The following is a 64,151-nucleotide window of genomic DNA, read 5'->3' on the forward strand; positions in this document are numbered from 1 at the left end:
TTAGTGAAGTGAATACTGATCTACTTCTTGGCATGGCTAGTTTGAGTCCCGAGAATTCTTTTGCAAATTATGATAAAAACAGGATCATGAAGCTTGCTACTTATTATCCAAATGAGTTCGGTGCTTCCAAGCTTGATGATCTTAGTTTTGATCTTGACAATTATATTTACTATGTGAGAGAAGTGGACAAAGCTTTTTCAAATTTGAAAGGACTTGGAGATCTTTCGATGGCGTTGGTTAAATCAAATATGCACAAGACATGGGGACTTGTTTATTTGCTTGTGAAGTTAAGCTTGATATTACCTGTGGCTACTGCAACAGTGGAAAGAGCTTTTTCCTCAATGAAGTTTATTAAAAATGACTTGCAAAGTAGAATTAGTGATGACTTTCTGAATGATTGTTTAGTTTGTTATATAGAGGATGAAGTATTTGAAAGTGTACCTAATGATGCGATCATTGATCGTTTTCAAAAGATGACAACTCGTCGAGTGCAATTGTAATGATAATGCTTATATTTATGTAGTGTATAAGTAGTTTGTCGCCTTTTTGAATATATTAAATACCGATACTTGTTCGTTAGTTTAACGGTTGTTATACATTAGCTTGAGGTCGTTGTCCTGTCTTATGATTCGAACCCCCAGACTTGAAATCCTGGCTCCGCCTCTGATTCCCTTGGTAATACAAAAGTTCAGTTACCCAAAAAAAAAAAAAGAAGGGTAAATCTAAAAAAATAAAATTAGTTTCGTCTTGATTATGTAAGTGAACATTTATTTTAAATCAAAAAATAAAATAAAAATGAACACTTATTCTGAATCGAAGAGAATATTAATTTTAGTTCTTATTGAAATTTTTGTGAAGGTAGATGTGTCCAATTTTTTCATGGCAAAACAAGAAAAGGAGAACTACAAAATAGTAACAAATCGCGTAAACTCGTGGTCCTTCTAAATTGTTACTTACGTGACTTGTGATAGGTTATCTGACGATGAATCATTTTTCACATGAATATTTTTCTCCATTTATCAAATATCATTGATAAGTACGCAATATTAATTTTATTAACAACATTAAAATTAACATAAGTTATTTTCACTCGGGAACATAATGAGAACTTAGGAATTTCAAATGACGGATAAATTAATACCGGTCGTGAGAATTTTCGCTTTTTTTCATCACTTATTTTGAAAATCAGTATTTGGCCATGAAAATTCCAAATACAAGTTGAAGTTGCATTTAGAATTTGGAGAACGCCAAAAACCCTATTTTCACTTTCAGTACGTTCAAACAATCAAATATTCTTTGCAAAACTATAAAAAATACAACTCCATCTTTAACTCCGACTTTAAAATTCCAAACTACGTGAAAAATATTTAGTTTTCATGGCCAAATGCCTACATGTTATGTTTCAACCGTAAACAATATAAATAAAAATGTTGTCCAATATATTTTCATGGGAAAACAAAGAAAAGGAAAACAATAAAAGGGTAAGAGAGCGCGTATGGTGCCAACAGGCCCATTACGTTTTCTTTTTAACCCGTTAAAAGCCTTAACGTTAATTTGTCCTACTCACTCTCTTACAAATAAAACATCATGTGTATTATCGAGACACCCTGAGATTGTTGTTGTATAGTTGGGTGCATCACAAATTATATGTTTTGTTGATCGTGTTATTAGGGTTCCGTAGGGGTGGTGGCGCATATGGCTACCACAGGTCAGGTGATCCGTTATCAACCAGTTGCAAGTACCGGTGCTGGAAATATTGATGCTCTTAATAGACTTCTTTCTGACCTTTGTACTAGACCCAATCCTAAGGTAATATGAAATCTTGATGTTATTTAAGAGTTCTTCAAGTGAGCTCTTTTTTTTTTTTTTTTTTTTAAATTTTCTTTTAAGCTGTTGTGTATTTTTTTTTTTTTTTTTGGTCTTGTGCTGTTACATTTGTTGAATTGGTGAGGAAAATTAAGGAAGGATATAAGATTGTTCCAAGATTTTAGAAAATCTTGATTTCTTTCTTGGGTTTCTTAAGGTTCTTCCATTTTTTACTTTTTCTTGATAGCAAAATGAAATCTTGATGTTATTTTTTGAGTACTTCAAGTGAGCTCTGTATTTTCTTTTAAGCTGTTGTGTATTTTTTTTGTTTGTTTTGTGCTGTTACATTTGTTGAATTGGTGAGGAAGTTTAAGGAAGGACATAAGATTGTTTCAAGATTTTAGAAAATCTTGATTTCTTTCTTGGGTTTCCTAAAGTTCATCCATTTTTTACTTTTTCTTGAAAGCAAAAATGAAATCTTGATGTTATTTTTAAGTACTTCAAGTGTATTCTTCTTTAGTTTTTTATTCTGCCATTTTCTTTTAAGCAATAACATCAAGATTTTATTAGCAATACTAAGGGTCTTGCATTGTTTCCTTTTTCTTGAAAGAAAAATGAAATCTTGATGTTATTTTTGAGTACTTGAAGTGAACTCTGAATTTCTCAGGAAATCTTGGATGTAGTTATTTGAAACCTTGTATATAAAAGATTGAAATAGAATGGAAGCAGAATGCTACACGTTTACTTAAGGGCACATTTATTTTTATTGATTTGTGTGAAAGAAGACCAGTAGTGGAGTTAGAATTGTTTAGGAAATCTTGACGTTATTTTCGAGAACTTGAAGTGAGCTCTGTATTCTTAATTTTCCTTCTGCCATTTTCTTTTAAGCTGCTTTGTATATTTTTTTTTTTTGGTTGAATTGGCGAGGAAGTGGAACCAGATATTTAGTGTTGTGAATTTGCTTTTCTGAGGAATTGAGGAAAATAAAGGATGGACATAAGACTGCCAAGATTTTAGTTCATGGTACATTGAGTTCTTTTCTTGATTTTTCTTTCCTCGATTTCTCAGAAACTCTTGGATGTAGTTATTTGAAACCTTGTATAGTATAAAATATCGAAATAGAAACAAAGCACAATGCTACACGTTACGTTCAGGCACATTTATCTTTCTTCTGTTTCAGCCTTAGAGGAAAAACTAAGTTGGATAGGAGGGCGGCTATTTTTATCTAACACAGTTACTTTCGGGCACATTTATTATTCTTATGGTTTTCTATAAGTAACTTTGTCCGAGATTTTAGCGCGTGGTACATCTTGGGTTCTTGCTTGATTTTCTTTCCTCGATTTCTCAGAAAATCTTTGGTACAGTTATTTGAAACGTTCTATATAAAAGATTGAAATAGAAACAAAGCACAATGCTACACGCTACTTTTGGGTACATTTATCTTTCTTCTGTTTCAGCCTTTTAGATGAAAAACTGAGGTGGATTGGAGGGCGGCTATTTTTATCTAACACAGTTAACTTTCGGGTCCAGACCCCACATGGTGGGATTATACTGGGCTTGTTGTTACAGTTAACTTTCGGGCACATTTATTATTCTTATGGTTTTCTATAAGTAATTTTGTCCTAGATTTTAGCGCGTGGTACATCTTGGGTTCTTTCTTGATTTTCTTTCCTCGATTTCTCAGAAAATCTTGGTACAGTTATTTGAAACGTTCTATATAAAAGATTGAAATAGAAAGCAGAATGCTACACTTCACTTTCCGGCACATTTAACTTTATCGATTTGTGTGGAAGAAGACCGGCAGATTCAGTGCTAAAGTCTTTCTTCTGTTTCAGCCTTAGAAGAAAAACTACGGTTCATATTTATTGATTTGTGTGGAACGGTACGGTTGATGGGAGGGCAGCTATGTTTTATCTAACACAGTTATTACTACGGCTTTCTATATGTTTTTGACCCTTTTCTCCCTGTTTTTATTGTTATCCATGACTAATCTAGTTTGGAATCATGGCACTACATAGAAGTGACTGTTCACTGTTGTGTATACATGTCTCCTCCTCCATACCTCTTGTTAATTATTCTTGTTTATTGTCCTCCTCCGTCAATCAAGAGAGATGGATAGGTCCTGGTTTTAATTTATATCAACCATTTTACTGAACTTTTTAGTTTGAATAATTATGTGAATACCAGGTTTTGTTTTTGTGTGTTTTCATTCACTTTTCCTGTTCACTTTTCTATTCAAGGGTTAGCAGAGCAGTAGGAATGGCAGCGGGGCGGGGCGGGTGAGGTTCTATGGGGGTCCGGTGCGGGTTTTAACAGATATTTTAAAATTTAAAGCCGGGGGTGGAGGGGGGGGGGGGGGGGGAGGGTTGCGTTGCGGGTTGAAATAAATTGCCGAAGTTTCACCATTGCATTCACTGTCGTCCGGGCTCTAGGAAGACCCATTTGAGAAAACTCAATCTTTTTACAGCTTTTGAGTTCTATATTCTCAACCAATTTAGATATGTATTAGTCAACATTCAACAATAATAATTAAAGTATGTTTTCCATAACTGCGACCAAAAGATATATCATCAGATTCTCTTAATATTTTACATGTAACCAATTGAGTAAGATTTAAGAAGGCCAAATTTCATTTTAAAGTTAATTTAATTAGAATCCAATGTTACTTTGTTAGTGCAGTTTTCCTCTATTTTAATTTAACAAAAGATAAAATGAAATTACATACTCCCTTCGTCCCAAAAAGTTTGTCTTACTTTCCTTATTAGTTTGTCCCAAAAAGATTGGCACATTTCTATAGTTAGAAACAATTTTACTTTTTGAGATGATTTACAGCCACACAAATATCTAAGGCTTTTTTTGGACAACACATTTCAAAAGTCTTCCTCTATTTCTTAAACTCCGTGCCAAGTCAAACTAAGACAATCTTTTTGGGACGGAGGGAGTATCTTTCCACACTTTTCCTAAATAGGTTAATACAATTTGAATTTATAACTCTTTTTTAATTTTCTCAAAAATCGAAGTAATGCATTTATGTCGAAACGAAGGTCGTAAAAAAATCTGAATTGTCCACATCTTAAATTTTGATCATATTGTTTAAACTTTGTCAGCTAATGGCATAAATCAAGGTAGGTTAAAGATAAATTTATATAAAGTATAAAATGATCATGTAAAATATTTTCCTGAAGACATAAAAAAAATTCACAAAGTAGGTTATCTAAGTTTATAATTTTAGTTTTTTTCCATAAAATGTTAGCCTTTCCAATATATCATACTGACAGTGAACTACTAATATGTAAATAACAAAAGTAGAAATAAATGCTTATGCGGGTTTGTGCGGGGCGGGTTGAAATTTTTGTGGGTTAAGTCAGACCCGCCCCGCCCCACTGCCATCCCTACATAGCAGTCTTCTGCACAGAGTGCTTGATATGAATCCTGATAGGGTTTCTGTCTTAATCATATATAATACTGTTTTTGCCCAGTGTGGCTGTTTTGCAGTTTGCGTTTGCATGCTATTGGATGCTCTCTCTCTGCCTCCTTCCGTCCTTCCCTATTTTAAAATTCTCTTTTAAATACTTGAGTTGCGTTTGAACAGAATTCTTATTTTATTCTCTCTGGTAGGATGGGGCTGCATTGACCTTGAGGCGGCTCGTAGAGGAAGAAGCTCGTGATCTTAGTGGAGAAGCTTTTGCTCGTTTTATGGATCATCTATATGAACGTATTACTACATTTCTTGATAGTAATGAAGTTTCTGAAAATCTGGGAGCATTGAGGGCTATTGACGAGCTAATAGATGTCACCATCAGCGAAAATGCATCGAAAGTGGCAAAATTCTCCAATTACATGCGAGCTGCTTTTGAAACAAAGCGTGATCCTGAAATCTTGGTCCTTGCTAGTAAAGTTCTTGGTCACCTTGCTAGATCTGGTGGTGCAATGACTGCTGATGAAGTGGAACGTCAGGTGTGTAGCATTTTGATACTTCAGAAACCTGATTGTCTGTCATCAGGATCTCAATTCTTTTGTATTTTCAGGTAAAAGTTGCACTAGAATGGCTTCGTGGTGAAAGAATTGAGTATCGTCGCTTTGCCGCTGTCTTAATATTAAAGGTACAATCAGCATATTTCTTCATGATTTGTTGTATAAGCACAAACTTTGAAGCTGGGTTTTATTTCTTTCATCCTTAATGTGATGGGGAAACTTCGAGTTAAATCATAAATGTTACTCCCTCCGTCCTAATTTATGTGATATGACTGGGCACGCAGTTTAAGAAATAAAGGATGACTTTTGAATCTTGTGGTCTAAAACAAGCCAAAGATATTTGTGTGGTTATAAATCATCTCGTTAAGCGTAAAAGGTAAAGTTTAAAGTTAAATTGTTGCCAAATATGAAAATGTATCATTCTGTGTATCACATAAATTGGGACAGAGGGAGTATAAGACTTGACTGCTAGCTTACAACCAAAAAAGTTAGTGTGTGTTGCCCTATGATGTATTCCTGTTGCTCGAAGAGAGGTCTTCACCTTTGGTGGTTGACTTTAGTTTGTTCTGTCACTTCCTTTTTGTGCTTTTAGTTTCCACTTTCCAGTTTCTGTGTTGACTTGTTCACTTTGTTAATGCTATTCATTCTCCATAGAAGTACAAGTATTTTATGCGAATTCTTTAAGTTGCAGCAATTTGTTACGGTTGAAACATTAAATAACCATAATTACTAACCCCGGGGATGCTTAGTGGCTGTTTTGGTGCATTTGAATATAGAGCATTGAAATAAGGTGAAACTTATGTCATTGAGCATTGTGAACACTTTAAGCTGGTGATTTCAATTACATAAATTTTAAGTCGGTAACTCTTTTATGGATAGATGAAGATCCTTTCATTGCATATCACACTAATATTGTGGTAACTTTACCATCGAAAAAATATTGTGGTAAATTCACATAGGGATTTGACTTTGAATCTCAAAAAATTCACAATTATCCATAAAAAAGGAGCAACATTTTTTTTTTCTACGAAAAATACAAATGAAATGAAGCCTTTTGCTTTTGATACCCTCTCTCCACCCTACAAAAATTCTACTGTCTTCACTGTCATTCTACTGCATCTGTCTTTCCCTGTTCCCAACTTTTCCACCCTCCTACTTGCCATTGTAGTGAACTTTGCTAGAGAGTAGGTTATTAAAACCAATTTTATTATTATTGATAACTGAAAGTATTTCTAGCCAAATATTGTTGTGCTACTTAGAGATTTAATCTGTCAATTAATATAGTTACTGAAGAAGTTATTATTTGTACAGAGTTCAATCACATCTAACTGATAAGTTGAAACAGCAGACAACCCATTAATTCTCAAGTGTCTAATCGGTAGTCCGGAGTTTCTAAATGAGTCCAGGCTTCCCTGAATCTCTTTATTTTTTTGTTGGTAGATGAAGATAATTTATTAACAAGTTCCAGCAATATCTAACTGCTAGAATGAAAGGTTACATCTAAAATCTTTGTGGAACAAACTAAGTCAAGCATGGCATTCACATGATTTACATCTGCCATGTTTCACTAGAATATTGGCAAAAACATACATCTATTTCAGATTAACTAAATCCCCCCTCCCCACCCCCCGCTCCCAACACACACACCCACCCACCCACCCACACCAATTTTTTTTTCTTCCTCCATATCACCCACCACATAGCAGCTGGTCTTAAATTCCAAATATGAGCGAAGTACTTGCTGATTCCGTCCCTGTTTCTATCTCTATCTTTAATTTAGGAAATGGCAGAAAATGCTTCAACCGTTTTCAATGTTCACGTGCCGGAGTTTGTGGATGCTATTTGGGTTGCTCTGAGGGATCCAACATTGGCTGTTCGAGAAAAGGCTGTTGAGGCATTGCGTGCCTGCCTTCGTGTTATTGAAAAGCGTGAGACACGCTGGCGTGTTCAGTGGTATGCCTATTTCTCTCTCCTCCTCCCTTTTCATTTTTCAGAATATGTCATTTATATTTTGTCAATATCTAAAAGAATGTACTGGTCGCAAATTTCTTGATCCAAGGCATTTGCTCTTAAATTGGTGGTTCCGACAGGTATTATCGAATGTTTGAGGCTACACAAGATGGATTGGGCAGAAATGCGCCTGTTCATAGTATACATGGCTCCCTTCTCGCAGTCGGGGAGCTGCTAAGGTTTGTTATCAAATTGAATCATATTATTTATTTCCTTGTAGAAAAAATATTCAGAGTTCTTTGTGCTGTGTTAAGTGCTTTCATATGCTGAGTGTCTAAGAAACTGGAGACTTAATCTACAGTGACATGGAGGACTTAAGAGTCAGTCTACCTCAAGCCTGAGGCCAATTACATGTGTAATTTAGGGGCGAACAATTGTCTACTACCTAGAGCCTGTTTGGATTGACTTGTTTTAAGTGCTTTTAAGCCAAAATAGCTTTTAAGCACTTTTGTAGTGTTTGGGTAAAATAAAAAAGTGCTTTTAAATACTTGTTTTTAAGCCAAAATAACAAATACTACCTACTTGTTCTTATTAGCAATTAAATCTAGAATGTATTTATGATCTGTTAGATTTATTAGGATCTGTAGGGATACCCGGGTTTTCAATCCTTTATAGGAAATCTCTCTTTTTGGCATTGACTGGTATCTCTCTTATCAGTGACAGGATCCTCTGTTGAGCTTGGATTATGTGGTCAAGTTTTATAAGATAGTCTTGTAACTTTGTTGTGGATTTTTCCGTTTGTACTTTAACCAATTTGAGTATGGTGGGCCATGGGTATCATACCTTCAGAATGGGCGAGTTAGTGTTTTTCGTTTCGGTACTATGAAAGGCCATAAACTTGTTCACCGTGACTAGTTTCAAAATTTTACTTATCAGAAATAAAAAAAGTATTAAGTTTAAAGAACTTATAGAACTTCAAAGCAACTGGAGGCTGTTTTTCTTTGGAGTTTGTGTTACTTCTTAGCTATTGTTACTTGTAATCTAGAAAGTTTCTGCATACAATGTGTAGCATGAGATATTGGATGAAGGTCATGAATGGTTAAGTAGGCGTTTGGACATAGATTTGATTGAAACTCGAAAAGAAGAGTCATTAGACATGTATTTCACTTGAAAAAAGTTGAAGCTCTGTGAGTGGAAAAAATTCACTGATTTTCAAACTTGAAAAACTCATCTTCAAAAACTGACCAAATAATCATTCCAATGTATAACCAAACTATGTTTTAAAAATATCTTTTGGAAAAAGAGAAAAAATGTCTATGTCGAAACGGTTACTAAGATAGTCGTTGGTTTGTGACTGAGTGGTTTGCGTGTATCTGAGGTGCTAGTGGGGTGAAGGGCAGGTTCTTAGGCGATGGATGGCTGCATGAAGAGGGTGGTTGTCAAGGTACCTCTGCAAGCTATAGGAGGACAATATTTTCTTTGCTGTATTGCCATGTATGCACTTATACTAGTATGTTCCATGACTACTTTAGTTTCAAGGATTTATGTGTTATGTTTTTGAGTAAGTTGCCATTGTCTTCTTCACTAAGAATAACATCAGATCACAGGTAAGTTGAATAATATGCTCAAGTCATATGCTATTGGGAATTGGACCCATTAATATCTACTGGATGTGATATGAGAAATGATATGATAAGTGCAAATTTCTTCATCAAAATGTGCAGGAACACAGGAGAGTTCATGATGTCAAGATACAGGGAGGTTGCTGAAATTGTTCTAAGATACCTGGAGCACCGAGATCGCCTAGTTCGTCTCAGCATAACTTCTCTGCTTCCTCGAATTGCCCATTTCCTGCGTGATCGATTTGTGACTAACTATTTAACGGTTTGTGACATTTGACTTCATTTTAGTGATTCAATCTGCTTTTATTAGCTGGAAAATTTGGATGACTGAGATTTGCATCTTCAATGTTGACTACTGTGACTTCAAGTTTGTTGATTTTGCTTCTACAGATATGCATGAATCATATACTTCACGTCCTTAAAATACCTGCAGAACGTGCCAGTGGGTTCATCGCTCTTGGGGAGATGGCTGGTGCTCTGGATGGTGAACTCATTAACTATTTGCCGACAATAACCTCTCACTTGCGTGATGCGGTATGCTCTATATGTCATTGCGTACTGTTTCCAGTTCTTTTTTTGAAAAGTTATCTTTGCTGGTTCTTTGTGTAAAAAAAGAAGTTATAAATTACTGAAAGGTTCTCTCCGAGTTTGAGACTTTCATGAACTGGTTCTTTTGTGTGGTGTTGCTCAAGGGTAACGTGTATTTTCTGTGTTGCGGCGTTCCACCTTTGTGTTGTAGGTTCTTTCTGTAACATGTATATGCGTGAAGCAATAACCATGACAGGTGAAATATGTTTCTCTCAGATTGCTCCTCGTAGAGGCAGACCCTCACTTGAGGCGCTAGCATGTGTTGGAAATATTGCAAAAGCAATGGGCCCAACCATGGAGCCTCATGTTCGTGGTCTCTTGGATCCTATGTTTTCTGCTGGGCTTTCCCTGACACTGGTGGAAGCATTGGAGCAAATAACTGAAAGGTTCTCTCTGAGTTTGAGCAGAACTATCATGAACTGGTTCTTTTGCGTGGTGTTGCTCAAGGCTAACATGTGTATTTTCTGTGTCTCAGCATTCCACCTTTGTTGCCGACCATTCAGGATCGGCTGCTTGAATGTATCTCAGCAATCCTTTCAAGATCTCATCATGCAATGCCAAGACAATCAGCTGCTTTGAGTCGAGGGCATCTTGCAGCAGTTGCCCCCCAAGTACCAGAACTGAGTGGTTCTGCGCTAGTGCAACTTGCTCTGCAAACTCTTGCTCGTTTTAATTTCAAGGTTTGTCGTCTATATTTTTGTGCACTTTATTTCCCTTCTTGATAGTTTAGTTTGATAGTGGATTTTGGGTTACAGGGCCACGATCTTCTTGAGTTTGCAAGGGAGTCTGTTGTTGTATATTTAGAAGATGAGGATGGAGCTACACGGAAGGATGCTGCGCTGTGTTGCTGCAAACTAGTAGCAAATTCTTTCTTGGCGATGTCTTCTACCCAGTTTAGTCCAAGTAGAATCAATCGTGCCAGTGGAAAGCGACGTCGACTTGTTGAAGAGGTTTGCTTCTGAACAGTGTCTTGGTATTATACATTTCACCGGTTTATCACTTCGTAGTTATCTGATTATTCAAATATGTGCCTGTAAAAAGCACCCTCCTTATTCCCCCCCCCCCCCCCCCCCCCCACACACACACACACACACACACACACAAAAAAAAAAAAAAAAAACTGTATAAGGATGTACCATTCAGTTTTAGACTTTTAGGATGGCTTCATTAATACAGTTATTAATCTCTCAGACGGTTTACAACATACTATACAAATACTAATGACCAATGATTAAAAATGAAGGTTTATATCCTTAGTGATTAAAAATCTTGTCTCAGAAGTAAATGTCCAGAAAACTGTTATCAAACCTTAGCAGCTTCTCATGCTAAGGTGTCTTTTCCACTTGGTTGATAAGTACTTCTCGACATCATGAATATGAAGGTTTTTATTTCCGGGTCTTCGACATGGTGATTTAGGATCCTTTTTTAACTGAATTACTTTTCTACAGATTGTGCAAAAACTTCTCATTGCTGCTGTTGCTGATGCTGATGTTACTGTTCGGCATTCTATTTTTTCCTCGCTATATGCTGATGGAGGATTCGACGAGTTTCTGGCTCAGGCTGATAGTTTGACAGCTATATTTGCCACTTTAAATGACGAGGTATTTAATTCACGTGGTTTATAGTTATTCATGACGATCTCTTCAATGTGTTATAAATGTCTACTTAGATGACGCTAGTGTTATATGCCTTAGTACATGGATATAACAATTTAGATCCTTGTTCAATTCCCAAAATTGAAAAAAGATTAAGGTGCCAAAGTGGAGGGAAAATTCACTTTGTCATGGTCATTTTATTTATTTATTTGGGAAAGGGAAGGGGAGTAACTTCTATGGTCTTAAGAACTTATGGATAAACTAATGTGCGGTCTTATAAACTCAGCCATTCATTTTGCAACCATTGTTGATACTGCAAGCTTTCTCAGTCAAAATCTTCCATGTTACCTTATCAAAAAAAAAAAAAAAGGAAAAATCTTCCATGTTTTCTTTCCAGAAGAATCCTATATGCTTGCTGTCCTCTTTCTCTTGAACCTATATGCTTGCTGTCCTCTTTCTCTTGAACCTATATGCTTGCTCTCCTCTTTCTTTTGAACTTTATGTAGTTGAATAGGAAGTATTCTGGTGGTGTGGTGTACTTTCCTATAGACACTTTTTGTTAGAAGATGGACTTTAAATAGGAAACGCATAAAATGCATACTTTTGCTACTTGAGAAAAGTGTGTACTTTTTTGTCCTTCGGGTTTTAGCAATGAAAAGAATGTTAAGGAATTTGATTGAATGAACCAACTGAAGGCCTTCTTTGGAAGTCATTGTAGAAGTGTAGACTCTAGAGCAACTAAAGGCCTTGCTTGGATTACATCTTCATTTGTGGTGTAATTCTATCAAAAGGCTGAGTTTAGATATCTGAATTGTTTGCATCCTCTTCTAACACTTATACTCTCTAGAGTGCTTCTTGACCCCCTCTTTAGTTTTGTCTATTAACTTGTTATGCTTCAAAATACTAAAAAAAAGGGGAGCATGGTTAAAATTTGGTATTATTACTTTTAGGCAAATATTGTGTGACAAACATCTCAGGGAGGAGAGTATAAAGTAAGAGAGCACAATGACTCTCTATCTATACAGAACACCGGGCGTAATTTGTAAAGAACCATATTGTTGTGTAGGTTCTCTACTTTTATGTAGGTATACTGTATACGGGAGATTTTCCCTATTTAATGAAATTACTTTACTTCATAAAAAATTAAAAAAGGAAAGAGGATAAAGGAAAAAAGGAGAGTGAGATGAGAGTAAACAACCCTAAACTCTAAAGAGAAGGGGTTATGTCGGTTAACTAAACTTTTTGGAGCATAAATGGGCATTGTGTATGTGCAAATTTTAATGAGTAATGCACCCAAGGGTGTGGGTAAGCAGTCAATGAAGTGGGTGAAAACGTTGGACATCATGGATTTGCGAGACAAAAAATCTAGGTGATTTTTTCCGGCCCTAAGGCTTGTTGGTCAGAGTTATCCGGAACTTGTGCTGGTGGGAGGTAGCAGGTACCCTAGTCGAATGGTCGAGGTGCGTTGCAAGCTGCCCAAAACATCGCTGTTATCAAAATAATCTCAAGGAGCAGTTTTTGGCTAAGAAGCATAAACATAGAGATTGCACGCTGGTGGAAAATATCCTAATAGCCTAACTTTTAAAACTGCAAAAAAGTCCAGCCTGTTTATTTTTTGAATATCTGATTCCTATTTTTTAGTGTTGATGCAGCAAAATGCGTACATTATGTGATATCTTAGGAGTTAGGATATGTACGACCTTGTTTCCTTCTCCTTCATCTACGTGCTCTTACCATGCTTATGTCCATTATTTATATTTCCAGGATTTTGAAGTTCGTGAGTATGCAATTTCACTAGCTGGCAGACTATCTGAAAAGAATCCAGCATATGTTCTTCCAGCACTTCGTCGCCATCTTATTCAGCTGTTAACTTACCTAGAACAAAGGTATTCATATGGTCTTTGATAGTGGAAAGAGTCTACTTCCTTTTTGATCTCCTCTAAGCTTGTTATGTTTACATCTCTTACGCTGTTAGCAGTGCAGACAATAAGTGTAAAGAAGAGAGTGCAAAGTTATTGGGTTGCTTGATTCGCAGTTGTGAACGCTTAGTTCTTCCATACGTTGCTCCTATACACAAGGTCCAGCATTTATACTTATATGAACTGTGCCATTTTTTATCTCTTTTGCTTTAGTAATACCATTTATCCATTTATTTCAGGCCCTTGTTGCGAAACTCTGTGAGGGCACAGGGGTCAACGCGAATAGTGGCATTATTAGTGGAGTTCTAGTGACTGTTGGAGATCTTGCAAGAGTGGTATGTAGCCTCTTCATACTGATGATCTCCCTAACCTCTCATGCAGCACTGTCTAGAGATGCTTAGTGTATTTCGTTTGTACTGTTTCTTCCCTGGCTCCTTACAGGTTAAAAACTGTAAAACGGTCTTTTAAATGAAACTGTAAATGAAGCGTTTGTAGAAAAAGAGGGTTGGTTGGCATCTCCTCTGACAGGGATGTGAACAGACTATGGGCTATACCAGAATTGATTTTGTAAATAAATTGACTTCAACTCGTAGTGTTTCCTATTGGGCCAGAAGTTTAGATTATTTTTCTCCATGCATTTTTAGCATCACATGGTAGTGATATAATTCACATATTTCTTTTTTATCTCACCTAGATATATCCTTTGTCTGAGCGTGGGCTTATTTATCCTAATCTTTTCCTATGGTATTTGACCATTTTTTATTAAGTCTGTTAATTTTATTGTATTTGTTTCAGCTAGCCAATTGTTCTGGTTGGTATGCAGAGGATGCCATTTTCGTTATTATACTAGTTTCATTTGTTATTGGTATTTGGCTCGATTATTAAGTGAGAGCTTCCTATTTTAAAGTGCTGTACACTTCTTTCATGAAATAGTGTGCTTACAGTTTTCAATCGGAAAAAAAGTGATTCGCAGTTCTTTTCCAGTTATATGTGCACACTTCAACTTTGTCTCAAGATTAACTTATCTCAAGATTAACTTTATCTCAAGACATGATGTGATCCTTTGTTGTTAAATTCACCTTCATTTCTCCTTTTATTTTCTCAGACTCTCTCATTTAGTAAAAAGTTCTAAGTGAAATGACTGATGCTGCATTAAGCCTGTATTGTTGATACGCTGTTTCCAATTTTCTGTGCTGTGTCCTCCTTGTCGCATTGGAGCTACTTGTACATTAAGGGCCCGTTTGGCCATAAATACCAAAACCTTGTTCATTTTTGGAATTTTTGAAGTTGGAGTTGTGTTTGGCCATAGTTTTTGAAATTGTAGTTTTTGGTGAAATATAGTGTAAAAAAGTGGAAATTTTTTGAAAAACAAGTTTTTCTTGTTTTTAGTATTCCGGAATACAACTCCGGAAAAAAGTGAATAATTTTTATGGCCAAACGCCCACTAAATGTTTTCTTCATTTTCAATTGAAAAATCAATAAGGGCTTAAGTCAACCTCCACCAGAGTTTATCCCTAACCCCGGTGGAAAGAATGCCTGTAAATGATATATTCCCTCCGTCCCTATTTGTTTGGGACTGTTTTCCTTTCGACCTCATCGAAAAGATTGATATTTTTCTAGGTTATCAAAAAAAGATTGGTACTTGTATATATTTAGAAACAAGCTAATTTCTACATCCCCAATTCTGCCTTTGACCTGTCTTGTTGTATGTCCCACTACATACAAAAAAAAAAGTGTTGTGATGGGACTATCTGTACTAAATAAAAGAAGGAAATTATTTGGTCAACAAAAATCTTTTGGCATTTAATGTACAACTGTCCTATGTGTCAAAAACTATATCCCTTTCTTTTTTTTTGAACCCGTGTGTCCGCGTCCATTCATACTGTGCCAAATAAATTGAGACACATATAGTGCTTATTGATCTTTATTGTTTGATCTTTCCCTGTGATCTTTCATCTGCATTTTGGTGTCTTTGGTGTGCCCTCTGTGTTTGTTATAGTCAAGAATTGTCTTGCAGCTTAAATAATATCAATGGAAGTTCATGCATCACTCTACATCTTCAGCTGTCTATATCAGATACTTTGATTGCATTTTAAGATCCAAGATGATTGACTGTTGTCTTTATCCATGTAGATAGTTCTTGTGACCCCTGATTCTCGTTTTTTGTCTCTCTTATACTCTCTTCAGGGTGGCTTTGCCATGCGGCAGTATATTTCAGAACTTATGCCATTAATTGTTGAAGCTTTACTTGATGGGGCTGCTGCTTCCAAGCGTGAAGTGGCTGTTTCAACACTTGGTCAAGTTGTACAGAGTACAGGGTAAGTGATTTCTTCAACCTTTGATTGCATTATTGCTTTGCAATCAGTCTTTACTTACTATTTCATTTGGTTCCTAGATAATTTATGATTGGGGCTTATTTCGAATACTGTTTGTGGGGCATACTGACTTTTTCTATCATTTGGACTGTGGTGTGCTATCTATATTTTTCAAATTTCCATTATATTTGCTGGTACTTTCACCACACTATTCATGGTTCCGGTGCAGTAATTTAGCTATAAAATATCAAAATCTTGTTTGACAAATTTGTTGTTTGTAATGTTCACAGATATGTCATAACTCCATACAATGAGTATCCTCAGTTGCTTGGGTTGCTCTTGAAGCTGCTGAATGGTGAACTGGCTTGGTCAACTAGAAGAGAGGTTTTGAAGGTAACTGCAATCCTGTTGTCCAATATTTTTTTCTCTCTTTGGATTAGTCAGTACTTAAGTTCATTGAGGATGAATTTTGCAGGTTCTTGGCATCATGGGTGCTTTAGATCCCCATGTGCATAAGCGCAATCAGCAAAGCTTACCTGGATCCCATGGTGAAGTTACACGGGTGACTGGTGATCCTGGTCAACATATAAGATCAATGGATGAATTGCCTATGGATCTCTGGCCATCGTTTGCAACATCGGAAGATTATTACTCCACTGTGAGACTTAAACCTGAAACTTATTGTGTCCTTTTTTAGATTTCCTAACTGGCATCTATTGCTGCAGGTTGCTATCAACTCACTCATGCGGATTCTCAGGGATCCATCTCTGTCAAGTTACCACCAGAAAGTGGTTGGATCTCTTATGTTTATTTTCAAGGTCTGGAGACTCAGTTGGGCACCTCATTTCTCATTGTTTTACAACTATTTCTTAAGCAGGATTCCTATGTTATATCCTGCTTTACCTCTTTCTTCTTTTGACACTGTTAGTCCTTGGATGCTTATTTGTTTTTGTCTTCTGGCTTTTGCATGTGTAGTCAATGGGCCTCGGCTGTGTCCCTTATTTGCCTAAGGTTAGTCCACTATCTCACATAAATTGCAATGACGATATATACGTGAGTTGTTGCTCACATTCTGTTGTATAGCTTACTTTTCAATTTGGCTGGATGTTTATGTTTGAAATGTGAGTTCATCCTTCCCTTGGTATTTCATCAAATGTGGTTCTTTAGGGTGTCACAAACAGTTCACCTGGCTGTCCAGGCCTGCCAGACCCTCCCATTTGCACCCTTTTTAGAGAGTAAAGGTGAAAGAGAAAAAGAACCTGCTGAATAAAGATATCTCAGATCTTTACTTTTTAACATGTAAAAGTGGGGACAACCAGCTAATGACACGGGGAAGTTGAAAACTTAAGAAGAACATAGTGAATTTTATTGCTTGTAATTAGTATATCCTTTTTCCCAAACATTTATTGTGGATGATTTTAGATCTCAGATCCCTACTTTTTAACATGTAAAAGTAGGGACAACCAGCTAATGACACGGGGAAGTTGAAAACTTAAGAAGAACATAGTGAATTTTATTGCTTGTAATTAGTATATCCTTTTTCCCATACATTTATTATGGATGATTTTAGCAGAGATGCTCAGTCATGATTGTATCTTTTATTTTTCTGTAGGTTTTGCCTGATCTCTTTCACATTGTACGCACATGTGAGGATGGTCTAAAAGAATTTATAACATGGAAACTTGGAACCTTGGTATCTATTGCACGACAGGTAATATTTCGTTTTATTAATATTCTGTCTTGTTATTCTTTTGAATTTGCAATTTTCTTGAGGCCTTTTAAATGATTTTTTGTTTGTAGCACATCCGTAAATATCTGCCAGAGTTGCTCTCTCTGATATCAGAATTATGGTCATCGTTCAGCTTGCCTGCTGCTAACAGACCTGTTCACATTGCTCCGGTAAGAACAGTAGAGTTTCAGTTGGTATTAAATTACTGCACTTATTTTTGTGTAGGGCATTATAGAACAGATGCTTTGGTTAATGATCTCACTGGTCATTTTCTTCTGTTATTTTAGATTCTGCATCTCGTGGAGCAACTTTGCTTGGCACTCAACGATGAATTCAGAAAGTATCTTCCTGATATACTTCCCTGTTGTATTCAAGTTCTTACTGATGCGGAGAGGTTTAATGACTACACATATGTTATTCCTATTCTCCACACCCTTGAAGTTTTTGGTGGTCAGTCTTCCTTGGTTGTTTGTGATCCATGTCTTGGTTAGTGTCACTTTGATGTTGAGGATAGTGGTCTCACCTTACTGTGCAGGCACATTGGATGAGCATATGCATCTGCTTTTTCCTGCACTTATTCGGTTGTTTAAAGTGGATGCTTCAGTAGAAGTAAGACGTGGTGCAATCAAAACTCTTACAAGATTGATACCTCGTGTGCAGGTTGGTGTAAGAGGGAGTGCTTCCAAGTTTCATTGTTTCCATTTGATTGCTTGTTTTCCTAAACTCTTTTTCTTTTCTCTTCATTTCCATTTTGCAGGTTACTGGACACATATCTTCTCTTGTGCATCACTTGAAGCTTGTCTTGGACGGGTCTGATTTTTCTACCTCACATTAATCACTAAGAATATAAGAGGCTTATTTTCTCCGAATTAATAGATAACAAATGAAATACAAATATTTACTGCTTCGTGTGGTTTTGAAGTTGACTCTAGTGAATACACTCTCAGATATCAAATTCTGATCCATATGTATCTACCCTCCCCCATACTTATATAAAAGAGAACCTTGAATTCTAATTTATTACCTTGGAGTGTATACTAATTGCAGCTTCCGATTCCTTTTACTGAAGGTCATCCAGTAATATGTGGCACAAATAGCTGGAAAATTGTGAAGCATACATTAAAATTTAAATCATTTTATTAGTGTTTGAATTGCAGTCAATATTGCAAGGGGTTTTCTCATGTTCTGTCAAAACTATAATTTGAATGGAATTCCTTTCCTTATGTCATGAACAATTGTTAGACGATTCTACTACAGCTGTTTTTGGGAATTCAGTGATTTATCTTCTTGTTTTTGATCTTATCCTTCAATCTCTCTTTTGTTCTGAAGCAGACTGAATTGTGAGTTTGTACCTCATAAAAGCTTTGTACTATATGAGTTCTGCGGTGCTTTCTTCAAGTTTGTGTTTATAAATTGTGGGTGCTTCCTTCCATTCACAGGAACAAGGAAGAGCTCAGGAAGGATGCTATTGATGCACTTTGTTGTCTAGCTCATGCTCTTGGAGAGGACTTCACCATTTTTATTCCTTCTATTCACAAGCTTATGGTTAAACATAGGCTGCAGGTGGGTTGATCTTTTGGGGTTTTCCCTATCACTACCACGAAGGGGAGCCTTGGCGTAACTGGTAATGTTGCTGCCATGTGACCAGGAGGTCACGGGTTCGAGCCATGGAAACAGCCTCTTGCAGAAATGCAAGGTAAGGCTGCGTACAATAGACTCTTGTGGTCCGGCCCTTCCCCGGACCCCGCGCATAGCGGGGGAGCTTAGTGCACCGGGCTGCCCTATCACTACTATAACATTATGAAGGCTTATACTGCTGAGGAATTTGTTCTTGATACAATAATATTTCATATACAGCACAAGGAATTTGAAGAAATCCAGGGACGACTGGAAAAACGTGAGCCACTGATTTTTGGGAGCACCACGGCTCAGAGATTAAATCGGCGGCTCCCGGTTGAGGTCATCAGTGATCCTTTAAGTGATGGAGAGAGTGACCACTACGAGGTTGGGGCGGACATGCATAAGCAGCTCAGAAGCCATCAGGTAGTTTTAGTCTTCTTTTGTTTGTGACAGAGACAAACTGGAACTTAAGTTTCTTGTACTTACTAGTAGGGGTGAAATCCTTTCTGACTACCTTCAGAGTTTTGAGTACTCTCATAACTATAACAGCACCTTCACCCTTTGCCAAACAAAAGAAATGAGATGCCCTCCCCGGAAACAGTCCTACTTATTTGCTAGTTATTTATATGCTCCGCCATAAGTAGCAGATTCCTGATAACATGGAGTTGGTTTAGAGATGTAAACATACTTACACTATGTTTGATTCAGTGAAGGGAGGTGAAGGAAAGAGGAAATTTCGATCACTTCCACTAGGTAGATCATTCATTAGTTACCTTTTGTTTTCTTTTGATACGTTGTGAGGGAAGAAGTCTCTTAGAATATGTCCAATTTTGAAGGGGCTGAAAATGCGGACATGGAGGGTTATGAAACTCATTTACTTGTTGGAATGAAGTTACTTTCCATTCTCTTTATACTTACCAACAGAGGGGATAATAGCTATTCTTGTTTTATAGAAGAAAATAAAAGGATTCGGGGATTTCTTGGTAATCCCCCCCCCCCCCCCCCCCCCCCAAAAAAAAAGAAAAAGAAAAGAGAAACAAGTCTAACTTTGGCCTGAAATGGTCTATGCCATATAATGTCAGAGATGTCTGTGAATCTTGGGGTTCTAGAAAAGTTGATAATGCCATCAAGAACATCTGCATTATGGTCCCTTTTTTTTTTTTTTTTTTTTTTTTTTTTTTGTATTTGGACTGAAAGGAATCGCATATGTTTTGGTGGTATCTCAACTTCTAGTAATTCGTTAAAAGCTAGATGTTTGGTTGACATTATTAGCTGGGTTAATCTCTGCATCTTCTTGATGCCTTTTAATGATATTTTACTTATTTTCATCAAAAAAACAAAAAGATGAAAAGAGAAACAAAAGGGATTCCTTAGGGTGTCCCATCAGGTGGGGGTTTCAATCCATTTTGGGGTCAAATCCCTCTCCTGATTGCACCTTCCTTTTTTAACCCAAGGAAACATGATTTTAGATATGAAGGTAAGCCTGTACTTTGGGTTGTAGCAGGAATTATTGTATTTCTGTTTCTACTTCTCCCTTATTTTATTTAATTAATTTTTCCGTTGGTTTTCTTCAACTTTTGACGATGTCTAGTTGGATATATTGACTCTAAACTACATTTATGTAGGTCAATGATGGCAGATTGCGTACCGCTGGTGAGGCTTCTCAACGGAGTACTAAAGAGGATTGGGCAGAGTGGATGAGGCATTTCAGTATTGAACTTCTGAAAGAATCACCAAGTCCAGCATTAAGAACATGTGCAAAACTGGCTCAACTTCAGGTATTATCCTCTTCCTCTTCAACATCCCCTTCCTCATTGTTCTTAAGAAAAAGAAACAAAAGTTAAAGGACTTTCAAGAAAAGAGCAAGTGCCAGAAATATACAGGTGCTTCTACCTCTGTTTCTTTTTTCTAATGTTGAACTTTTGCAGCCTTTTGTTGGGCGGGAGCTGTTTGCTGCAGGTTTTGTTAGTTGCTGGTCACAACTTAATGAAGCTAGTCAAAGGCAGCTAGTACGGAGTTTAGAAATGGCGTTTTCTTCTCCAAATATCCCACCTGAAATTCTTGCTACACTTCTGAACTTGGTTAGTTTGTCATGCTTTCCAAGTGAAGCACACTCTTCAATTTTGAAGATATTGATCTAAGCTTATGCGTACAAGAAGATTGACTGTTACCTTAACAAGATATTCCCTCCATTTTTCCTGTAATAGACATGCCCCTAGAAAGAGCAGAAGTGCTCAGAGCTATACAGCCCCCACACATTAAATCATAATGGTAGTAGTAGGATCTCTTAGTCTTTGAGTTATTTGATGTTTATGCATGTGAAAATTTCTAGTTGTTTTCTTTTGCGGTGCTTAATGTTGATAAAGGGGTAGCTTAACTCTAAAAGTTGTGTTTGTGTCTAGAACTTGATATGAGATCATACTTGTGGGCTTCTTTTAGGGTTTTACAGGTTGAAAGTATGTTGATTGGGATCCGAGAGGAAATCTACTTGCAATTGCAAAGGTTCATACTTATTTAAAAAAGAAGTTGTAAGGGTTCGTGGCGGCTGTTTGCCGAAGAGAGCGCTTGGTGCAAAATACAGCTGCTATTGACATATTTTTCAGTTTATGATATTAGTTCCTCTAGGAAAAGTATGAATCTCTGGTTTGCGCATTTCATTTGTGGAAGGGATGGTGGATTCTGGGAATAACTGGTCTTCTGGTGAAGTGACTCAAGAGTGAAGACTAAGGAGAGCTGTTAAAAAGAGTCAAGACTAAGGAGAGAAATCAGATAGATCAAGGATAGAATTAACCAGATAAAATGATTATCCAAAAAAGGATGATTGGTTATGGGTGTAGTCAAATTTGAGGGAACTAACTGTTTCTGATTTTTTTAATCAAAACTCTCATATTCTTTACTTGGGTGATTGACGAGGTTTTTTTGGAAATGATTGGCTCAATACATGAAGGAGTTGCGTACTAAGACATTAATCGGTCCTTTGTAAAGCTGCAGTATTATTATTGTTATTTTAGTTTGACTAATTTTACTTTCCAGGCGGAGTTTATGGAACATGATGAGAGACCCCTTCCTATTGATATCCGTCTGCTTGGTGCTCTAGCGGAGAAGGTGGGTTTATTCTCACATTGTGCAGTCGATTGATATATACCTTCTGTTGTTATTAGTTAAGTAGTTGTATATAATGAACTCTTCCTCTCAGTGTCGAGCATTTGCAAAGGCCTTACACTACAAGGAAATGGAATTTGAAGGTGCACTTTCAAATAGGAGGGATGCCAATCCTGTTGCTGTAGTTGAAGCTCTAATCCATATAAATAATCAATTACATCAATATGAGGTCTTGATTTCTTTGTTTGTTTGTTGCATCTTACTTATGCTTCATACTGACTTTCTGGTGATTAAACTTAATCATGCTTGGCATCTTCAGGCAGCTGTTGGAATATTAACATATGCTCAGCAGCATTTGGGGGTTCAATTGAAGGAATCATGGTACTGCACAAGCTTTAACTTGAAATGGCGGTCTCAAATGTGTCTTCTCCTTCACTGATGTCATTGCTATTTGTCGATTTTTAAGGTATGAGAAATTGCAACGCTGGGACGATGCTCTTAAAGCATACACTGCTAAGGCGACACAAGCTTCTAGTCCACATCTTGGTTTGGATGCTACTCTAGGTTTGTATTATTGGATAAGTTACTGCATAATCTGGTCTATGACTTCTACTTACAGAATTATTGAAGATATTTGATGCTAGTGATAGATCATGCTAGATCCGAGTTTTCCATCAAATAGTAGTGACCTTTACTTTTGAGATTCATTATCTGAAAAGGAGTCAATTGCCAAGGAAATTGATTGACCCTCTCTAACTACCTGATGTAACACTTAACTTGTTCTAAGTGGTAATCAATTTCATGCTTTCAGTGGGCATCTGTTTTGTCACTTGTTCTTAAATTGTTTGGTGGCTTAAATAAATGCTGCTTGACACTTGGAATTGGGTTTTGTTATGCTTTTGGAGTGCTGGTCCTTGTTGAAAAAGTGAGTTTTATTCGTTACTGTATTGTATGCTCTTTATTCACTTGATGACGATCTGTATCCTTTTCTGTGTTTCCTTAAGGACGTATGCGATGCCTTGCTGCTCTAGCTCGGTGGGAGGAGCTTAACAATCTTTGTAAGGAATACTGGACGCCAGCTGAGCCAGCAGCTCGACTGGAAATGGCACCAATGGTTTGTCAACTTATATGTAATATCTGAGAGTTTTTGTTGTTTCGATACTCATAGTGAATGCATGTTTTGGACTAGTTTAGGCTGCTAATGCTGCCTGGAACATGGGTGAGTGGGATCAGATGGCAGAATATGTTTCTCGGCTTGATGATGGTGATGAAACCAAACTCCGTGTCTTGGGAAATACTGCTTCCAGCGGTGATGGAAGTAGTAATGGCACCTTTTTTAGGGCCGTTCTTCTAGTTCGTCGAGGGAAGGTAGTCTGTCCGTTGTTTTCACTCATTCATTTGTTTTGATGTTGTGACATTCTCTGGTCTGGTGTAATCTTTATACTTGCGCCCTATTCCTTCAGTACGACGAAGCACGTGAATATGTTGAAAGAGCAAGGAAATGTTTGGCAACCGAGCTTGCCGCACTGGTTTGTTTCTTCATCTCGTCATCTCCTCACTTTATACTCATTTGATGACTTATGCAAGGTTTTATAGCAAAAGTCTTTACAATTCTCCATTGATATGTTTAGGTTCTTGAGAGCTATGAACGTGCTTACAGCAACATGGTTCGCGTTCAGCAGCTTTCTGAATTAGAAGAGGTGATATATATTCTTTAGCCTTTTCAATTGAGTTATTCCTAATTGCTATGTTCTTTTTTTTTTTTTCAAACTGGTAATGTTGTATTCCTCAGCATTGAGGATATGCTGGCAACCTTCAAAAAGGAAAATTGCTATGATTTTTAATGGTCTAATAATTTGTTTTCATCTCATTCTAATTAGGTCATTGAGTACTGTACTCTTCCTATAGCAAACCCTGTTGCCGAAGGAAGAAGAGCCCTTGTTCGCAATATGTGGAATGAGCGCATAAAGGGTGCAAAAAGAAACGTTGAGGTAAATTTCAGAACTTCCCACACTTCAGTGTAGCATTTTGGATGTACTATCATGATCTTTTGATATTTTCAATCCGGAAATGCTTAGGTGAGAGCTTAGATGACTAGTTATGGCCTTTGTATTTATTCTCAAACTCATGCTGTCTTACAGGAACTGTCTGTCTGGTCTTTTTCCTGCCTTAATGTGATTCCATGCTCTCTCTGTCTGAACGGATCATTTCTCTGAGTATTCTGCCTCTGTTATCTGCAACATATTCTTACTTTTTGCAGGTCTGGCAAGCACTTTTAGCTGTGAGGGCACTTGTATTGCCTCCTACAGAAGATTCAGAAACATGGATCAAGTTTGCATCACTCTGCCGGAAAAATGGCAGAATTAGCCAAGCTAGATCTACGTTGGTTAAACTCTTACAGGTTAGTAATTTATCCCTGTGGGTTGTGGATAAAAAGTGTATGTTGCCTTGTGGCATATATTTCTTGTTATAGCTCTACTTGTGAGACTGCATATTTATGACTTCTTTATCCTGCAGTTCGATCCTGAAACGACTCCTGCAACTGTGCGATATCACGGCCCCCCTCAGGTGATGCTAGCATATTTAAAGTACCAATGGTCACTTGGCGAGGATCATAAGCGAAAGGAAGCCTTTGCTAGGTTGCAGGTATTGCACTTTGGAGATAAAATTACGATCGCACATTACCTATCACAGAAGTAAATTTCATGTTCATGCTTCTTCATGCTCTGTCTCATGTATCAAATTTGGACATTGAAGGACCTTGCCATGGACCTCTCAAGAACAGCAACTCTTCAACCGGTAATGCAGAATGCATTAGTTGCTTCTTCAGGCGCGCCACTTGTTGCTCGTATATACCTCAGGCTCGGCACTTGGAAGTGGGCACTTTATCCTGGTTTGGATGATGATTCCATACAAGGTAAAATGTGAAGACACTCCACTTCCCCTCTTAAAAAGAAAAGATAAATTGTGTGACAGCTTGATGATATCATTTATAATGACTGTTTCTTGGATGATATTGACCTTGTCAGAAATTCTTAGTGCATTTAGAAATGCTACTCACTGTGCAACGAAGTGGGGAAAAGCCTGGCACACTTGGGCACTTTTCAATACAGCAGTGATGTCTCATTACACTCTGAGAGGTTTTGCAAATATTGCTGCACAGTTTGTTGTTGCTGCCGTAACTGGTTATTTTCACTCTATAGCTTGCGGAGCACATGCTAAGGGTGTTGATGATAGTTTACAGGTTATATCTGAATCTACAGCTAATTTAATTCAGTTCTTAGAAGACTACTTTGTGTGATGTTGAGGTGTCATTGGTCTGTCCTTGTCGCTAAATGTCTTTCTTTCTGAGCTTACTGGTTGCTTAGCACTTTGTATCCTTGCAGTGACATGGTGTACCTTTTCTTGCTGGCTTCTTGCTATATTTTAAGCTCATGCATCTTTTGAACAAGTTACGCATACTTTACAAAAATGTATTTTTTATCTATTTCATTTTGCATCTGTGTACGTGTCAGTCAAGGTGAAAACATTTGCTTATCTGGTGAAAGTCGTACTCCTACTGAATTCATGTATTGTATAGAATTTTATGTTCAGCATTGTTTTCATAGTTGCATTATCCAGCAACACTTCCTGTTAGATTCACTAACTTTCATCATTGACTTTTCCATTACAGAACTTAATTGTTTTACTTTTGTTATGGTCATGTTTCTGGGTTTCAGGATATTCTTCGTCTTCTTACTTTGTGGTTCAACCATGGAGCTACTTCTGAGGTCCAAATGGCATTACAGAAAGGATTTACACATGTTAACATCAACACATGGTTGGTTGTTTTGCCTCAGATTATCGCCCGGATACATTCAAATAACCATGCTGTCAGAGAACTGATACAGTCCTTGTTAGTGCGAATTGGACAGAGTCATCCACAGGTTTTTTGCTAGTTTTTATCCAAAACAAGAACTATTATTTGGCTATCTAGTCATCACTGTTTTCCCTCGACATCCGTTCTCCATCCTGTACTTTGTCCCTCTAAATTTCTCTTTTAACTTCCTAATTGTGAATGACGTGTTTATATTTTACTATTATTCGGTTAATTTATTTGATATTTGACCTCCTTATAAGCTATTGGAACATAGACTTACCAGTCTTAAACAGGAAGACCTGCTATGAAGATAAATGCCTGAGCTGTCATGGTCATTTTCTACAAATCTACAGTTAGTCGAGTAGTTAATGTTATCTGTTGTATGAAACATGTGGAGTGCCTGGATGTTCCACCGAGTCAGTTTTTTTTTTTCTTTTTTTATTGAAATTATGAGGCAGTTCAGTCAGAGGCAATGGGTGTTGAGGGTTCATACCGCCAACCCTAGTTGGTTTGGGATTGAGGAGGTGGTGTTGTCATCTTAGGCTGATGCAGTTCTTCTATTATCTTCAAGATAGAGTCTCTCTCTCTCTCTCTCTCGCCCGCGCGCGCGCGCGTTTCTTAGTCCCCTTGGATAAGTTCATGTACCATAACATGTAGCAACTGCATTTTGACATTATCCATGAAGCTTTGTAAGAGTGATCAAGATATATTAGAAATGGAAATGAATCTAGAGGGGACGTCATTCTCTCCCCATAAGGGTTCTATGTGCAGTAACCTAGTTGATATAAAATCTGTGTATGCGGACGTACTAGGACAAACATAATAATTAACAAGTACGGTCTTGCTAATGGGTAGGTGTTTTGTGTATCTGTTGTCTCTGGGAGAAGTGTTAAGATGGACTTGCACATGCAAATAAATGAATTGTGAGTGTACATAGTTATCAGAATTTAACTTAAAATATGTGTGAGCCTTGGAGGGTAATTATACCATTGTGTTCAAGTTAAGGAGCAAAATATCGTGGCATGTGCTTGTAAGTTATTTTAGTCGTCAGATACTTGAGGACTTTATTTCTTGTTCTTAGTAAGTGAGATTATTGTAACTTTCTAACTGCTTGTGTGGCTGCCTTTATATAATTCTTTTTAGTTCTTCAAATCTATAATATATGTGGACCTTATCTGCAGGCTCTTATGTATCCACTTCTTGTGGCATGTAAGTCAATTAGCAATTTGCGCAGAGCTGCAGCTCAAGAAGTGGTTGATAAAGTTAGGCAGCATAGTGGCGTACTCGTTGATCAGGTGAAGTAGAACTGGTTTACTCTGATAGTTTTATGATTTCTTGTTTCTGACTTGGGCTTGATATTGAAGGCCCAACTTGTCTCAAAGGAGCTTATCAGGGTTGCGATACTTTGGCATGAAATGTGGCACGAGGCATTGGAAGAGGCCAGCCGTCTGTATTTTGGCGAACACAACATTGAGGGCATGCTGAAGGTGTTAGAGCCTCTGCATGAAATGCTTGAGGAAGGAGCAATGAGGAGTAATACCACTATAAAGGAGAAAGCATTCATCCAGGTGAATGCTCCTAATTAAATATATGCTTATGCTCTCTCTATCATGACAGACATACTTTGACAATGTCTAGTAGATTCTGCTTGCCCTTCCATTAATTTTTCCCTGTGCTTGGGTGATTATGCGGATGTTATGATATTGGTTTGACTAAGCTTGAACTGCTTTGGGGATAGATTCTGTGTATGGTGTTTCCGTACTATTAGTTGAGTATCAATTATTCTTGGACTTCATTAAATAACTGAGAATACTCATTATCTAACGTTGGATTGAACTAATGGATAGGTAACATTACTTTTTTCAGGCATACCGTCTTGAGTTGTTGGAAGCCTTTGAATGCTGTATGAAGTATCGGAGAACTGGCAAAGATGCTGAATTAACGCAGGTACCATTTTGACACTTAAATTCCACGTGGGCATCTCTCTCGTTCTTTACCTATTTTACTTATTTATTTGTTATTTTGTTATTTTGCATTTTCTATGTGATGAATGCTAGTGCCAAGTATCCAAAAGTTTTTTCCAGATTCCTGCTGTGTTAATAATTTGGATGATGCACTTCACAATTTTGTGATAGGAAACTAATTGCGATCTTTATTGCTATGGGAGGGCCTTTCTGTTAGCAATAAATTGGCTCAGAGAGATGTTCTTACTCATCTCTAGGATTTCTGAAGCTTAAGTTACAAACATACAAAGACGTTTCGAAATGGCAAGTTCTGGAACTAGAAAGAAGATGTAGAAGAGTAGACGCCAGAAAGGAGTCCACGTTCTGTGTTTCCACAAACACACTCTGAGGAGAAAAACCTTCTTCAGAAGACCTGACTGGAATTTTTTTTTCTCATGGGGTGAATCATAGGAAGTTGTCCTCAAATGGGCAGCAGAGGCGTGGAAAATATAATGTCTTGCAGCTAGGAGACTTCCCCTCTTATTTTCTAACGAAGAAGGCCTTTATGAAGAGAACAGATGGATAGGGGAGAGGAGGTTTTGATGCTGGAGTAGTGGAATGAGTCGATATGGTGTAGCAATAGGAGGACTATTGCCGGTCAATATAACCGGAGTCTGGCACACCTGTGGTCCTTTAGATTTCATCAGGAAGGTGGGAGACATGCGGACATTCATGGATGAATGTAACATGACTGATATGAATAGGTCGTGATTTGTGTGAAGAAAGGGCGAAGAATGGGAACCAGGGTATAGGCTTTGGTTATATCCTGGGTTCTAGGGGAGGGAGAGAGTTGAAAAGGGGGGTGGAGGGAGGGAGAGTTGGGGAGGGGCTTTTAAGTCATGGGCTTTTCTCAAAACAGAAAGGACTTCACACCATGAAAGGGCTTTTCTATCTACCACTCTTTCCAGAGTTTCTTATGAGCTCCCTCTTCTCCTTTTTCAGTATTGTTATTATTATTCTATTATAATCTTATTCTTCAATTTTACTAATATTGTAGTTTCTTTTGCTTCGGTTATCGTATTATTTTTGCTGTCAATATTTTTCTTTTCTTAGTATTTTCATCAGAGCTTCTTTAACTTCTGTATTTTTTTAAACCTGTTTTGAAAACGCTTTTCTTGAGCCGAGGGTCTATCGGAAACAACCTCTCTACCTCACAACGTAGGGGCAAGGTCTGTACATCCTACCCTCCCCAGACCCCACTTTTGGGATCACACTGGGTATGTTTGTTGTACTCTTTCCCAGAGTTTATATGACTCACAAGCTTAATGCCGCGATAGTTCGCACAACTTTGAATATTTCCTTTGTTATAAATTGGAATCAGGGTACTCTTTCTCTTTCTCCATTCGTAGGGCATCCTACCACTTTTTAGTATATCATCAAATAGCATGATAAGCCATCCTAGACCAATCTCTTCAAGAAACTTCCATTCTAACCTCTACAGAAATGCTATCTGGACCCTAGACTTCTCTTATCTTCATATTTTTCATGACATCCTTTACCTCTGCCATTCGAATTCTACTAGTGACTTTTAGTTTTCTATTTTTTATTTTTTGAAAAATCTACTGGAAACTACTATAGTTAACAGTCCATTATTTAACTAGTCAAACCCTCATCTTGGTAGGCTTGGGATCTCTATTACCATGTATTCAGGCGGATAGATAAGCAGCTTCAAACACTCACAACCCTGGATTTACAGGTAAGCAGCATGTTATGTTTGTTATTGGTATCAGCGACTTTGCATCATATTCATAACTAACGTTATTTTACTTTTGATGCCAGTCTGTTTCCCCCGAGTTACTAGAGTGTCGAAATTTGGAGCTAGCTGTTCCTGGAACTTATCGGGCAGGTATAGTTATGTTGTTTGAAATTATTACTTGTACATGGTTAAGCCAGTTTTGTGCCTTAGTATTGATACGATTTGTTCTATTAAACTTCAAACTTGTCATATCAGATACGCCAGTGGTGACAATTGCATCATTTGCACCCCAACTTGTTGTAATCACATCCAAACAACGACCTCGTAAATTGACAATCCATGGGAGTGATGGAAAAGACTATGCTTTCTTGCTCAAAGGGCATGAAGATTTACGCCAGGATGAACGTGTCATGCAGGTTAGCAGTTGCTGGTGTATAATTATGCTTTGTATAGGCAAGCTGGCTTCAGCGATTCTGCTACCTCTGTTTATTAAACATTTGGTGAGGCTTTATTCCTCTCTTCCTTCAACCTAGAACTAAAAGATACGCTGTATTGTTGCTATGCACCAGTTGTTTGGTCTGGTTAATACTTTGCTGGAGAACTCGAGAAAGACTGCAGAGAAAGATTTATCAATTCAACGATATGATGTCATTCCATTGTCCCCTAATAGTGGACTGATAGAATGGGTTCCAAATTGTGACACCTTGCACCAGCTTATTCGGGAATATAGGGATGCCCGGAAGGTTTGTTCAACATAGACCTTTTTGTGCTTTAAAGAGACTAGTATTTCTATCTAATTGTTGTATATTCTTACAATTTTACAGATCACCCTAAATCAAGAGCATAAATTGATGCTGAGTTTTGCACCGGATTATGATAATTTGCCACTTATTTCTAAGGTGGAGGTGTTTGAATATGCTTTGCAAAATACAGAAGGGAATGACTTATCAAGGGTGTGTATTCTATGGCGACGACTTTCAGCCTATTGCCATAACATCCCTGGTAGATAAATATTAGCAAAATCTTTCTGCTCTTTGTTTTCCTGAAGGTATTTATTTTGGGTCATATAGGTTCTTTGGTTAAAGAGTCGCACTTCTGAGGTCTGGCTGGACAGAAGAACAAATTACACAAGAAGTTTGGCTGTCATGAGCATGGTATGTGTTCCTTGCATTCTTTCAGAACCTCTCTTAAAGCTTATTCTCTGTTCAGGTTTGACAAGAACAATGTTCCCTTGTTTGCTTATTAGTTCTGTTCTCTAATGCATCTTGTGGGGTGGGTATGCTATATGAACACTGATCTTTTTTTATTGTTTTGGGAAAAACAGTAAAAGTAAGTCAGATTGTTGTTTACCCCCTTCCATAATACTATCAAATAGGCTAACATTCGACAACCTTTTTTTACTTCTTTTCCCTTTTTCATTTAAGAGAAGGGACGCCCATATACACACACACACACACACACACACATAGATGTGACGAAAACTATTTACGACAAGGATTACCTAGAGTAATCACACAAGTTTTGCTTTCATATAAGCTGCATTTATATGATGCAACTCCCTTTGGTGATATGATCTTTCTGTGCATGATCAGAATTGTTGCAGCCTTTTGAATTAGACATTAGGCATATCAGAAATTTAGTAGCCGTTTGGCCATGGATATTTTTTACTTCTTTTGGGAGTTGAATTATGGAACTTTCCGGAATTTGAAAAACACCAAAAAGTTGTTCACTCCAAATCACTCACAAAAATTCAAAAACAACTCCAATTTGTATTCATGGCCAAGCACGACTCCAATTTACAAATAACATTTTTCACTTTGAAAACAGAACGTGCTTTTTTCAAACTTCACAATTTTCACGGCCAAACGGGCACTTAATAACCTGGATTTTTTTGCAGCTAGGGGCATGACTATTATGTGTTGTGAGTGTTTTGTCTCTAAATCTTAAAATGCAGAGGAGCAATAGGTAGTTTTCTGACCAAAGTTGGCAAGAAGAGTTACTTTTGTACTTAGTGGAGGTCATTAATTTCTTGACCTAGTTTGACCTGAAGAAATACTGTTTCTAGCATAAAGAGTGTTCGCCCTATTTTATGTGATGTCATTCAGTAGGACAAAAAGTTAAGATTTAATGTAACTTCTTTATTATGTTAGAAATGGTGAAATAGAATTTTAAATAGGTGGCGCTATTAGACCTTTTTTTTTTTTTTTTTTTTAAAGAGAATTTTAAATAGGCGGCCTTAAGTAAGTTTGATATAGGAACACATCGCATCAGAGATAATATTCTTGGCATGTGAAGTTTTATAGAATAATATTAATGATGGAATAGCGTCAAAACATTTTTCGAGCGTATTAAAATGAAACTGTTACCATTCTCAAAAAACAAAAAAACTAAAGTATCTTACAAATCGGGAAATCAGAATATTAAAACTGAGAAAAAGGAGATACGTTCTTTTTAGCTGCTTTTGTTGTGTACATCTGTTGAATTTGGGTTGACTTTCTCCAGGTTGGATACCTACTTGGTTTGGGTGATCGACATCCTAGTAACCTCATGCTTCACCGATATAGGTACCATTGTACTCTGTGATTGCATTTTCTTGCTGATGACAAAAGGTTTAATATATTTATATTGGTCATGCAGTGGGAAGATTCTGCATATTGATTTTGGAGATTGCTTTGAAGCTTCAATGAATCGGGAGAAGTTTCCAGAGAAGGTAAATTATTATGTTCAAAAAATGGCTTTTCAGAAATTGTATGTGCTTTCTTCAAGGAAACTAATAGCTTTTGTAACAAACTTGGTATAGGTTCCGTTTCGCCTCACTAGAATGCTTGTAAAAGCAATGGAGGTTAGCGGTATAGAGGGAAATTTCCGGTCAACATGTGAGAATGTAATGCAAGTTCTCCGACTGCATAAAGATAGTGTTATGGCTATGATGGAGGTAAATTTTTGGCATCACTCTTACCTTGTAAACTGTATGATGGGGCCACACTGTAAAGGTATGAATATTGATCGGTCTATATTGAACTCCTTTTTTGGGTACGCTTATGGGGCTGTTTTCAAGTCCAAAAAGATCTCGAAGTCGACTATGATATCTTCTGAAGAGCACAACTGGGTGATAAAAGGGTGTTCTATCTAATTTAATGACTTAGATGATTGAAAAATTAGAATCTATCCGGGCCTTAAATTGCCATGTTGAACAATTGAAGGCCTTAATTGAGACTAGTAAATAATTGTCACTGCAAGTTAAACTCACAGTGAAAAGAGGAACACCTTTCATTAATTTGAGATGCTTGGTTTCATTCCTTGAATAATATTAAGGTTGCTCTTGGGAGTTTGTCTTTTTTGTCTTGTAATGATGTAAATGTTTTAGTTACAGTTTCAAGTTATCAGCTTATTTCGATCTTCATTGTCTTTTTTCTTTTTTTTTTTCTTTTCAGGCCTTTGTTCATGATCCACTTATAAATTGGCGTCTTTTCAATTTCAATGAAGTTCCGCAAATGTCCACGCTTGCCGGTGCACATCCTCCTGTTGTGAACAGTGAGGAGTCCTCTTCAAATAGAGAGCTTCTTCAGCCACAAAGGGGTGCAAGAGAGAGAGAACTGCTTCAGGTTTTAATCAATTATGCTTATGAAGTATTCTGGAGATGCATGCTTCATGCTTACAGTTTTAATTCTTTTTCTAGGCGGTCAATCAATTAGGTGATGCCAATGAAGTTCTAAATGAACGTGCTGTGGCTGTCATGGCTCGAATGAGTAATAAACTTACTGGACGTGATTTTGCTGCTACCTCGGCATCTTCAAGCTCTCTACAGCATGCACTGGATCACAGTACGTTGATTTCTGGAGAGACGCGTGAAGCTGATCACGGTTTATCAGTGAAACTACAAGTCCAAAAACTTATTCAGCAAGCAATGTCTCATGAAAATCTATGCCAAAATTATGTTGGGTAAGATCCAGATTCCCAGGACATCCCCCCCTCACTGAATTGTTTCATTGCTCTGAATTTAACTTTTGTTTTGTTTTAATTGTATGCTCCATTTCTTCCGATAAAGATTTAACTGTGTGCTCCATAACACTTGCAATATGTTAAGTAGACGCTTAAAGAGCCTGAATCTACCAAGCTAGTGAAAATTTTTGCTCAGTAATTGTGTGACCTATTTTAGCAAATAATTCTTGGATATACTATCACCTTGGTATTTAACTCTTGATGCAAGAACTCATTAGGATTTGGTGGCCCAGTTACTTCCCTCAAATGTTAGATAAACCCGTGGATCAACTGAGCAGACTTGTGAATTAATCCTTGGGGAATGCTGTCTTTGACTTTTGATAAACAGATTTTTCTCATGGCTTAAGAAGTAAAATGGAAGAGACTAGAATAATGCCCGCTCCTTGGTTTTGCTTTTGTTTATACTTTTGGTTTAAGCTGTTAAAGGCTGCTGACTTGCACATTTGGTGTTTGAATGTTCTTGCTTAAAATTTCAACTCTTGATCTTGTGGTGAAATTTCATGTTCAAATGTGCAAATCCTGAATCTGAAGGGGTGCTTTTGTCGAATAAGAATTTTAACTGCAGAGTAAAAGATTGTGTACTTTGTTCTTTAGTCTAATCATGGTTGCCTTGTTCTTTATTTCAGGTGGTGTCCATTTTGGTAGGTTCTGGATGGTAATTATCTGTATATATTTGTACATAGTGTTTGGATCCTTTGGAGGACCACTGGTGGAAGTCCATAATGTACATAATTTAGAGGTCTATGTAAATTCCTAAGTTTATGGTAGCAATTTGTTGTATTAAGGAAGTCAGCTTATCGGCTGCATGTAATCTAGCTCCAAGTGGAAGTTCAATAAGACTGGTAGGATCCTAGAATAGTGCATATATTTATTTGTACAGCTATTTACATGGTGAAATGAACCCTTGTGAAGAGAATAAAGTTGGTTGTCTTGCATCGAAAGCCTTTTGTATTCTTGATCCTCCAGGATATCTGGTATCCTGATTGATGATTAATGGAATTGTCTCTCTAGTCCTCTGATGGATCGCTCTCTTTAATGAACTGATCGACGAATTTCATGTCTTCATCTGACTAGACCAATCCACAAAGATGTCACTTCACTTTCAACTTGCAGAGTCCTTACACGAATTCATTGATGAATTTGGGTTGTCTAATTTTCTTCAGTCTACCACGTGCAATGTGAGGAGCAAGATTTTGTTCTCCGATAAGGCTGATAGGATGCGCATGTCCTCCTTTACTCTGCTTAAATACCAAGTTTTTGTCTATGGCAGGGTTTAAACTTTTGACGTGCATCTAATTCACGTCACTTGTGCTCTTTATCACTAGGCCAAAGTCCTGGAGGCATAAAACAACCAATAATATTAGGTATTTCCCAAGTTTTCAAACCTTAAAATACTCTACCTAAATGCACTGAGCAACAAGATCATGGTAATATAGGCGTGCTGGTTATTTTTGGTACATCTAGGATTGAGTTAAGGCGGGAGACTTACGTTAGACCTTACGTTAGGGTGGCATCATTGGTTGAATTCTATCTTATAACACGTGCGCGCACTCACACACACACATATATATATATATATATATATATATATATATATATATATATATATATATATATATATATATATATATATATTCTTTGAGTTGGTGAAGTATCTACATCAAGAACTTTAGTAATGTATATATGCTCGATGCCACCAAAAGTATGAGTTTGCACAATTATTGGCTTCTATTAATTCATTAATGCAGTTACGATAATATTGTTTAATGCGTTTTGTAATCATCCAGTCTCTAAAAGTAATTATTTAAACAATGCTCCAGAAAGGTCATTTGTTATCCCCAGCATCAACTTTGTACATCATATGGAAAGTCGGGACGGTAAAACAGAAAAGAGTGGAAAGCAGTTCTTTTGAAAATTCCAGGTAGAGCAAAGTATACAAATAATTGTACTAAAGAGTTAACCTTTTGAAATCGAAATTAATATTTCTTTAAGTTTTGGATGGAATTTAGAAAACCCTTTGACTAGCAATGCTCTCTACTATTCAAAGTTCAGAAGAAATTCTGAATATTTATAACCTTCACGCGTATTTTAAAAAAAAGTTAAATTTGTTGTTTTTGGTGTTTCAAAATGTTAATCACGGGCTTTCTAAACCGTTCATTCAAAAAGGGTTAGGCTTGAATCGACACAATTGGAGCACGTTTAAGAGTCGCTAATAATAGGTGAAAAGAGGTCCTAAAGGAAGAATCTTTATACAAATTTAAAGTCGTTGCTTACAATCACAGTTAATCGAATCGATAGAAGAACATAGTAATAATTCGTTTTTCAAGCATACCCCAATAAAAAGAAAAGAACACACCCCATTTTTTTCCAAGTCCAACAAAAACTGCGCCATGAGTCAGTAATAATAAAATTTCACAGCTATTTTAGTTGGAAATTACCTTTTAACTTGTACCCAGTTTTAAATTTTTTTTGCACGTTTATTCACTTTTGAATGACTTCAGATTGTAGTGTCAAAGCCTAACTTTCAGATAGAAATATCTGAAGTTATATATGGCTGAAGTTCAAACGAAAATGACTGAATTTCAGCCACTTCAGACATATATGCCTGAACATCAAGTAATAAGGTGTGAATTTCAGTTACACGTGTCTGAACTTCAACAATGTAGAAATTATTACGAAGTAAATAAACTTGTAGATTACAAACACAATGTATATATGACTTAAATGGTGATTTCCAAATCAAGTGTATGTGCACATCCGCCTCAAAAACACGTTCCTAATTTCTCTTCAAAATAACACGTGTTTCATTAAATGACCCAAATGTTTGTCTGGCTCACATTGGCCAATAGAAATAGACCCACGTAGTTAACCGTTAAAAAAGTTAGGTCAACTCGTGCCTACTGTTCTGTACCGCCCTTTTTCAGTTGTTCCTCTGTTTCAAACATCATGTAACTGTTCCCTACTTACTTTAGGACAAACATTGGACCCCTCTTACTAGGGTTTTTGCTGTTTTTTCCAAACTAAACCCTTATTCCATAGAAGCATATACTATTTTTATATATACATCTGTACTTCTTTTTTATTATTCTCCTCCGTGTACCTTGTAAACTCCACACAAAGAAAGAAAGAATTTATGTTATCTATAGTTACAAAATCTTGGCGGAGTTTTCTAGGTACTTAATAGCTTATATATTTGTCAGCAAGTTAATTTCTTTTAAAGACTTTCTTTTGTGGCCTTAACCTTTGATAATATTTTGTGGGGTTTTGGTTTTCTTTGTAAAGATGGCAGTAGTGGGAGATTTAGCTTTGATGGGGACTAAGATTAGTACTCCAAATAAGTTAATTAGTAAATTGGAGAAAGGGGTATTTGGTGTTCCAATTTCTTCAAGTCAAAGATTTAGTTTTTCTCCTGCTAGAAATTTGGAAGTCAACAAATCAAGAACTGCAATTAGAGCAGTGTTGCAAGTGGAGAAAATTCAAAGTTCAAGTGAATTAAAAGGGAGTTTAAAAGAAGGGTCTTTATTAGGTTTTGATGTTGTGTCAGAAAAAGAGCTTAAAGAAAATGGATTTTTGGGGTTAAGGAAAACAAAACTTGTGTGTACAATTGGGCCAGCTTGTTCTTCTTTAGATGAATTGGAGAAATTGGCTATGGCAGGTATGAATGTGGCTAGGCTAAATATGTGTCATAATTCAAGAGAGTGGCATCAAGATGTGATTAGGAAAATTAAGAAGTTGAATCAAGAAAAGGGGTATAGTGTATCAGTCATGATTGATACAGAGGGGAATCAAATACAAATAGTTGATCATGGCTCTTCATCTTCTGTCAAAGCAGAGGTAATTAACCAAATTCTTTTCTTGTATAATAATGTTGTTTGGGTTAATTTCTCATAGGTCTTTGAATTTTATCCACTGTAATAGTAAAGTAAAAGAAGAAACTAATTTTTGTCACATTAAAGTGATTGAATTTTATCCAATTACAATAATGTAGTTGCAATTTTCTTTTTCTTTTTTTTAGACAGTAAAGTAATTGAACTAGGTGTGAATTGCTCATAAGACTGGAAGGTCAAATTTCCGGCGCCGCCGAGTAATCTGTTTTTGTTTCTTTCTTTTTCTGTTTCATTGAAATGTTCTTAATTGTCTTTTGTTTTATAAAATATGGGGAGTCACAAATTTTTAGAAGGTCAAGGTTTTATTTTCAGAGTCGAAATTTGACATTCCATTCATTTGTATTTTCTGAGAAATTGACAGTGTAACAACAAATATTTTTTGTGACTGATCGATATAGTAGGTAAAACAAAAGCATTTTTTAAATTTTATTGTTATATTGTGTACGTGAAGTTACCCCAATACTGTTGTAAAGTGAAAGTTTGTAGTCTAACTTGGATTATGTTCATGTTGATCATTATAGGAGGATTCAATCTGGTACTTTACTACCGAGAAATTTGAAGGTTCTCGTCCATTTACAATTCAGGCAAATTATGAAGGTTTTTCTGAAGGTAAGTCTCGGTGATAAATGATTATTGTTTCCTGTTTGGTTGTAAAAAGTTAGATTGAGGTTAAATTCTCGTTCTCCTATTTAGGGGTCAATCCTGGTGATGAAATTGTCATAGATGGAGGAATGGCAACCTTTGAAGTTATAGAGAGAGTTGGGAACGACCTGCGCTGCCAGTGCACAGACCCCGGTATACTTCTGCCTAGAGCTAAGTTGAGTTTCTGGAGAGATGGCACACTTTTAGGAAGAGATTATGATCTCCCCACTTTATCAACAAAGGTCAGTAAATTTACAGGATAATTACAGTTTTGGACCGCTCTAGGAAATAATAGCCGGCTAATGTATATGTTTTGTATATTAAGTATAAATATACTTAATTATACATATAATAAACATAAATATACATAGTCAGTGTATATGTTTTGTATATTTTGGCTAGCACCCGTAAATAATTTCGGCCGAAGGGTCAAAAATGAAAAAAGCCCTAAATTTATTGCTCGAACTTTTTACTCATCGAAAAGAAAAAAATTATGCTCGAGTTTAACTTAAACAGGGCTGTTTTTCTTCGACATGATCCATCTTAAGTGTTTGAGATGACATAAATGATCCGATAATTGATAGGTCTTAAGTGACCAGTTTTGAATGTTTTTGAACAATTGAAGTTTTTTTCAATCATATGAAGGTTTTAACCAAGCTGAATCTCAAACCTTTATCCCCCCATTTTTTTTTTGTTGGGTTGATAAAATGAATCTCTAACCTTTCTGATGCACATTTATGATCTACCCCAGCAATTGAACATAAAGTTGTAATTTTCCTATGAGTTATATCTCCAATATGAATATCTAATCTTGCTGATGCACACTTCATGATCTACAGGATTGGTCAGACATTGTGTTTGGAATATCTGAAGATATTGATTTCATTGCAGTCTCATTTGTAAAAGATGCCGATGCAATCAAGCATCTGAGGGACTACCTCGCAACTAAATCCTCCAAGTAAGTCAAGTGAGCAAAAGATTTGTTTTTTTTTAACTTATCAATTATCTCCCACCTCTGTCCTTTACCTTAACCGCATAAATTTTGGTCCACTTATAGCTGCATTCCTCATCATTGAATTAGTATTGCTCTGTCTATTTACTACTCTCTCTGTCTCATTTCATCTGACTCTCTTTCCTTTTTTAGTCGGCCCTAAAAAGAGTGACATTCTGTATTTAGAAACAACTTTATTTTAAACTTACCATTTTACCCTTAATGAGATGATTTATAGCCACACAAATATGACTTGGCTTGTTTTAGACTACTAGTTTCAAAAGGCTTCATTTCATTCTTAAACTCCGTGCTCAGTCAAACACCTTCAAATAAATTGGGACGGTGGGAGTATAATTTTTCACCTAGATTCAAAGAGTACTTGGGATCATGAAAACTTTCTGGGTTTGATCGCAGGGCAATAAAAGTGTTGGCGAAGATAGAGAGCCTAGAGTCTCTTCGAAGGTTGGAAGAGATTGTTGAGGCTTCTGATGGGATTATGATAGCAAGGGGAGATCTAGGAGTTGAGATTCCGCTCGAACAGATTCCATCTGTTCAGGAAGAAATTACTTATGTTTGCAGGCAGCTAAACAAGCCCGTTATCGTGGCCTCTCAACTTCTAGAATCAATGGTCGAATACCCAACTCCAACACGAGCAGAGGTACTGACCTTTTTTTCCTAGTGAAATTTTTTGCGTTTAGTAAAACTTAATCTCTTCCTGTTTTACCATTTGTCAGTACTTTCTAGTTTTCTTGTTTCAATGCTGATAATGTATTCCTACTAATGAGAAGCTATTTAATGTGATAGGTTGCAGATATTTCCGAAGCGGTACGACAATATGCTGATGCATTGATGTTATCTGGTGAGTCAGCCATTGGATCATATGGAATGAAGGCTCTTTCTGTCTTGCGTACAACTAGCACCCGAATGGAACAATCATGTCGTGAAGAGAACAGGCAAACTTTGTTGCATCAGTGTGCATTTGGAGTATCTTTGCCAGATCAAATTGCTGAGCAAATCTGCAATTGTGCAGTGGAAATGGGTAATTTCCCTCTCCTTCCCTTTACTGCATCCATGGGTGTGTTTTTATGTGTCAATAATTGCATATTTTGTTAGTTTGTTGAATATAAAATATCAAGGAAATTGAAGGAATAATGATCCTGATGTCTGTTAAAGTGTGTGACCATTTTCATCTAAAAAATTTAGAGAGAACAGACTTTTAATTATTGAATTATATCTTTAACACCCCTCACGTGTGGCCTTATTCTTTTTCATTGGCCAAGAACGTGAACATTCTTGTTGATAATGGATGACAGTGAGATTTGAACTCATTACTCTTGCCTGCTTTGACACCATATTGAATTGTATGACCATCTCAGCTAAAATCCAAAACTATTACAAGATGAGAGAGCATACCTTTTTTATGTACTTAACTATCTAATGTCTCAACAACCTGTTTGTCATTGATCTTAACCAATTTCTTTTTTACATACTCCAGCTGACAACCTAGGGGTGGATGCTATATTTGTGTACACAAGGCAGGGGAAGATGGCGTCTCTTCTTTCGCGCAACCGTCCAAATCCTCCTATATTTGCCTTCACGAACGACAACAGCACGCGGATGGCTCTCAATTTGCAGTGGGGAGTTACTCCCCTTCTCACTGACCTGTCAGACGACATGGAAGGAAACGTTAAGAAAACTGTCGAACTTATAAAAGCTAAGGGGATGATAAAGAAGGATGATGCTATTTTGGTGGTATCAGATATCATCCCAATTTCTGCCGCCCGGACAATTTTCCAGTCCATTCAGGTTATGACCATAACATAGGATATCTTTAAGCAGATATTGCATTATTTCCTGTATGTTTGGAAGAGAGACTTTTTTACTATTTTGAGTATATGCCATATTCTATTCATATCAAGCAAAGCAAGTTCTTGAACTTCAGCTCTGTTTCTTGCTGTTTTGGCAAATTGAATTTGTTTTCAAATTCACTCTTACTGATTCAATTAGTTGATTATTAATTAAATGAGATGTTTAAGACAGATAAAGGATAATTTAGGCAAATATTCTTATAATTACGGCTTTCAAAATGTCTTTCTTAGCAGGAGTGCAAAAATCTTAAAAGACGGAGTAACATTTTGTCTTTGGTCCATTTTGTGCAGAGCAGTGAGGTTCAAGTTGAAATTTATTATTTGTATGGTACAAAAAGAGTAGCCAATGATGATTTACGAGTCAAGCTAATTGTAACATAATTGAATAGTCAATAATGTAAGTACTGGTAAATGTCCAAATATTTCAAGGAGAGAGAGTCAACAGCACATTGCGTATATTTCTGTAAAAATTAAACCAGTAGGTGTGTCGTGCATGTTTCTGCACCAGTTTGACGGCTCTATTTCAATTTTTTTAAAGTCATTGATTGCAACAATATCTGTTTTATTTGATTTCATATTTTGGTTTTTAGTTCAAAGATTTTTTATTAAACATTTCATGTGAAGATGAGCCAATTAAAAAGATGCGTTTGGTCAAGTTGGTTAAGAGACTTGAGCAATTGTGGAAGAGTCCAAAGTCCAAGGCAACTCTCCGACTTGTGAGCTAACAAGTATTTCCCAAGTTTGTTTTATATAAAATGGTTTCTTCTTCCTCCATTGATTGATTTTGTTTGCTTAACAGAATAACAAGTTACTATATTGGGGGATAAAATTATAAATTCCTTCGCTCATTTGTTTTTTTTTTTTAAATCATGTCATATTCAAAGTCTACCCAACTAATCCCCATCCCGCCGGATAAATAGTATGGTGGAGTTAGAATTTTCAATACGAGAATTCAAAATATAAAGTAGTAAACATACGAAGAAGTTAAGGGAATTCAATACCTAAATCTAAATTTGGACCTTATATATATCAATATAATTTTTTGACTAAAGAGATTCAGATGAACCCTTGAGGTATCCTAGCTACGCCCATACGCATTAGGACGGTTGAAATTTTCTATAAAAAAATTCTCCATTGCTAAATCTCGAATCTGATCATACTACTAATTAAGAGTAAATGAATCACAACTATCTAAAAACACTCTTATATAGAATGAGTTTAGAGGTTTTTTACTCTTTCGCGAGATTGTAAACACATACATAGAGCTTGTTGTTGCCGATGATGGATGTTGTAAAACTCATTTTAAAAAAATATAAAATTGAAATATCATTTTCTTGCGAAAAGAAAATCATTTTTCTTTCTATAATTGCTACATCCGAATCTACTACTGCTTTTTTGTCATACATGGATGATAAGTCCAAGAAAGCAATAATAATTTATCGTGCAAGAAATATCAAATTGCTATCGTTGTTATTGACGGCTATTATTAGCCTTCTCGAAGACCTCATGAGTCACCTCAGAATAATTTTAATTAATCTTTTAGGAAAAATATACTCCGTATTACAATATTCATACTTTTTTATTAAGCTGTTTTTCCTATTTTGCAGGTGACAAACAATTTAAATGGAGTACTATATTCTAGTAGGTAACATGTATTCTTGTCAGAGACGGATTCAGGATTTAAATTTTATAGGTTTAATCTTAAGATTTTTAGCATTGAACCCATTATATTTATAAAGTTAAGGGTTCATTTTTACTATTTATTATAATTTTAATAATTTTTTACACATAAATTTAGACTCCACGTCGAAAGTTTGGGGTTCAGTTGAACCCCAACCTTGTAGGCTAGATTCGCCTCTGATTCTTGTCTAGGTTACCGATATGATTTTTCATGTACTTCTAAGTTATAACAACGTATATTTTTTAGGAGAAGCGAGAAGGCAAAACTTCTTTTTAAATTAGTGTATAAAGTTAGAGCCCTTCCTAATTTCTTTGGTATTTTATGGTGAATCTAATGAGTTTGTAGATTTAAAACCTCTAAATTAATTCACACTATTAGAAGTAAATTATAGATTCTCATAAAATTGCTACTCCCTCTGTTTCACTCTGTTTGGTTAATTCGGAGTACGAGGGTCCAACTAACTAATGTTTGATGCGAATTCATATATAAATCTTCAAACTTATATATTTAGAAGTTACGTAAAAAGTATTAGTATAATTTACAATAGTTGACAAGTCAAAAATATTTAGGACGTAGTTAAAAAAGATTATGGTTAAAGAAAATTACTACTACTGTATTTCTTTTGATTCCTTTAAAGAAGGCTATTAATAGTAATTATGTGAATCAAAATCTTGATTCCTAAAATAGTGAAACAAAAAAATGAATATGAGAAAAAACGGGCCAAACATTTTTTGGAAACCTTTTGCAGGAAAAAAAAACTGGTTGGTTGATTGGTGCAGCGCAAGCAATTATCTTGGAAAGCGACACATATGATCACTATTCGGGTCTATAGTTATGACTTATGGCTACAAAATTGCCAAGTCATTGCTGAAAAATTCTAAGGTACACACAACACAACAAACTGGTGGAGTAAGAAAGAGAAACAGTAATTCCACAGTTTCACTAATGAAGCTTCTTGAATTCTAGCTAACTTAATACAATACTCCTATCTTAATGGAATTTCAGTTTCTTTGATATTTTTATTTCATTTAGATTAAATTAGATCATCCAAAAAATGGCTTCTTTACAGTTATTGAAGTCTCCATTAATCTCATTTTCTCAGTCAAAATCTAGTAGTTTTTCTACTATGGTTGGAAGGAGGAGGATATTGGGTGTGAGGTTTCAAAGGAAAAATCCAATCTTGAAGACATTTGTTGATACTAAGTTTAGGGTTAGTTGTAGACTTCAAGACAGTGATAACCAGAGTAATGGTAATCTTTTTTTAACTTGGAATTTGTTTCTTTAGCAGTAGTGGATATTGATATTTTTCTGTTCAGTTTATTTAGTTTTTCATTCTTGGAGATGGTGTGTTTGAGGTTTGATATAAGAGATATGTTACTTGTTGCATGCTAGAGAGGAAAACTTATAAGTTCTCTGAATAACTTATTAGTAGCCAGGCACTAGGTTTTGAGAAATGAGAGGTTGAATTATTGGTGGCTAGATTAGAAAGCAAATTCTGATTAGTTAAAATGAATATCAGTTGAAATTGATTGAGGAAGGAGAGTTGCCTACCTATGAGGTTCAATGGGTTGAAAGTGCAGGCTGTGAGAAACTGAGAATTAAGAAAAAGGATAAGTATTTTAGGCAAAGAAGGAAAGCGTTAAACGGAGAATTATATACTGGACTGGCTATCGGGTGGCCTATCCTCCGTTAGTCAATTCCATAGTGATTGAGAAATTTAGCTTCTGCTGTGAAGTATATATACAGCTTAAGCTCGATGTAACCAAATCCGAAAGTCAAGTCCTTGAATGTAATTGGCTATGATTGAATGACCGAAATGACTGAATTGACTTGCCTCATGACAATAGCGAATCACTTAAACTATCTGGAAGCTTCTAATTTCACGCCGTGTTAGGATTTTGTAGCTTTTACTTGAATATACTCTTGCTTTATATGAAAAGACCTCAAATACGATGTTGGTATTCACAGGTGAAGAACCTCCAGAGTCATTGTTTATGAAAGAGTTGAGAAGACGTGGCATGACTCCAACTTCATTGCTTGAGGAGACAAACACAAACATCAAAGAAGACGAGAAGACAAATACTAGGGAAGAAGATGGAGGTTTCTATAGAAGAAATGCACTGTCAACAGATTCTGGAAGAAATTTGACTAATCAAAGGGAACAGTCTATGGCACTGAATAGCGAAGGCCTTGAGGTGGGCAGGCTTCCTCCTTATACATTATTTGGATTTTGGTCCTAAATGTTCATGTACAAGAATGAAGTCGTGCAGTTTGTTCTTGACCTGCTATATTATGAGTCTCTCCCTCCACTTTAAACTTGGCATGGTTTCTAAAGAAAACAATAATACTAATATTAGCTGTTACCATTTCTTGACTTTGTGTTTTGAAGAATAAAATAGAGAAAAAAGTGTGTGGAGAAGTATGACTTACTAAAGGGAAAGTAGGATTTTCCTATTTTGAGATAGGAGTTGCAGTTGTGTAATAAACAACAAGTAATCATATGAAAGATGTGCAAAGAGTCATTGGCTATGTTATTTCACACATTTTATGTCTTACATGCAATATATGGATTTGTAACTAATGAGCACGCATCTTTATATGCTATATCTGCAGGGTTTGATTCCACGGGCAAAACTTTTGCTTACTCTTGGTGGAACATTCTTTTTGGCATTTTGGCCGTTGATCCTTGTCACTATTGCAGCTTTCGCGGCTTGTTACCTGGTAATTGATTCCTTTGATCTTTGGTTTGCATCCTTATGATGTCTTTGTGATTTAGGGGCAACTGCAATTAGTTAATTTGTGTATTTTACCTTTTTGCTAACCCAAGTTTGTTGGGCTTCTTATCTTTGTTCTGGAATGACTTCCAAAATCCCAAAAAAGGACAAAGAACTTTTCTTTGTTCTTGTATGATACTTGTCCAGCTGTTCATGTGCCTTTTCTTTTAGCTCGGACATGTATAGTTTACACAATATTAAACTTCCAATATCTGGAGCAAGGGTTTATCCCTCTTTCACGAACTTGCAGGTTAAATGTTATGTGGGATTAAATGTTGAGATTTGGGAAATTACTGGTGGTATCTGCTTATTGTTGTAACCATCATGTTCAAGGGATTGCCTAGTGGTAAATACGCTTTGACCTTGGGTTTTGTGGACAGATAGGAATAGGAGATGTTTCGATAGTGTATCAACTCTTATGAAAGCCAGGTGCTTAATGTCTCTGTTTAGCTGGCACAATTTGTCCCCTGTAGATTCTCATGACAAATATTTTAACTTTGTTAGCTACCTGGACCCACTCGTCTAACTCAGTTTCTTTTTTTTTTTTTTTTTTGTTTCTTGTTTTAACTTTTGCATCTACTTGATGCCATCAGTGAAACTATTTACTTCATCAAAATTTAAAACAAATAACAAGACCCTTCGACCCGCAACCTTATGTTTGGAGGGTCGTGTCACTAACAGAGGGAAGTGGGAAAGGGCTATAGTTGGGCTCCTGAGTAGGGGGACTTTAGGGGAATGGGGTTTACCACATCAGATAAGAAAACAAATTAGAATAAAATGACTGCAGCAAAATGAGGCAAAACCAATGGTAACAGACCGTTCTTATTGAATGCAATGTCAAACTGTACAAGTCTTTGTTTATTGAACTTACGCGCATATCATGATGTTGATTATATAAGTTGGAGATAACAAATGGCATAATTTGGACCTCCAGGAAAGCAGCAGTGGCGGAGCCAGGAATTAAATTTAGCTAAGGGTGTTTAAATTTTCTTCTCCTTGTATTAAGGGTGTGCAAAATTAAATATATACTAATAATATCTAACATTTAACCTTATGTACACCTCAAAAAATTTCGGCGAAGGGTGTGCACCTGGCCACCCTTCGCTAAAGGTGGCTCCGCTTATGGAAAGCAGGGGAAAAAGCAAAGATGACTAAAACTTTTCCAATAAAAGAAAGTAAAATATGTGTATGAGTTAAATATACCTCAGGTGTTTTTTGATTTTTTTTTATTTTTTTTTTATTTTTTTGTGGAAGTTTAAATTTGAAGCATATTTTAGCCTGCGAATTCATATGTTTATTATAACCAGTCGCTAGTTTATTCATGTTCTTATTCACTGTTGACTGTTTCCTTCTGTTTCGGCAGTATTTTGGGCCTTCATTTGTCCACTTTGCAAGCAACAGATCAACAGATCCACCACCATATATTGATCCTTATGTACTACTCGAAGAAGAGAGGATATCACAGACAGCTCCACGTCTAAATTGAGTAACTGCTTGTTTCATGAAGTTAGACTGCTCAAATGTCTTAAAAGGTTTCCATTGCTTATCCTCAGTATATTTGCCTTCTTATTTTCTGGTTCGACATTGCCATGATAGCTAGAAGATACTTTTGTTGACTGAGAAATCTTATTTCTACGACTGTAAAATTTGTAAAAATGTACAAGAGATAAGATTTCCCGTTCTGAAGCCTATACTGTATATTCTGGTATATTTATCCTAATATTACAATTTCAGATCTCTCATTGTCTGAGAGGATACTCTCATTTTATCCAGATGCTTCAATGATATTGGTGATTCTGTGTATTTGATGGAACTTGAAATCGTAATGTCACGGTTGTAGTATATTTTTGTCCACCAGCAAGTGACAGAGAAGTACAAGCAAATGAGCATTTAAATGATATTTAAGTTTGGAAAATCTAAAATCAACTCAAGCTGTTCAAAAGAGTCCTTGAATGATATTTCTTTCATCCTAATTGCACGATTAGGACTAAGAGTAAAATGTATGAATAGATCATTACCCATACCTATGCATGCATAGTTGTGTGTGCGCGCAATAAAGCATAAAATTCATATCATGGATCTAAGTGAAACCTACAGCAACTTTTCTTGATAAGAAATAACTGTATGAAAACTATAGAAATTCTGTAACACCGAAGCTAGGAAATCAGTCTTAAAGATAGTACAAAAACTTATGCCTAATTGCCTATAGCAATTTTACAATACCAAATCTAGGAAATCAGTCTTGCAAGATAGTAGAAATGTTTATGCCTTTTGATTAGTAAAGGCAAACCACTCTGTGTGTTACTAAAAGAAAAGGAAGGTTGGAGGGGGTAGGGGGTGTAGTCTTTGTCTTCCTTGCTTATTCTATACACTTAAACCACAGGAACCTCAAGACTCGGATTTGAAGGGGTGGAATTCCTGGAGAGACTTGATAAGGCCTCGAACAGATCCAGCAGCAGCAAGAAGTGAGATAATCAAGCAAACAAAACTCAATATCTTCAACCAAATCCAGGTAAATGAATATTTAGGAATCCTGGCTTGTGCAATGTACATCTGAATGGGGAAATAGACAGTGAGTGGCCAAAATGAGGCTGCTCCCAGAAGACCGACGAAATCGTTGAAGAATGGGAATAACATGGCTAATATGGTTGTGAATACTACATATGCAGTTCTCCACACTAGCCTGTAAAAACTGAAATTGAAAAACCCCAAGGGTGAAAGGTTAATCATGTATTCTCTTGTTATAAATTTACTTTCTGGCCATTTCTTTTTGCTCCAACCCTCTACAAATCCAAATATTGGTTGACAGAACACCTGCAAACATAATATCAAACTCAGCTTTGCCATTGGGATTTAAGCTGATCCTTTACGTGAAACACTAAGGGGTTGTATGGTTAGAGCGTAGATACTAGTTATGTAGAGTTTAGTTATTTATGTATAAGTTATTCATGTATTAGTTCTTCCATCTTCTATCCTGCATAAAATAATACATATAGTCCCTTATAACGTATACATATGTAAGTTATGCGAGATTCTAAATTGCTAACCAAACACTGTATTTGGAGTGTTGAATTTTATACATAGTAGAAAAATGCTACCAAATATAGTACAAGTTATACAGGATTTAATACATGAATAAATCGCCTCCTAAATGACCCCTAAATGTGTGCACCCAAGGTTGTGACCTAGTGGTCAATGACGTTGGATGCAAAGAAACATAAAAGTTAGGTGATTTCTTTCCATTAGCCTAAGCTTTAATGGATTGGTTTACGCAGTGATTGCGCTTTGAGGTAAAAGGTACCAGTGGAATAATAGATGCGTGCATAAGCTCCTCCAGACACCAACATTATTGAAAAAGAAACATAAAGAAACTACTAGTGGGCGTGTTTGTGATATTCGATGTTACCTGGTAAGCTCCAACAAGATGAACCACAATGCATACATTAGCAAGATCAACAAGCCAGAAAGGTTCATAGAAACCAAATCCAGTTAAAAAGTTTCCAGGCGCTTTGTTTCCAAATGCAGCATACCCTAGAAGTCCACAGAGCGTGTAAAATATTGTTGCCACAGAGGTACCTATAAAGGTAGCTTTCTTCATGGACTTATTCTCTGGTGGATGTGATTTCAGAGTGTCCTGTTAAATTTCAGTTGAAAAAAAAAAACGTATTTAGTGGACTGGAAAAGTTTAACAGACTGAAAAAAAGTGGTTGTTAAAAGAAAGGTGATTTGCCTGAATTTCAATAAGAACAGTAGAAAAAGCATAGGCAAAGGCAATATCTCCAAGAGCAGAGAAGGTGTTCCACATCTTGTCTGTGGCTGTCACATCTTTTCCAATTACTGTTCCTGTTAAGCTTGTGTTTGCATGTACTCCATCCTCTTCCCATATCAAATTACAAAACCATTAGGGAAAAGCAAAAGAAATAATTAAGGGTGTGTTTGGTAAGAAGGAAAATGTACTTTTGGAAAATATTTTGCTAGAAAATAAGTAGTTTTCTTATTTATTTTCTTGTGCTTGATACGTAAGCAAAAAATATTATCCTAAAATCATTTGTATATAATCCAGGCAAACACTATGAGGGTGGGGGGTTGGGGATAAGGTGTGGGGGTGGTGGGTATAGGGGCTAGGGGGTGGGGACGGGATTGTGGGTATAGGGGCTATTGGGGGTAGGGTGTTGGTAGGTTGTGTTGGAGGGTGGGGGTGAGACAATAAGTGTGGAATGTCACTTGTGGAACTTGTTTTATCTAGTTCTATTAGGGAAATTATTTTGAACTTGTTTTCCTGGAAAATATTTTCTGAAATATTTAACTAGCCGAACATGGAAAATACTTTCCTCCATACCAAACACACCCTAAAAAGGAAAAGGAATGTTGTAAATGGTAAACTAACTTGCAATCTTGGCAATGGAGAGACCAAGGCCAATGAAAGAATAAGCAAAGGACATAACAGCAGCAATGAGGGAGAGAAACGAAAGCTTGTGAAAATTTGGGATTTGGCATAGAATAATTTGCATAATCCCAAATATAATTATGAAGGGATTGTTTGACTCATGACAACCAGCTTCATGACCATGCTTATGAAAGCAATTGGATCTTTTAATTGCCCTGACAAAATAAATAAATAAAAATACAGAATTAATCATGAAGAATTAGGATTGTGCGCAAAACACGCGTAGCCTTAATGTAATACAAATTAATTCTTACACCATGCTGATGGATGTGGTGATTGCATATCCAATAGTAACGCCAAAGAGGTTACTATATTGAGCTAATCCACAGAGCTGAACTTTCATTCCTCCTGCATCCATTTAGAAAACAATACGGCAAAGTAAATATATCTTCCCTTCTTTGCTAGTTATGCATGTATTTTAATAGGTTCACATGCCAATTTTTTCCCATGGAATAACCATATAGTGTGAATTTATCTTATGTGAACTCTTTTGTACTTATTCGTGGACTCTTAAAATATTTATGTCCTTCATGTTAATATTTGTTACTTGTCGATCCAAATTAAGTTTTTAACTACAATATTATCATTCAAATTTCAAAGTTAGAAAATAGATCACTAAAAATTCTAAGTAATCTTTGGCTACGTTAATTGGAAAAAAAAAAGGAAAAATAAAAGAGACAAGGCCAATAACTCATCTTGAGAACCACTAAGTGGCTAAATTGGTACTCCCTCCGCATTAAATTATTTGATATTTTTATAATCCGTTCAAAAAAGAACGAGATATGCTATACCGGGAAACAATTGATTTTACACTCCATAGTTTATCCTCAATGAGAAGCATTTTGGCCACGTAAATATCATGACATCTCCAAGGTCATAAGTCTCAAAAATTTGAATGTCATTCCCCATATTATAACAAATTTTAAAATCTTCAAAATTCCATGTTGAATCAAATTGTCACATAAATTGAAGTCGGCAGATTAGTCAAAACTCAAAAGCAGAGAATGGGGCGGCTAAATCTAGGCAGAAACATAACGGAAGAAGATAAGTGAATCATTAATGAAATCTCTATTACCAACTATGGCTTTATGCAAAGAATCATTAATGATTCACAACCAACAACCCCTTCTGTTTTCGCTTCTCCTGGGAAATTGACGTGTGCCAGATTTCTGGCTTTACATAAATACATAAGGGGCAATGGAAAAATGGAGCACAGCTATATAATCTGCAACACTTTCTCTACTTATTTTCCTTTCTTGAATTACCTCCAAGGAGTGAACTGAATTAGCAATATTCACATAAATCAATGTAACCACTCGTCAAGTTTTCTTTTAGTAACATTTTTATGAACAAAGAAAGAGTTTGGGTGAGGATCGGTATAACCTAGTCACCTTTTACGTGAGCCACTTTTTTTTCTATTTTCTTCCTAAAAGATTGTCACATTTTATACTTGGGAACTATATAAGTTTATCATACCCTTAATAACATGACTTTATGATATCCACTCATATAAAGTTTCACATTTTGATGAGAGAAAAATATGAAAGGACATTTAGATTCATACCACCGCTTATTTTATTGATGGTAGGAAGGGCAATTTCGGTACTTTGTGTATATCTTGCTTACAGAAGTCCTGGGTTGTTTCTTAAATTTTGTACCCAATTATTGATTAAATATTGTCACAGTCACATAAAATAAAATAAAAGTAATATATATATTTTTTTTCTTTTCTCTCAACACTTTAAATTTTTAGATTTTGTGCATATATGACCATGAAGCATTTCATAGTCACTTGACATTTTACCGTTGACCACAATCAATTCAACCCGAAAATTACCAAAATCTTGACCTACAAATATTGTTAACCGTTACAAATCTAACTTAACAAACCATTGATGTTTTAACACTTAAAAATCTAAAATAACCAATGAACGCTTCAGGAAACACAACATAAATCATAACTAATTCAACTCAAAAAAGTATCTCATGTTGGACAAGTACAACCAAAAATCCACCGATAAGTTAAAACTTTCTACCTCGAGAAACATGCATATCAAACTTAAATGTCACATATCACCATGTAAACTAAATACATTCAACATAGGATTAATGATGTTGGAAATGAAAACAAAACACAATCACATACTCTGACTATATAAACACATCTCATACTGTCAGCGCATAAAACTTAAATTCGTACCTAGATGGGCTCGAACAGCATCCATATAGGTGTAGTTACGAGAGCCATCCGGGGCACGATAGCAATCGGCAAGAAGGAGAGAATTGAACCATGTTATGAGTGAGAAAGCTACGAGAGCAACTGGTCCAGCTATCCATCCCAATTGAGCTGTAGCCCATGCCAAAGATAACACTCCTGATCCTATCACTGCTGTTATGATATGGGCACTTGTAGTCAACACCGTTCCTGCAAATTTAATTGATTAGCCACAAAATTAAAATCACTTACAAAAAAAAAAATCACTTAGATTTTTTAGAAAATTAATCATAACAATGGTGTCGGAATTAGCTTGTAGACATGCACTAGTAGTCCGGTACCTGTTACAACTACCAACTACAAGTACAGATCAGCAAAGTTTAGACAGATGAGAAGAATTCATATGGTCAATTCCCATTTCTTTGGTTCTTTCTTTTTCTTCTAGTACTTTTTTGAAACAACCTTCACCTACACCCTTTTAGTTACTTTTTTTTTTTTTATCTCCTTGTCCTTTTTCCTCTTTTATGTGTTTGAAGATTCTTCTTGATGCCCCTCATAAGACCCTCATAAGAGATCATTTTTCATGAATGCATGTGAAAAAATGATGAAGAAATATTTCTTTTGATAATTTGCATGATATATAAAGCAGACTTTAGAAATTCCAAGATTTTCTTGAAGAATAGAGATCTAGTGAGAAATGTTTGAAAAGGGAATGTTAAAAAAAAAAAAGTGAAGGGATATATATATATATATATATATATATATATATATATATATATATATATATATACACACACACAAACCAGTTCGTTTGAGGCGACCATCATCATCAAACTTGGAAGATTCATCTATTCCTCCATCCATAGAAACATTAAAACTCCTCTCCATTTCTACTCTCTTCACTCTCTTTCTCTTTCTTTGAATGCTATAAAAACTGGTGACATAAAGAGAACTAGACAAGCCAAGGGATATGTATTTTATAAGGAGTATTGGACAGACAACTCACACACTTAAAGATTCTAATAGGGGCTTGGATTTTTTAGTGATGCAATATATTGGAATTGTGACGTGAGGCTTCTTTTATTCTTTTTTAAGTTGTAAATGTGACAACTAACTCCGGTTGTATACAATACACCTTTTACTAGTTTTTGACTTTGCGTAGAATTCACAATCTATTAAGTAGTAACTACTATAATTTCAGTAATATTTTTCTTTTTTCTTCCTTTCATATGTCAAACAATCTAATGATTATTAGGGGCTGAGTTACGCAAATATTCCATTTTTATGTCATCATTTGAATTTTGTCTTTATTCTTAAAAGTTGTGTAAATATAATTTTTGAAAAATTAACTAGTAAATTATCCTTCCGAATAATGTTAAGACTCAGGTCTAAATCTAATGCTTGCTCATACATTAATTACTCAACTTTTACAAGCAAACTTATAATACTATGCTTTAATTTGTTTACATTAAATTATAGGTTTTAAACTACGATATAAGATTTTTCTCATAAAAATTTCAGTTTGTTCAAACAAATTTTTAGACCATCTGTTCTAAAAAAAAGGTCCACCGGCAAAAATCCCACGATGATTAAGAGCCATCCAAAATGCGGGTTAAGCAATAGTCAAAGTTCTTTGTCTAAATAAAGATGCTTTGCCAATGTTTTAAGTAATAAATCCAAGAATAGATCATTTAGTGATAGATCCTTGTAACTTATTAAGACTTAGAATCTACATTTTCTTTTGGGATTATCTCACTAGGATTGTGCTAATTTATATAAAGTAACTAGTAAAGTTGCTCGCGCTTTGCGCGATCGTAAAAAACATGGCAAATGCATCGAGAGAATTAACAAATCGATACCGAATTTAGATTCAATTCAACCTTTTTATTAGAGAAACATAATAATGCTTTTAAACGATACACATTTGGGTTAATCATCTGTTAGTTTACAAATTATAATTTATTTGGAGCATGTACTTCTACGTAATATTAATTACTTACTTGTATGCTTTTTTTCTCTTTATTTGCATAAGTTACATTCCGATTCTTTTTTCCAATCGCCATTATATTTTAGCCGATTTAATTGCTCGAGAAAAGAACAAGTAGGGTCGTCGGATCCGCTAATTTTCTTTCGCTCTAAATGGAATGACTGTTTTAATTGTGACCAGTAACATGTTTTTTATCTAAAGAAAATAATTATTGAGACATAATTAAGTAAATAAAAGTATCTCCCTTCCAATTGTTTAAGTTTCTAAACACATAATGTCCATGCGATTTGACATGGTATCAAAGGACAAGAGGTCATAAGTTATCTACCTACGTTTAAATTTGCAGCAACGGTCCCTTTACCAAAAGTCGCAAGAATGTAACATTCACATTTGGGAATTTATGTGAACTGGTCACTGTACCAAAAGAAATTACAGCAACTCACTTGTGAGTTATTTTTTTCTCAAAATACAGTTTATACCCAGGTTATCAAATTCTTCTATTGTTTCAAATAAGTAACGTTAAACTTAGTAATTCGTTGAGATGCTTCTTTCCGGTGTTGCATACAATCAGATTTGTAATTCATAGTCAAATTTAAAAATTAAAAATTTGACTTCTAATGTATTTGACTCAAATTTGAACCAATCACCTCCCTATAACTAATTTCAAAAATCATATTCCAATCTATTACTTGTCAGAGAAATATATTTGTCCCTCATCAATTGTGTAAAGCTTTTCAAAAAGTTTATAACACCCCAGATCATTCCGCTTATATTGCCTAAAATTTTAAGTTGGATGCTCAGATTTGTTTTCACATTATTTTCAATGTTCCAATTTAGTGAATAGTGATGATAAACCCGAGTTTGGTTATTACCAAGGTCACCTTCTTGCTAAAAGCTAAGAATAACTATTACTCACTACTAAACTTATTTTTGTAAAGGGTAAAGTGATTCTTGTTCAAAATTCATGTAAAACTCAAATGCTATTATATCAAATCAATTGACGAATACTTGAATTTTTTTAACATTCTATATAACATCAAATGTACCTCCATTGTCGTAGCTAGCTAGTCGACTTTTTCCTTTTTTCCATTTCTCACAAGATAATTTTATGTTTGAAGCATTGGATGTTTCATGTTTGTTCTTGAAAAAAGTAGTCGTGCCCGCTGCATTGGACGTTTAACAGGTAATCTCATGATCAAACACCCATATTGACATTGTCATATATTCCCGCAGGTAATTAGAAGCAGGGGCGGAGATAGGTAACCTTTAGGGGGTTCAGATGAACCCCTCGGCGAAATATTATATTGTATATATAAGATTAAAATTATTTTTTATGCTGAACCTCCTTGGTATTTAAATTTTCATTTATTTGAACCCTCTAGGTGAAATTCCTGGCTCCGCCACTGGTCAGAAGGTGCAGAAAGAGGGACATTTGTGAGATCTTAACAAGAAGAGTTAGAACGAAAGACTCCCCTAATGAAAATTTTCATTGAACTCAGGGAGTAAAAAACTGCGAATTTGAATTGTCGACACGTACGTACGTAAAACCTATCTGACTAATACATAAAATGACAAGATTGGCCTCAATCTGAATTTTAATGTGGAAAACTTTGTTGTAAACTGTCATTTCATCTCCTCGATCTCAGGGCTGTCTCCTTAAATGGTGCAAAGGAGTGAAGTCAATGTATATACCTTAAAACACAAGCAATGCCTTAATGGGAATCATATCCACCGACAAGTGTGCATTTCCAAATGAAGCTTTATTTCACAAATTCAGGTATAAGAGCAGTGGTAAGAACCAAGAAGCTCGCTTTTTTCTTATCTTTTATCTTTGATTTTTCTTTATGTTCTTATTATAAGTGCGTGATATGCGCATGGAGTATAACTTAGCATATTTCCATCAGAAAAGAGCTAATTCCTAATGACACTGTTGTTAGGATAAAATCTCTAAAACTTAAAAGTACTTTTTAACATTATGAAACAATTAAAATAAGCAACTGTTTATGCCGAAATCACTTATACATATTTAATACACAGCGATATCTAGGGGACTTGTCCTTGATCAACTCAAAGTTTTACTGTTCATTCTCATAAAGGAAAAGAGATGGAAACAAGAGAAGCAGGTTCCACTAAACACTTCTAAGCAAATTATTTTCCAACATTAAACTATTACAAACCGTCGAGAAAAATATTACTACTAACTGACAAAAAGTTCATATAAGCATTGACGGATTCAAAGTTTGAAGTTTATTAATTAACCTCAATTAATATACGATAATCACTTAGTTCATAATCAAATAATTATAGAAAATTAATAAGTTTCTTAAATTATAGTGTATATATATAGAGAGAGAGAGTCTGGAAACATATTATGTATTGATTCAATAAAGATTGTAAGTATGTTGAGATTCCTAGTAAGTCAGAAAAAAGAAAGGGAGAAAGAGAAACACAATCTTTAAAGTACATGCCATGATTTTGTGCTTCTTTCCCCTTTTCTTTTTACATCAGATCACCTTTAAATGAATTCGTAAATTGTAACTACATAAGAAATAGTCTAATGAAGCTAAATGTTGAGTATTGGAAATGGAAGCTGCTACTGGTTTTAAAACTTCAACCTCATTATGGAAAACAATTTGCTTATTATGAAATTTAATTAAAAAAAATTGTTATGCTAAATGTGTGTAATTGATTTTCCAAAAAAATTAAGAGAAATATTTTATACATAATTTCTATTAAAGAATATATTTTTCTCGATACCATATTCTGCTCGTCCACTGCACACCCAAACGAACCTAAAATGTTTTTATTAACTTTTTTTTTTGTTGTGTGTGTGGTTGTTTTAATCTTAATTATTATTGTTACTATTAGTATTATTTTGTTTTTATTTAACAATCTTTCTTTTTTGGATTTAACAGGCTCATTCTCTTTTGGTCCTATCACTCCTATTTATAAGCCCAGTGGCCCAGCAAAAAGGACGCATCGAGAGTTCGGCCATTTTTTTGTGCGGATTGTCCTTCAAAGGCACTGGTCTTCAATTTTTGTCCCTCAAATCAGTGGTCTTTAATTTTTGCTCTTCACCTAATACCCCGAGATTCTGAGTTCGAATCTCAGCTCAGTTAAAAAAAAAAAAAAGGAATTTCGCAAGACAGAAGTTTGGATTTGCAAGGCAGGTAGAGTCTGCCTGAGGCCTAACTTTGCAACGAAACTCTGTCTGTGATTTTTTTTTTTTTTGACTAAGCCGGGGTTCGAACCCCAAATCTCATAATATTAGGCAGAGGACAAAATTAAAGACCACCAATTAAGGGACAAAAATTAAAGACCAGTTGCTTTGAACGGTAATTGTGCAAATGACCCGAGTTCAGCCTGGTCTAAGTGGGATGTGGGCGTTGACCCAATATGGATCCAATTTACAATTGCATCCAATCCATTCCCCCAACCCAAAACCGAGAGAGAGAGAGAGAATATCAAAGACAAAAAATATATTAGTAATTATTTTTAAGGGAATTTTACATAAATGACTAACATTTAGGGGTTTTAAATTGAGCATAGCTATATTTTAGCTAATTACATTTCGTAGCTACACTAGTAGCTACAGTTGATTGTATTTGCGCGCTACAATAGACTGTATTCAAAAATCGAATTGTATTCAAAATTCGGTTGAGTCAGATTTTGTTGTATTCAAGTTAGATGTACTCAACTAAGTTGTATTCAAGTCAAATGTATCCAACTCAACTGTATTCATTTGTAGCTACTTTTACGTTGTATTCACTTTATTATACTTAAAATCGGTCGTATACAAAAAAAATATCCTTCAAAACATACCCCCAAACACTGAATTTTGCACAAAAAAATTAACAAATATACTCAAATACTGAATACAAGAAATAAAATTCACTGTATTCATTCGTATACACTTCAAATTTACTATATTCATTTTGTATACAAAAAGATCTCCTTCGAAATACATGCGATAAACACCGTATACACTATATGTATACACTTTGATTTGAAATACAAAAAAATAAAAAGCTCAGATCTGAGCCGCCACCAGAAAACGACCGGAGGCAGCGACGACGTAGATACAAAAAAAACTTTCTCTCTCTAGAAAAACAATAAAGCTCAGATCTGTTGTTGATGAGGAGGAGGTGGTGACGGCGGCAGCAGCGGTGAACGATGCCAGATCTGAGCACAGCTCCGGCGGGCTTTGAAGCCATTAATGTAATTTTGGAGCTTTCTTTCTCTAGAAAAACAAAGAGATTTAAAGATAGAGAAAGAAACAAGAGGACTTCTACTGCACTAGGGTTAGATTTGACAGCGACGGCCGGGGAACTTGCCGGAGATCTCCATGGTGGCAGGCGGCGGCGGCAGAGAGAGAAGAAGCGGCGGTGGATCGGAGGAGGCAGTGTGGTGAGAGAGTTAAGGGAGAAGAGAGAGGGTGTTGAGAGAAAATACTGATACAATGAAATAATAGAAGATAGATTTGAATTAGTTACCTTGTGTAATTAACATACAAAATTTAGCTATGAGATGTAATTTGGGCAAAGTATAGCTACTAAATATAAATAAGCCCTAATGTTCTCTATACCATGTAGATTTTCCTATTTTTAATTGAGGTGTTTGAAAAGAAAGTAGGGTCATATCATTGAAATTTTATAGCCTGTATGGCCAAGCTCATTTTTATCCAAAAATGTTTTTTTTTTTTTTTTCAATAAGTCTTATTTTAAAAAAGTGAGTTGTTTGGTTAAGCTTTTGGGAGAAAATAAGTGCTTCTGAAGAGTAGGAGAAACTGTTTTTCAGAAGCTAAAAAAATAGTTTTTTCCCAAAATCACTTTTTTGAAAAGTACTTTTGAGAAAAATACACGTAGAAGCACTTTTAAAAAAGATCGGTCAAACACTAATTGCTGCTCAAAAGTGCTTTTTAGATTAATTAGCCAAACACAAACTGCTTTTCACCAAAAGTACTTTTTTGAAATGCATATTTTTTAAAAACGCTTTTCAAATAAGCTGATTTTAGAAACTTGGCCAAACAGGCTAAGTCTCACCCTATTATCCAAACAGTTGTATCTTTTCTATTTCTTTTTTTGGTTAAAAATAGTTGTTTATATTTTAACCCCATCTTTAACATCTCTCATAAAAAATAGTTATTGGTAAAAAATCTACCCGCACCCTATGTTTATACCAATCCAATAGATGCATGACATATGTTAGCACATTGACTTCTATCAATTAACTATAGTTCAATATATGTATTCTTTTCTCATTAAGTTACTTAATCATAATAATTTTTTGGTATAAATATCAAGGGCGAAAAATAGTTATCATTAGTCATTTGCATATCTAGTAAGGAACAGGAAATGGCAAATGGGAACACAACATTATCATAGAGCACTAAAAATGAAAAAAAAAATAGTCTATCCGTCTCAATTTACGTGACACCATTTGACTTGGCACGGAGTTTAAGAAAGAAATGAAACTTTTGAAATGTGTGATCCAAAACAAGCTTTATATAAATGTATGGTTGTAAATCATCTTATAAAGTTAAATTATTTTTAAATGTAGAAAGGTGACATTCTTTTTGGGACAGACCAAAAAGAAAATGATGTAACATAAATTGGGACAGAGGGAGTAGTAATTAGTAGCGGTAGCTTATATATTATTTAGTTACTTGTATATAACATATATAGAGTGTTGTATAAATTAATATGCGGGTGAAGAGTTTGAATAAAATGATAGATTGTTTTTTAATAAAATGATAAATTGTGACAGTTTCTTACTCTAATTTTGATAGAATTCAAGGTGAGCACAAAAAAGTCAATTATTGTTATAAAATAATAAAGTAAGCAAGAACAATATTGTAGACAAAGAGAAAAGATAAGAATTCTTTTATTTCTCTTGTTAGGGATTCTATACAATGAAGAGAACATCTCTATTTATAGGAGAAAGTTAACTTGGTGCCAAAGTCACAAACCCTAAAGTTTCTCCTAAAGATAGACATCCATAATTAAATAATATTTATAACACTCCCCCTTGGATGTCTATTTGGTAGATAATGTGCCTCGTTAAAACCTTACTAAAAAAACCCAATGGAAAAAAATCTAGTGAAGGAAAAAGAGTACACATTTCTAGTAATACGCTATTTGGTTGCCTCATTAAAAACCTCACAAGGAAAAACCCAGTGGGACAAAAACCTTGAAAGGAAAAAAGAGTACAACGCGTATTAACTCCCCCTGATGAGAACTTTAATCCAAAAACTTGAATCTTCACATCTTCACTCGAGAGTTGCAGTTGGTATAGACTTGGTGAATAAATCAGTCATATTAACGCTTGAACAAATCTCTTGCACGTTGATATCACCATTCTTTTGGAGCTCGTGTGTGAAGAACACTTTGATGAAGCATGACTTGTGCTTTTATGAATCCTCTCTTTAGTTGGGTTATGTATACTGCTGCTTCTTTAGTCTTTGAATAGAGTTGTATTGTTGAAATCACTCTAAGTGCATTCCTGACTTGCTTTATAAACATATGTTATCTTTATATGACTTGACCGTCACGTAGAACAACATCGTATGACTATAATCCCCCATAGTCATAGAAAAATATATAAATGCATTAATTGCATAAAGATATGGCACTTCAGGAACAAAAAATTCTGCAAGTTTCTCATTTCAACTTCTTTCAGCAGATAATCTATTTCTTTTGAAAACTCTTCAAGAGTTTCAATAATTCTCAAGTCATCAACTTGCACTAACCAATATGACAGATTTTGATTTTCACAAAGACGTAAGGATAAATAGAGTCATTTGTGCCCTTAGTCAGTAAATATTCATTAAGGTGATAAAATCACGTTCACCTTGCTTAATTCATATAAGAATTATGAACAAATTTCTACAACTTGTATATGCTTCAGGCATTTAAAATTCTTCAGGAATTTTCATATAATTTTGTCAAGTAATTCATATAGGTTGTGACAACATCTATTTCTATCTAAATATGTGACATCTTCTGGTGTCCGGACAGCAGGTCCAATAAGCTTTACGCTTACCAAGATGCGTCATTTCACTTGATAATAATTTCTACATTAGCATGCTTTAATAGACGTGAAATTTAGATCCTCGCAATATTTTACAATATTGCGCTATATTGTAACAAAAATATCGTCGACGGTATATCATTTATATCGGTTCGCAATGTGACATAACTTACTGAGATCTCATCACTTCCATTATTTTTAGGTACCTAAACCTCTCATGAGGTTTCATGAAGTATTATGTCATGGGCTCTTCAAGAGCACATTGCCTCTTTATAGTGATCATTGACCATTTGCTCCTCTTTCTTTTCAATGATTATTGCGTTTGGAACCGATTAGTCTACCACGCTTCATGCATGCTGTAGACTATGTCCTTCAAGGACATGAATTTAATAGGAGCATTTTGCAGCTGAAATTAGAAATTAATTTTGGGTCGGCAAATGCTTCAAGCATTTGAGTTGAATTATCCTTTTAATGAGGATCACACTAATGATAATTCATAACATATTCCTCAGCTGCTTATTCTCTCCTCCCTTATGTTAGAAAAACTAACATATATCCCATATTCTTTGAGGGAATCCATTTTCACACATCATGGTAGATTAATTAATCATATACCATACATAAAAACTGTTAGATGGTAATATCTGGTTCCTAATCCTGACCCAATTGTGAGGGGAGAATTTAATATAATTTATTGGTCTGAAGCATACAAGTAGTGTTGTATACCATATATCATATCTCAGACCAGCACATAAAGCTTTGTTCTCATAAACAATGGTTTAGCTATTTATCGGAGGCATTCAACGCCAAACCAGCTTGAATATAAACCAACATTAACAAGATGAATTATCTTGATTACATACTCTGAAAATTGTGCTCTCAACTCAATTATTTTGAGCAAGTAACTTTGCATATGTCAAACTGCAGGTTGACAATAAACACACATGTGACTGTGTTATCGATGCATCTATTTGAGACATCACATAATAGGTGAACGGGCCCATATTCACCTTTTATTTTTTTTCAGAGTTAGGAAATTCAATCCCAACATTAGCCAGTATAATCCACTTATCATGAGAACAAGCAACAAAAATAAATTCTTGAAGAATCTTCCGGTTTTTCAATATATGTCAAATGCTCAAGCTGCACATTATATTTGAATCGGGATGGCCAAACCGCTCATGCCGACTAATAAAATTTATTTATACTAGTAAACTTCAAGTTTACCATGCCATTTGCTATTTGTTTTAGTAAACTTTTGGTTTACTATGACATGATTTTTTTTTTGTACCAGTAAACTTCTGGTTTACCGTAACATGTGATTTCATCATGGTCATACTATAGTATATGTTGGAAAGTAAGGCGTGTAACCTTTCACATAGATATTTATTACCCACCATGATTTTGTACATATTTGATCATCCCATCATTAATAGCTACAATATGATAGTCATTTACTTTAGTAAACTTCGGGTTTACTACTTGTATTTCGATCATAACAACTTTGGAGATAGGATGAATGCCATAATAATAAATAAACTCTTCAGGAGCTTTCAATTTATTTTTCATAATCAGATATTTTGGACACTACTGGTGTCATGATTCTTGTATATAAACAATTAGGTTCTTATGGACCTTGATTATTACTTTTGTACAATCAAATATTGCTTAGACACTGCAGGTGTCTAGAAAAAATATTTTATTAGATATTTCTGATGTCATGAAAGAAAACGGTAAGCGAGTGGACATTTAGAAATAATAAATTCATAATTGAATTTTAATCTGAACTTGCTTTGAGAGTTATCCATATCTTCAAATGAAATGACGTATGCAAAGTAAAATAAATACACATTAAATATTAGTACTATTAGAAAGTACAAAGTAAAAACTAAGTAATATAACAAACCAATGGTTATATTCTGATGAGAACCAATAGAGACGTGTGATATCAAATGGACTAATGAATATAGTACAGTTTACACGCACACATGCAAAACATTCTTTGGCTGTGGATATACACCGTAAACACATAGTGATAGCCATAAAATAAAAATGCACAGAGACTATAAAACTTATAAAGAAATGGTTTAAGATATATTTCTCACCTTTCCTTCTATAATTTCGTAATGGTCTAATTAACAAAGTGATGGACACTTCCACGTCATATACTTAAAGTTTCAAGTCCTTGTTTTCATGAAATAGAATTACATCCATCTTGATAAATTTTCATCAATATGCTAAAAAAAAATGACTAATTAATAAATCCTACTAGGATACAATAACTCACTTTTCTAACTTTAAAAGGTTTGCATACACATAGTACTTTTTAAAGAGAGTCCTTGTATGATGTATCGAAGACTTAATATAAATATATTAATTTAATGAAATTGGGTAGTGACTCATATCTCCATATACCAGAACAAAGGATGCAAACACAGAAATTATTATGGTTCTTATTAATGTATCTAGTGCCTATGTGGTTTAGGCTCAATCCAAAACAACAGTACGTACTACTCGTGGTTTTACACGTACCTTAATATTCGACAAACAAATAATAGTTGTGCACTTGGTTTTGACATATTATTAAGAATATGCACTACATGACATATTGGTGTACTTCATCGAGGGAAAAATATATAAATTGTTATTTCTTTCGGGAAAATTAAAAACATACAGTAGAAAACATTCAACAAGATCTGCAATCTTTTGCCTTAAAATAAAATTGACCAAGATGTTTCTACGTACGACAAATACGTGTAACAATGACTTTATACCACAAAATAACATTTATATTCTTCGTTATTTTATCTCTTCAGGAGGTGTTGTGGTATTTCTTCATTCACTTCGGG

General features: G+C 35.5%; 4 protein-coding genes and 1 pseudogene across 7 annotated transcripts; 4 read left to right on the forward strand and 1 right to left on the reverse strand.

The window, feature by feature from the left end:
- Window positions 1–1,483: 1,483 nt before the first annotated feature.
- Window positions 1,484–34,722, forward strand: LOC132598911 (serine/threonine-protein kinase TOR). Of its 3 annotated transcripts, none has more exons than XM_060312059.1 (57): window positions 1,492–1,809; window positions 5,425–5,763; window positions 5,835–5,909; window positions 7,562–7,734; window positions 7,872–7,970; window positions 9,456–9,615; window positions 9,744–9,887; window positions 10,158–10,327; window positions 10,417–10,621; window positions 10,697–10,891; window positions 11,390–11,542; window positions 13,301–13,422; window positions 13,512–13,614; window positions 13,695–13,790; window positions 15,643–15,773; window positions 16,061–16,163; window positions 16,246–16,428; window positions 16,496–16,588; window positions 16,746–16,781; window positions 17,383–17,481; window positions 17,571–17,669; window positions 17,787–17,949; window positions 18,035–18,159; window positions 18,257–18,309; window positions 18,939–19,062; window positions 19,357–19,542; window positions 20,745–20,897; window positions 21,048–21,200; window positions 22,153–22,224; window positions 22,316–22,450; window positions 22,541–22,602; window positions 22,688–22,785; window positions 23,226–23,335; window positions 23,416–23,589; window positions 23,685–23,750; window positions 23,853–23,921; window positions 24,102–24,212; window positions 24,482–24,622; window positions 24,739–24,867; window positions 24,979–25,138; window positions 25,251–25,465; window positions 25,941–26,147; window positions 27,262–27,375; window positions 27,445–27,648; window positions 27,947–28,027; window positions 29,705–29,779; window positions 29,863–29,929; window positions 30,035–30,195; window positions 30,349–30,522; window positions 30,604–30,732; window positions 30,850–30,933; window positions 32,282–32,343; window positions 32,417–32,489; window positions 32,580–32,714; window positions 33,214–33,384; window positions 33,459–33,721; window positions 34,408–34,722. In XM_060312059.1, the coding sequence occupies exons 1-57, from the start codon at window positions 1,696–1,698 to the stop codon at window positions 34,424–34,426; spliced, it is 7,410 nt and encodes a 2,469-aa protein (XP_060168042.1). In that variant the 5' UTR covers window positions 1,492–1,695; the 3' UTR covers window positions 34,427–34,722. The 3 variants fall into 3 exon arrangements, 2 of the variants coding, with proteins under 2 accessions (XP_060168042.1, XP_060168043.1); XM_060312060.1 differs by having other exon boundaries at window positions 1,493–1,809; window positions 13,515–13,614; XR_009566727.1 differs by lacking the exons at window positions 32,580–32,714; window positions 33,214–33,384; window positions 33,459–33,721; window positions 34,408–34,722 and having other exon boundaries at window positions 1,484–1,809; window positions 30,604–30,781.
- LOC132601026 (U6atac minor spliceosomal RNA) lies at window positions 13,941–14,022 on the forward strand (annotated as a pseudogene).
- A 1,993-nt stretch (window positions 34,723–36,715) lies between the features above and the next one.
- LOC132598913 (pyruvate kinase isozyme A, chloroplastic-like) lies at window positions 36,716–41,289 on the forward strand. Its single transcript, XM_060312061.1, has 7 exons — window positions 36,716–37,615; window positions 38,190–38,277; window positions 38,362–38,552; window positions 39,150–39,268; window positions 39,716–39,959; window positions 40,106–40,340; window positions 40,797–41,289. The coding sequence occupies exons 1-7, from the start codon at window positions 37,064–37,066 to the stop codon at window positions 41,123–41,125; spliced, it is 1,758 nt and encodes a 585-aa protein (XP_060168044.1). The 5' UTR covers window positions 36,716–37,063; the 3' UTR covers window positions 41,126–41,289.
- Window positions 41,290–43,721: 2,432 nt separating this feature from the next.
- Window positions 43,722–48,143, forward strand: LOC132598915 (uncharacterized). Of its 2 annotated transcripts, XM_060312065.1 has the most exons (5): window positions 43,722–44,100; window positions 44,819–45,045; window positions 45,464–45,571; window positions 46,988–47,156; window positions 48,008–48,143. In XM_060312065.1, the coding sequence occupies exons 1-4, from the start codon at window positions 43,905–43,907 to the stop codon at window positions 47,108–47,110; spliced, it is 654 nt and encodes a 217-aa protein (XP_060168048.1). In that variant the 5' UTR covers window positions 43,722–43,904; the 3' UTR covers window positions 47,111–47,156; window positions 48,008–48,143. The 2 variants fall into 2 exon arrangements, with proteins under 2 accessions (XP_060168048.1, XP_060168046.1); XM_060312063.1 differs by lacking the exon at window positions 48,008–48,143 and having other exon boundaries at window positions 43,723–44,100; window positions 46,988–47,361.
- LOC132598914 (amino acid permease 6-like) lies at window positions 48,013–53,269 on the reverse strand. Its single transcript, XM_060312062.1, has 7 exons — window positions 53,090–53,269; window positions 52,272–52,496; window positions 50,326–50,419; window positions 50,012–50,226; window positions 49,355–49,500; window positions 49,031–49,258; window positions 48,013–48,438 (listed from the first exon to the last, which is right to left on the reverse strand). Exons 1-7 carry the CDS (start codon window positions 53,172–53,174, stop codon window positions 48,013–48,015), a joined length of 1,419 nt encoding a protein of 472 aa, XP_060168045.1. The 5' UTR covers window positions 53,175–53,269.
- Between the last annotated feature and the right edge of the window lie 10,882 nt (window positions 53,270–64,151).

The sequence above is a fragment of the Lycium barbarum genome, chromosome 6, assembly GCF_019175385.1.
Source record: "Lycium barbarum isolate Lr01 chromosome 6, ASM1917538v2, whole genome shotgun sequence".
Taxonomy (NCBI): Eukaryota; Viridiplantae; Streptophyta; class Magnoliopsida; order Solanales; family Solanaceae; genus Lycium; species Lycium barbarum.

Excerpts from the sequence above, each read along its gene's own strand:
- LOC132598914 (XM_060312062.1), bottom strand. The coding sequence starts at position 53,174 with ATGGAGAGGAGTTTTAATGTTTCTATGGATGGAGGAATAGATGAATCT. Across the intron at positions 50,420-52,271 it reads TGCTGTTCGAGCCCATCTAG|GAGGAATGAAAGTTCAGCTC; the intron begins GTACGAATTTAA and ends AAATGGATGCAG. Across the intron at positions 50,227-50,325 it reads ACCACATCCATCAGCATGGT|GGCAATTAAAAGATCCAATT; the intron begins GTAAGAATTAAT and ends TTATTTTGTCAG.
- LOC132598911 (XM_060312059.1), top strand. The coding sequence starts at position 1,696 with ATGGCTACCACAGGTCAGGTGATCCGTTATCAACCAGTTGCAAGTACC. Across the intron at positions 20,898-21,047 it reads CAAAACTGGCTCAACTTCAG|CCTTTTGTTGGGCGGGAGCT; the intron begins GTATTATCCTCT and ends GAACTTTTGCAG. Across the intron at positions 23,590-23,684 it reads TTCTAGTTCGTCGAGGGAAG|TACGACGAAGCACGTGAATA; the intron begins GTAGTCTGTCCG and ends CTATTCCTTCAG.
- LOC132598913 (XM_060312061.1), top strand. The coding sequence starts at position 37,064 with ATGGCAGTAGTGGGAGATTTAGCTTTGATGGGGACTAAGATTAGTACT. Across the intron at positions 38,553-39,149 it reads TCCCCACTTTATCAACAAAG|GATTGGTCAGACATTGTGTT; the intron begins GTCAGTAAATTT and ends CATGATCTACAG. Across the intron at positions 39,269-39,715 it reads CTCGCAACTAAATCCTCCAA|GGCAATAAAAGTGTTGGCGA; the intron begins GTAAGTCAAGTG and ends GTTTGATCGCAG.
- LOC132598915 (XM_060312065.1), top strand. The coding sequence starts at position 43,905 with ATGGCTTCTTTACAGTTATTGAAGTCTCCATTAATCTCATTTTCTCAG. Across the intron at positions 45,046-45,463 it reads TGAATAGCGAAGGCCTTGAG|GGTTTGATTCCACGGGCAAA; the intron begins GTGGGCAGGCTT and ends CTATATCTGCAG. Across the intron at positions 45,572-46,987 it reads CTTTCGCGGCTTGTTACCTG|TATTTTGGGCCTTCATTTGT; the intron begins GTAATTGATTCC and ends CTGTTTCGGCAG.